Consider the following 67,255-nt stretch of genomic DNA (forward strand, 5'->3'; position numbering starts at 1 on the left):
ACTCATTTCCTTTTCTTGGGCTTTTCTGCCTCTGTTGTTTTTTACTTCCTTTTTTATGCTTTTCTTTTCTTTCCCCAAGAGTCCTGGCTCCCAAGAAAATGTACCATTAGATTTGTTCAGTTTCTACCATTTGGTCAGAATAGACCCCCTGCTCTAACAAAAGCTCCCAAACTGAAAGTCTGAGCAAAATATTTTACTCTCTCTTGCACAATATAAAATGTTCCTTCTTTATCAGGCAACTCTCCTGGGTGGCTTTTCCCCCGGATATTGATTCAGGGATACTGGCTTCTTCCATCTTAAGATCAAGCCATCTTCAACCATCTTGCTGCTCAAAGAGCAGGTACTAATAAAGAGAAAGACAATACTGCACGTAGCCTGCAGGGGGCGCACATCACTCCCATTCTCACTCCACCATCTGGGACTGGCCCTTCTAAATGTTGGGAACATGTTGGGGGTTTTGACCAATAGAATGCAAGAGGCGCTGATGTGCGGTGAGTGTTTGGGAACAGAGTGTCTGTTTTGGGCAGCTGTTTGTAGCAACAAGTGTGTGCTACAGAAAGGGAGCGCCAATCAGTAGTAGTCTGCCAGGCATCTCTGCCACATATGTGTTAAATAGCTTTACCATTCTCATCATTCTACTGATTATAGGCCTCTAGGGTGGCTCTTAAAGATGGAAAGAAACTTTTTTTTTTTTTTAAACAACAGCAATCTTGTACATCTTCTGAGCACCGGAGCATTTAAATAGAGCCTCTAGTAAGGGACTGAGATGTCTTCTAAGAAACAGCCTGTAAGCCACTGCCCTATACCTGTCTGCAGAATTGCTAGGGCATGGTGGGCTCACTTTTATTCAGACAGCTTTCTGGGGTAAAATACTAATGCTCAGAATCAAGATTTGGAACATCTGCGTTGCACAGACTAAGTGTGGCTTGTGCCATAGGTGAGTGTCTATGCTTGATGAGCTATTTCATGCCGTACCATTTAAAATCACTGAGAACAATCGAATTTTCTGAAAGATGGATTCTTCATGGGGTGGCATAAAGTTGTTAGAAGGCACCGTTTTGCAGGGTGAAATGCAAAGGGAACTGAAGACTAGCCCTAAGTGTTCTTCACTCTGTTATCCTGGGGAGAACAACATGACCTGATTGCTTCTTGAAAAGAAAAGGCATAAATTATGGCCGATCAAATTCAAAGAGCCCAAACGTGAGCATATCACTTGACAGCTTGCTAACCACACAAGTAGTCTTAAGTTTCAAGCTGTCCATCAGGAAGAAAGATTTTTGGTCATAGACAAGATTTTCTTGGCCTAGAATGACGTATGACTTGTTTCTGTTCTGCTTTAAATCTGTGGTGATTTCATTGCTTTTTAAAGCAATGTGCACGTTTTTGTCTTTTTACTCACCTCTGACCCTTTAATTTGCCTTTTCTGATCAGTTTTTAAGAGTTCCAGGGCTGTGCATGGTGGCTCATGCCTGTAATTCCATTGTTTTGGGACACCGAGGCTGGAGGATCACTTGAGGCCAGGAGGTTGAGGCTGCAGTGAGCTGTGATCACACCCCTGCACTCCAGCCTGGGTGACAGAGCAAGACCCTGTCTCAAAATTGGGATAAAAAGAGCTATAGATTAGAAAATAATACATCAACACCAAACAGTCATTCATATCAACACATTACATTCTTAGTATTTGGGGAAATTCCTCTTGGTAATCAAAGCCAAGGCTGTATTTGCTGTTATAAAATTTCAAGTTGGGAGGGCAGATGAGCTAATAATATATATACGTTTTTTGAGACGGTCTCATTCTGTCCCCCAGGCTGGAGTGCAGTAACCTTGGCTCACTGTAACCTCTGCTCCTGGGTTCAAGTGATCCTCCTGCCTCAGCCTTCCGAGTAGGTGGGATTACAGGCGCCTGCCACCATGCCAGCTAATTTTTGTATTTTTAGTAGAAATGGAGCTTCACCATGTTGACCAGGCTGATCTCAAACTCCTGACTGCAGGTGATCCACCCACCTTGGCCTCCCTAAGTGCTGAGATTACAGGCATGAGCCACCACTCCCAGCCGAGTTAATAATATTGAGAGTATGATAAAAGTGTCTGACAGTGTGTGCATTTAAACAAAAGTTACGTCAGATTTATTAAAATGTGGTTTAACAGTCATTCCATACTTCAAAGAGTACGTGAAAAATAATTACACTCTAAGAGTTTGAAAGCATAGTCTCTCTTAAATTATTTGAATTCGTATATTGTTTGTTTCAACTATGAACATGTATGACTTTTTAAAAAAATCTAATTCCCTCGGTTTAAAGATAAAAAGTGGGATTATGACTTGTTCAAAGTCAGGCAATCTGTTAGTGGGAAGTTAATAAAGACTGTATTTTTCCGTGCGTGTGTGTGTGTGTGTGTGTGTGTGTGTGTTTGCTGTGGTTGTTAACGTTAAAAGATAACTAGCATAATCCTAATATGAATTCTTTAGTTAATACTTGGTAAGAGTTCCTTACTATCATTTTTATGATGCTGAAGATTGGAATTGTGTATTATTTTATTGTAAGTACTTGTCAGTGGAAACAAAACTGAATTTTCTCTCAGAGAAAAATGGAAATGCTGGCTTGCTAGTTAGACAGCAGTGTTGATTATGCATTCATATCAGAAGGCTTCCTTATACTTCCTCAAATAACTAGCTATTTGAACAAAGCCTTTCTGGGAAGACCATGGCAATAAAAATAATCAAACTTATTTAAAGTCATTGAGAAAGAATTGGAATTATTTTCGATTTTAGAAGTGGCACAGAGAAAGCAAATCTGTTGCTGTTTTCAACATCTTCAAATATAACAGGCAGTGTTAAAGGTATAGTTTATTTGCTATTTGTGGTAGCCAGAGCTGCAAGGTGACTGTCATCCAAAAGGCCATCAGGATGACTACATTAGTGGAAAGGAGGGCTTTATTGGCAATATCATTTTGCAAGCTGGGAAGAGAGTCTCCAGCATGGACCATATGTGCTGTCTCTTCAAAGAGAGGAAGAGAAGGTTGGGTTATATGCCTCACAGGGTCTCTGTTACATGGTAAAGTCAAACATATTCAGCTGTTTCGGGGAAAAGTTATGCATATTTATAAGGGGGAGTCAAGTGCATGTGCTATGTATGTAACATACATCCCATATTCACTTTGGGGTGGGTTGTAGCATTTAAATGAGGTGGAATTTGGCTCTTTATGTCAAAAGGTGAACTGTAGGACACAAACACAATTTTTGCACAGCCTCTGGAAGCTGCTGAAACTGGCTTAAGGTCGGCTGCAGCTGCTTGTCAGAAAACAATAAGGCTGTCCTCTGTCCAATCAGAGTTGAGGTTATCTGGGTTATAAATCAGCCTGATAAATTGCCTGGTAGCTCCTGTTGTTAGGGAGTTTAGAGAGTGTGGTTTTTCTTGCAGCCGTGGGAATTTATGGAGTTGCCATGCTAGAATCCCTGAACCCTCAACCTGTAGGTAACTATTTTTTCCCTAACCTTATGGTTCTTAATTCATAAAAGAACATCTATTTTGGTCTCTCAGATCGAAGCTTCAAAGATCCTCTCTTCCTGGTATTTGCACACTTCTATAGTCCCTGCCAGCCTAAAGAGGGCTGCCCCGTGTAACCAATAGAATATTGCAGAAATAATGTGTGACTTTCAAGCAAGGTCATAAGAGACTTTGTGATGTTCTCTGCAATAATGAATGTTTATGGTTACTTTAAGCCACTAAATTTTGGAGTGATTTGTTACATAGTCATGGGTAACTAACTCATTACTCTGTTCATAATCCTCTACATTATTATATTCTTGTCATAATGGCGATAATTATTACTAACACAATTATCAATCGTGATACTCACAACTACCATTTTTGTGGGCCAACTCTCTGCCAGGTAATTTAAATGTATGTATAGCTCTTGCAATATTTCTTCAGAGTAGATTTTACTATTTTAATTCTACAAGTGAGACAGATGAGCTCTGAGGATGGCTTGCAGAACGTCAGACAGTTACAAATGGCAGATCTGAGATTTGGATAAAAGTCTTACTATTCTCTTTTCACTACTCCAAGGCATCACTCTTAATGACAGCAAAATTGTAAGTCAGAAATTTAAAAAGATAAAAGCATTGGATTTTGATTTTAAAATGTGAAGCTATTCAAAAGTGATCCAGCTCCAAAATTGTAACACACGTTCCTCACTTTACTTATTTTACGTAAGTGTCCATAATATAAATGTACTTAGATAGCATTGTCTTATGTAGCAGTACCCTACTTGCAGCTGGGTTATCCGTATGGTTTTTCTTGGTAAGATCTTGGCTGATGGCTAATTACTGTCATTGTTCAAAATTGGTGTCTGAAAACTTTGGACATTTTTAAGTTGTAGTCATATATTAAATGTTAATTTCAGAAACACAAAACAACCACCATGTGCCTCATATCATGGCAAGTACAGAAAGAGTTATTTTCAACTTGGAGAGTGCATTAGACTTACTGGGGAGCTTTTCTAAAGTATACATGGTTGAGAATGGATTTAAAACTCTTGAATGTAAGGAGCATGACAATAAGTGTATTATTTCTATTTCTTAGCTGTCCACAGTATATTAGGAGAGCCATATATTTAAACAAATATTTATCCTACAGTGGCTTTCCCTTCTCATTCTTTTATATATATGGAGTCTCACTCTGTCACCCAGACTGGAGTGCAATGGCATGATCTCAGCTCACTGCAACCTCTGTCTCCTGGGTTCAAGCGATTCTCCTGTCACAGCCTCTCAAGTAACCTGGACTACAGGCATGCGCCATCACTCCCAGCTAATTTTTTGTATTTTTAGTAGAGAAGGGGCTTCACCATATTGTCCAGGTTGGTCTCGAACTCCTGATCTCAGGTAATCCTCCCGCCTTGGCCGTCCAAGGTGCTGGGATTACAGGCATGAGACACTGCTCCCAGCCCCTTCTTTCTTCACTGCAGATTCCTTCTCACGTCTCCTCACTTTTGACACTGGATGCTCCAGAATTCAGTCCTCGGGCCTCATTTCTCTTCATCCTCATCGCTCAAGGACCCCACTGAGTCTCATGGTTTTAAATACCATACTGACAATTCCCAAATTTCTATCTTCCCACCTGAACCTCTTCGCAGGTTTGTATGTATCTCTGCCCAAATCAAAGCTTTCCCGGAATGTCTATAAGGGATCTCAGAGCTAGCCTATCTCACATTGATCTCCTGGACTTCCCTCTAAACTTTGTACGTTAGCACTCTTCCCTGTATCAGTTAATGACACGTCTATCCTGCTAGTTGCTTGGACCTGAAACTTTGGAGTTATCCTTGATTCCTGTCTTTTTAGCCATACCACATCCAATCTATTACCAAATCTTATTGGCAACCTTCAAATCAAATCCAGAAGCTGCTGATTTCTTCCTAACCCCACCACTCCCACTTTGGTTTAAGTCACCTTTATTCCTCTGCTGGATTATGGCAAACATCTCTTCATTTTCTCCCAACTTCCTTCTCTTGCTCTCTTAAGGACTATTTTCAACAAAGTAGACAGATGGATCGTATTTATGTAAGTAGATAGATAACTTCTCTGCTCCAAAGTCTTTCAGTTTCACTCAAAATAAAAGATAAAGTTCTTCTAGTGACCTACAAGATCCTTACAAATGCTTCTCAAATATATATGTAAATTTTTGCCATTAACAATACAAAGGAAGTAGTCTCGAAGAAAGTTATACTGTGCTATAGAAATGACAAGAGATGATAAAGTAATAATGATAAGGTATAGTTGGGGTTGTAACATTAATAGGTATAATATCTATAATAATATCATAATAAAGGAGAAAAGGAAACAGAGCTATATAGGAATAGTGTTTCTATGTATCCCTGCAATTAAACTTGTATAAATTTGAAGCTGGTTCTGATAAGTTAAGATGTGCATGGTAGACCTTAGAGCAACCATACTGAAAATAGCTAAAATTATTAAAGATGTAAGATGCTACATTAGAAAATATTTACCTAAGTCAAAACAAAGCTATAAAAGAGTACTAGAGAAATGAAAAAAAAACATGAAACATACAGCAAACAAAAAGTAAAATAGCAAACATAAATCTATATAAATAACCAATTAAATTTGAATGGATTAAATCACCCAACTGAAAGTCAGAGATTGTAACACTGAATTAAAAACAAGATCCATTTCTATACTGTCTATAGAAGACACACTTTAGACTCAAAGATATGACAGATTTAAAGTAAAAGGGTGGAAAAAAGATACATTGTGCAAATAGCAACCACAAGAAAGCTGGAGTGGCTCTACTGATGTTAGACAAAGTAGACTTTTAAAACAAAAAAGTTAAGAGATAAAGATTTTATAGTGATAAAGGTCATCCATTAGCAATGTATAATAATTATAAACGTGTATGCACCTAGTAACAGAGCACCAAAATACATGAAGCAAAAAAAGAGTGAAACAAGTCAACAATAATAGTTCAAAACTTCAGTATCCACTTTTAGTAGTGGATAGTACAATGAGAGAAGATTAACATGGAAATAGAAGACCTGAAGAACACTATAAATCAACCAGACATACAACACTCCATGTAACCACAGACTATGATGATCTAAATGCACACAAATCATTCTCCAGCATATACCATGTGTTAGATGATTTTTTTAAATGCAGTAAATTTAAAAGAATAGAAATAATGCCAAGTATAATATCTGATCACAATGAAGTGATATTTGAAGTCAGTAGCAGAAAAACAATTTGGAAAACTCAGAAATGGCTGTGAATTAAACAGCACATTTCTAAATGTCCAGTGCATTCAAGATGAATCAAAAGTAGAATCAGAAAATACTTTTAAGATGAATGAAAATGAAGACATGGCATACCAAAACTTATAGGATGCAGGGAGTAATAGATAAAGGATACAGGATTTTTTTATGAGGTGCTTAAAATGTTGTAAAATTGACTGCAGTGATGTTTGAACATGTCTGTGAATATAACAACAACCACTTAACAGTATGCGTATGCTTGGTGAATTGTATGGCATACAAATTATATCTCAATCAAGCTACTAAAAACTTTAATATGTCTACATATCACCTGTGGGATTTTGTTTCAATATAGATTCTAATTTTGTGGGTCAATAATGGGGCCTGAAATACTCCATTCTTTTTTTTTTAATTTATAAAGAAAATGAATTTTTAAAAAAATTTTTTTGAGACAGAGTCTTGCTCTGTCACTCAGTCTGGAGTTCAGTGGTGCAATCTTGGCTCACCGCAACCTCTGCTTCCTGAGTTCAAGCGATTCTCCTGCCTCATCCTTCTCAGTAGCTGGGATTACAGGGGCCTGCCACCACACCCAGCTAATTTTTGTTTTTTCAGTAGAGACGGGGTTTCAACATGTTACCCAGGCTGGTCTGGAACTCCTGATCTCAAGTGATCTGCCTGTCTTGGCCTCCCAAAGTGCTGGGATTACAGGCATGAGCCACTGTGCCTGGCCAAGAAAAGGAATTTCTTTCTTAAGCTATGGAGGCTAAGAAGTCCAAGGCTGAGGGGCTGCTGAGGGTCTTCTTGTTGGTGGGGACTCTGTGTAGAGTCCCTATCTTATGTGATACCAATACCTCTGGTCTCAGGTTCACACTTTAAATAGCAAGGCCAAGAGCATCCGACTTCTTATTACCTTTCTGATCTCATCTCCTGCCACCTTCATGACTGGATTCATGAGTGACTGAGAGGTGGATTACAGCCACCCAGATCATTTTGTGTCCGTCAAACACACCATGCCTCCCTCTACCTCCAGCCTTTGCAGTTGTTACTCACTTTGCCCAGAATGCTCTCCCCACACTTGCACCCCCTTGTATTTGCACAGCTTACTTAATTACATTTTTCAAGTATGTACTCAATTATCACCTCTCAGGGCTTCCTTGGCCACCCTACAAAACTGCAACCCTATTCCTCATACTTTCTTTCCCTGTTGTCCTGCTTTACTCTATTTTTTTTTTTTTTTTTTGTATTACTTAGTACATTGAAGTACCTAGCACTTTAACATGCTATTAATGTATGTATTATTTGGGTTTGCTGTCAACACTTACTACAATGTAAACTTCATGAGAACATAGATTTTTGTGTTCTGTTGCTTATTACTGATGCACAGAACAGTGTCTCATGCATAGCAAATGCCCAGTAAATATTTTTTCAATAAATATGTGAAAATAAAAGGATAAGTGCTATAGGGATATGTAATAGATATGGGGTGGTGCAAAGGATTGTCAGGAGGGAGGGAAGAATCCACTTTGCTTATGTGAGTTGGGACAACTGAAGATGCAAAAGGTTAATAGCCACTCAATATGGCTTAAAAATCTGAGCAGGTGTTCTGTGCGTGTTTGTTCCTTTGCTGTTGTAACTTCAAGAAATGGTGAAATCGCAAATTTATTGGTTCTCTCAGACTCTGCAATGTATAGGACTTATTTGTAAAAACTGATGGTATAAAATCACTAAATTGTCACTTTTATCTCTGGATATCCTCTTATAGGTCTGGAGATTTCTTTCTATAAACTTGAAAAGCAGGTCATCATTTTTTTCATCTTTAGAAATCTTATAGTGATTGTGTGACAGGAGGAAATATGAAAATCTTAAACATCAGACTCATTATTTGTTTATTCATTCTCTTTATCCTGGTGACGTATTTGCAGTTTGCAGATATTTGTGAAGAAGAAGTGATGTGGTTTGGCTGTGTCCCCACCCAAGTCTCATCTTGAATGATAGCTCCTATAACCCCCATTTGTCATGGGAGGGACCTGGTGGGAGGTAATTCAATCATGAAGTCGGGTTTTCCCACACTTCTCATGATAAATAGGTCTCAAGAGATCTGATTGTTTTATAAAGGGCAGTTCCCCTGCACACAATCTCTTGCCTGCCACCATGTAAGACATGTCTTTGCTCCTCCTTTACCTTCTTCCATGTTTGTGAGGTCTCCCCAGCCATGGGGAACTGTGGGTTCATTCAATCTCTTTTTCTTTAGGAATTACCCAGTCTCGGGTATTTCTTCACAGCAGTATGAAAATGGACTAATACAAGAGACTTCAAGATACTGAAAATTCTGTTTTGTGTTTTGCTGTGAGCCACTGCTTGATTTTGGCATTGTATCAAATTTTCCATGGAGGTACAATTCAATTACCCCAAAATAATGCTGAGAAACAGCATCATGAATAGATTGCCATTTGTGTTATAAATTATTGGCTGATCATCCAGATCTATTGTTCGTGCTTTTTCTTCTTGCTGCAGGTACTTGAGGCTGACTTCCTTGGACTACGTTAATAAATGTACTCTCTTTCTCTTACCCTTTGGCGTCTGGTTAGGTTCAGCCTATGGGAGTCATTGGCAGGAGAGTGGAAGGTGGAAGGAGAGAGAGAGATTGGGGGATTTACTCCTCTGGATCCCTCTCTGTGGGCTGGGATTAGGGATGACTACATCTTCTACCAAAGGCTATCACCCTTGTCTTCACCTACAGTCACAGCTCTCAATCGGTCACCTGTAGATTTGGGGGTGGTAACAGCTCTTTTACTGTACTCTGCTGATGGCCCTAGTGTGCTCTGCCAATCCGTGTAGCTTCTTCTCCATCACATCCCACCCCTTTGTAAATAGATACACCATTCCCTCTTGGTTGGCTAAGGTTAGTCACTGCTCACAGCATTTCCTAGCACATCTTAAGTATATGCTTAATACCAGTACCCGTTCTAGAACAAAGGAAGCATCCCTTAAAAAAAAAAAAAGTCTGGCTTTTTCAAATAATACAGTATAGCACTTTAGAGATTTCACTGGGGCTGTGAAGATGCACTGGCATCTTGAGGAGTTAATCTCTGAAGCTGCTTTCTAATATTTATTTAACTTGTCTGAGGGACATTAAAAGATACGGAGAAAATAAAAGTTTCAGACCCCCTCTCCCCATGCCAGTTAATGATACCCATGACACTCTAATTAGAAGTTACCATCGTGCCTGGTTGAAAACAATGTAAATTGAAGTCTTATACCTTTAGTGGATAAAATGTCAGAGCCACTGCATAGCTCAACTCAGTCTACCTGCCATACACTTCTCCTAGTTTAGCTTTCCTACACTCATTAGCTATTCCTTGAAAGAATATTACCCAGTGGAAATGATTGACTGTATTGACTGAAAGTCTTGTAGCACTGCATTCGTTTGCAGAATCTATTTTCAAGTAGAGCTGAGCTCTTCAGGGGCTTGGTGAAAATGCTGCAAAAGACTTTTTGATCTACACAGAACACCACTGAGAAAACTACTGACAATATTACTGTGTTATCCCCACGTGTTTCAGTGGGTGAAAAATGGTTGGCTTTCACCATGAAGAGATGTCATAGGAAACCAAATCAGTATCTCGGCTGCTTAAATAAGACTAATAAATGAATATCTCCAAGATAACTTCTAGGCACTTAGTAGGTGTCCAATACAGTAGTCCCCCTTGTCTGCATGGGATATGTTTCAAGACCCCCTGTGATGCCTGAAACCATAGACAGTGCAGAACCCTATATATATATACTATGTTCTTTAAGTCTGATAACTGAGTGGCTTCGAAGTAACTAAGTCAGCAAGCAGGTAGCATAGACAGGGTGTGTCTGCTGAACAGAAGGATGATTTACATCCCAGGCTGGATGGAGCAGGATGATGTGAGATTTCATAGGCCACTCAGAGCAGTCCACGATTTTGAACTTATGAATTGTTTCTGGAATGTTCCATTTAATGTTTGTGAACTGTGGTTCACCATGGGTAACTGGAACTGAAGAAAACGAAACCATACATAAGGGGAAACTAATGTAAATTTTTAATCATTTAATTAATTAACCATAAATTACAGTGTTTGAAAAGCCCTCTTTATATCTTAATTGAGATCAAACTAGTCACAGCATGTGGGTCTTCATCTTCAAAGAGACATTTCTAGAAAAATGTTTAAAATTTTAATATGACATTTATTATCATTTAGTAGGTTATTTATAATTTGTGGCTTATTTTGAATATTACTAATAATGATTTAAATAGGCATTATTTATTCCTTTGAACATAACTTGCTGCATTATTTAGTGTGATTTATTGTATGTCTTGGGACAGAAAACGTTTCTGTTGGGATTAATTTTCAGTTTCATTATGAAAATAGATGAGCTACAACATGATATATTGGAAAGAGCCAGAATGTGAATCAAAAGTCATGAGTTTAATTCTTAGCTCATCTACATCCAATGCAATATTGAGCAAGCTGTTTATCTTCTCAGAAGTTTTAGTTTTGTCATCCAGAAAAGTAGATACGATATCTGAAGCAGAGCGACCTCCCAAGATTTTAGGGTGATATGTAAGTGTGCAGAAAGTATGATGCGATTTAGAACATTTTACTTAACAGGAAGCTTTTGCAGAGATGCACCTATCACCAAATTGGCCCACAGCTGTAGCACGCATGTGGTTTTAACTCTTCAAATGATTTTTGGTTGCAACCATGCTTCCGTTTTATAATTGCGATGATCCTATGGCAATCTTAATTTTCTAAAAAAAACTCTTGGTGATTTAACTTTCACTAAAAAAGGGCAAGAACCTAGAAAAAAATTTGCTTTGATGTCCTTTATTCTTTTGTCTTCCCCTCTATACTATCAGAGGATAAAACTTCATTTCTAGATGGGATGTAAAAATGACTTTTGAACACATAGTCTCAGGGAGTAAGTAGCCTCAGTAGTCTTCCAATTGTAAAATGTCCAGAAGTGTATCTAACAATAGATGGATCTGCTATAAGGTATTCACTTGGTTTTACATATCAGTGACCATAAAGTCAAAAGCCATTTTATTCGGCTAACTTACCAGTAAACTTAGATACATTATGATTGACGTCTTTCAATATTAGGTTAAATTGGAACCAGCTACAATATATGGGGAGCTGTTTAAAACAAAATATTTTAGACTATCCACATTCTACAATGCTCATTTTTTCCCAATTGTCCATAGATGGTAATTTTAATGTTCTTTACTAAGCTCAATATACAGGCAAGAATGATTGCAAGAAAATCTCTGCTTTTCAAGTAAGCTAAAGTAGAAGTATAATATACTCAGGAGCATTTGCACACAATTTTGGTGGTAATAAAGTCACCTTTAATTTTGCAATGTAGTAGTTGCTGTTTGGATGTTATATGCTCATTTTGTATAACCCAGAGCCACTCTGGATCTGTCTTATTTGATGAGCTAGGTGTGGTGGCAAAGTCTCACCTGGCCTTTTCAGCAAGCTTCAGTGAAGCTCAAACTATGGGGATAATGAATGGGTACGAGCCAGGCCAACAGGCTCCTAGCTGGGATGAGAAGTGTAGGAGCTATCGTTAGCTCATTCACGTTTTACTATTAGCTTGGGTGGAGGGGGGAAGCAGAGAAACCTGATTTGTCAAATTTGCTAATTCCTGTGATGTAAATGCTCCCACTGCAGCTGATTTCAGGCTACTAATGGTTTAATAACCTGTTCACAACATTCCTGGAAACTTAACGGTCAGCTCCCACAAGCTTGTGTGAGGCAACTCCAGAATATTAATAAGATAAAATATGGAGGAAGGGACAAGAGGATCCCCACACCCATGCCATGTCAACAGAAAGGACTGAGAAAGATTACCCTCAAGTCCAAGAGTCAGCCAAAAAGAGATAGGGATTTACTGTATTCTTTGTTTTTAAGTTGCAGAGGTTAGATCACTACTACCTAGCAATATAACCCCCTTTCTCCATTTCCTATGTGAACTCATCGGCAAGTTCTACATTTGTCACTATTGAGAGAGCTCAAAAAGGAAGATGTGTACAGTCAATGTATGGGTTATTCACAGAAAAAGGGGGTAGTAGTTTAACAGGACACATACACACATATATGCATGCCTTCTTTAACGCTAAGAAACTGGGAAATTAAGAAGGGTGAATTGGATTAGTGGACTGAGAAAACTGACTAATGACCTATTAAGCTCTAATGTGAGAACTCTCAAGCAATACACTGAAGGAGGGCTGGGCTTTAAATGGGAGATGTGTAAATAGGAAAAGTCAGTGGAAGTCAGTGCTGAGCGAAGTTTTAAGTGGAAGCCATAATACAAGCTTGGAGCTTATTCAGAATAGTTTATGACCTCATTGCATGTTATATTTATATTTAAACATGCATTTCCTAGGTTAACAAAAACAAATCAGCGTGTTGTAGGGATTGTGCTGGGCCAGGAATGGTCAGACCTCAAAGTCCTGAGGGGAAGGGAGACACTGAGAAACCAACATGTAGACTCATAATTAAATTCAGTGTGAGAGAGGATATTATAGAAATGTTGGTCAAAGCAGTCTGAGAGCTCATAGGAAGTAGTAACTTATTAACTATCCAGGAAACTCTTTAAAAAAGCATATCAATTTAAATATACTCTAGGTTCATAATAAATCAAATTTCAAATTTTAGATATTTGATCCTTAAAAACGGCTGATATATAGTGCTTATTATCTTAGTTATAGCATCATGGAAAATGCAATTTTTAGTTTAGTAATAAACATTTAAAAATGTTTTGAGGATAAATAATGTTCAATGAACTTCCACTTAAGTGTATAATTTGTCAAGTGCTGGCATATGTATACAGCATTTCTATAATCATTAGATGATGATGTCATCTCTGAATAAAGACAGTTTTACTATTTCCTTTTTAATCTGGATGGCTTTATTTCCTTTTCTTCTTTATTGCATTCGTTGGACCTCTAATACAATGTGGAATAGACATGGTGAAAGTGGACATTTTTGCTTTGTTCCTGATCTTAGGGGGAAAGCATTCATCATTCAGTCTTTCACCATTAAGTGTGATCCTAGCCATAGGTGTTTTTGTAAATGCTCTTTATCAAAATGTGGAAATTCCCTTTTATACTAAATTTTCTGAGAGATTTTGTCATTGTTAAATGTTGGATCAGGTCAAATCCTTTTGTGTACTGAGATCATTATTTGTGTTTTCTTTTTGAATCTGGTAATATGGTAAGCTGCTTTGATTGATTTTAAAATAAACCAAATTCCTGATATACACCTCAGTTGGTCACAGGGCTTTATCCTTTCTACATGTTGTTGGGTTCAATTCAATAATATTTAGTTGAAGATTTTTTGCATCTATCTTTATGTGAAATGTTGTTCTGCCTGTTTTTTTTTTTTTTTTTTTTTTTAATGTCTTTTCATTATTTTTGTATCTGGGTAACCCTGTTCTCATACAGTGAGTTGGGAGGTGTCTTACCCCCTTCAATTTTCTAGAAGAGTTTGTATAGAATTGGTGTTAATATTCCTTAAATGTTTGATAAAATTCTCCAGTGAAGCCATTTGACCCTAGTGTGTTTTGCTTTGTTTTGTTTTGTTTTTTTGTAGGAAGAATTTTGATTACAAAATCAATTTTATTGGCTATAAGCTTTTAACAGCTATAGGACTATTTTTGTTATCAATTTCTTCTTGTGTGGGCTTTGGTACTTTGTGTCTTTCAACACATATATCCATTCCATCTAAGGCACAAAATATTTTGGCAGAAAGTTATTATGTTTTAATGTTTTTAAGATTCTTAGCACTCCGTCCTCTCTCATTTCTGGTACTGGTCATTTGTATCTTTTCTCACTTTTTCTAATCAGTGTGACAACAGTTTTATCAATTTTATTGATGTTTTCAGTGAACCAGCTTTTGATCTCATTAAATTTTAAAAATTTTATTAATTTCTACTCTAATCTCATTTTTTTCATTAATATTCTTTGCTTGGGAATATTATTTCCTTGCTCAAAAATATACTATCGATAAAGCCCTTCTAACTTCGTTTTAATGATTCTTTTTTTTACTTTTATTTGCTTATTTATATAAAATATGCTTCATGTAGACAACATATGAATTGGTTGTTTCTTCCTCCTCCTCCTCTTCTTCTTCATTTTCATCTTAGCCTTCATCTTCATCTTCTTTTTCATCTTCTTTCATCTCCCAGTTTGACATTTTTTGCCTTTTAATTGGTATGTCTAGATCATTTATATTTGTTGAGATTAGTCAGACAGTTGGGCCTAAGTCTGCCATCTTACTGTTTGTTCTCTATTTATCTGTTCTTTGTTCCCTTCCCTCTTCTTCTGCCTTCCTTTGGAGTGAGTATTTCTATGATAACATTTTCATAATTTTGTTTGATTTTGCTGGTTTAGATCAGAAGAATGCATCTTTTTCTTATTGCTGTCTGTTGTCAAATGATTTATATCACTTCTATTTCTACTTCCTGTCCCCCACCTCTTTCTGGCCTTTGTTCTATAGCTGTCATGCATTTGTGTCTACATATATAACCACCCCCTCAAATATTATTATAGTCACTTTAAACAATTATCTTTCAAGAAGACTTAGAAAAATAAGAAAAAGTCTTTCATATATATTTACATGTTTTCCATTCCCAATAGTCTTCATCATGTTCTGTTAATCCAGCTATCAGTCTGGTTTCATTTTTCTTCTCCATTATGTCTTCAACATATATTCTATCTCATCATTGTAGAGCCTTTGATCACTAATAGCTGGCAACTAATGAATAAGTTACTAATTGAAATAAGATTTAAGAGTTCTCACTCAAAGGGATATTTGCATTTCAAATGAGAACACAAAGACTAAAGGATATTCTGTGCTTCAGGAATTAATACTTAGTGGTGGAATTTCAGATAGGGAGAGATCTGCTGGGGACTGGGATCCTGCTCCGTGCTTCTCAAACTGTACCACAGTACCTACAGATTATTATGTCAGTAAACATCTCTCTCAACTGTCCAGTCTCGGTGTTGAATGTACAGTTCAAAATTAAAACTTAAGATAATTATTTGGAAGAAATTTTTGTCTATACATTCCAAGGTAAATGTATGAACTTGAGAGTCTGAAAAAATCTATTGACTACATATTTATGGCAAACATCTGTAAATATATATTTATTTGTCAATTATTTCAAGGCAGGGTGAAATGTCCACAGGATATATATGTGAGTTGGTGTGCTATCATGGTTTTTAATACTATATTTCGCTTATGATATGTGCAAACTACAGATCCCTAAACCAACATAATAATCATTTACAAATTGTACTTTCTTGGTGTTTTGAGGATGATTTTAATTATGCCTGCCTCACCTTATATCAAAAAATATTTATAGACTAAAATGAGATTATAAAAGTATCTTCTAAGAAGATGTACATATGAAATCATTATTTTCTAATTATATTGACATTTACTTTTTAGGTATTCAGAGAACGACTACCTTCAGATTATCACAGATATACAGAGTTGTCCATGGAAAAGGCAAGCAGAAGAATGTGCAAATTTCAGGTAAATTTTATTTTCATTAAGAATATGAGATGTTTAAACTGTCTTGTTCATTTGCTTTGTAGAAAAATCAGCAATATGTTATTAAAAAAAGTTTTTAACCCCAGCTGGCAATGATGCCTGTGGAATCCTAAGACCCTCTCATGAGGCACATGGCGTTCCATTCCCATCTCTTGTGTAGAAATTGGCATTATGTTACTGTTTTCATTACAAAAAAATCCCAAATTCAAAAGAAAGATTTTATTATGTCTTTAAGTTATATTTTAGAAGATGTTGTGTTTTTTTGGTACCATTTACATTTGTTATTTATTTATTTATTTAGTAAATAAAATGTGATAGCATTAAAGAACGTTTGGAAAACATAATCCATAATTCCATCACTTTAGAACAACTTTTGTTTTCTGCATACACTCTTCCAGTTTTTCCTCATTCACTTTTTAACACAAGTGACATTCAGGGGTGTGAGCTGCTCTAAGTAGTAACTCAGAGAGGAGGTGTCAACTCGCAAAACCAGGTTATCACTTGACCATTGTAGGGCTGTGGTTGGAAAACTTGTAGCCCATCCAGACAAAAATAAGCTTTGTTAAAGCAATATGCAGTGAGGGAGAGTCAATACTTATCTGGTAGTTCTTGTCCCCCATACCTCCACATGTCATAGATCAAGATCAGCCGTCTCTGTGCTTGCTTTGTCTAGATTGCTCTGGTTTGGTTTGTGAAGGGGGCTTCTTTTCTTTTCCCTCCTCCTTCCTCTTTGTCTTCTTTTTCTTCTTCTTTCTCTCCTTTCCTTCTCCTCCTCCTTCTTCTTTTTCCTCTTCCTCTTTTCTCCTCCTTTTCTCTTCTTCCCCTTCCTTCCTTCCCTCCTCTTCTTCCCTCCTGTTCCCTCCTCCTCCTCTCCCTTCTTCTTCTTGTTCTTCTCTTCCTCCTTCTCCTCCTCCTTCTCCTCCTCTTCCTCCACCTCTTCTCCTTCTCCTTCTCCTTCTCTTCTCCTTCTCCCTCTCCCTCCTCTTCTCCTTCTCCCTCTCCCTCCTCTTCTCCCTCCTCCTCTTCCTCCTCCTCCTCCCTCCTCCTCTTCTTCATCTTTCTTCTTTCTTCTTCTATCTCCTTCTTTCTCTTTCTCCTTCTCCTTCTTCTCTTTCTTCTTCTTCTTCCTCCCCTCCTCCATCTGCTTCTTTTCTGCATTCTGATTCTTTCCTGTACATTCCATTCCAATTTCATCCTATGCCACATTATTTTATTCTATTATGATCCAGAGACAGGTCTTTATCTTTACTCATTATTTTCAAAGTTTACTTGAAGCATTAAACTTATAAAAATATTACTAAAGAGTTTGCTTTCCCCTAAAATACTCTAAGAAATATCTGCTGTTTGGTTCTCTTTTGCATGTGGGAAGGCAGTTCTTGTTTGCCTTGTGCAGTGGCTCTGCTGTTCCTTCTTTAGTCAGAATATGCTGGTATAATTGGACCAATGCCTTTGATTCTGCTGCCAACCTGAGGGGGTTCTGCTCCACCCCTACTGAATGAAAGAGTACCTTCCTGGTTGTGTCAAAGCCAAAAGTGGGTATCTTCCCTCCACTGGGTAGACACATGGATGCCATGACTTCCTGCACGATACCATTTAGCATCTTTCCTACCTGATATTTTAGGAAGAGAGGCTGGAAAGGGGATTCCTGTTTAACTATTTTATTTCCAAGATGTTTTATGCTATACAATTCTATTTAAGACTGGATTTGAGAGGTCCTGGTGGCAGGAAGATTAGATTGAAAATTGCACAATCATAACCTGAATGATCACAGGGTCAACAAGTGATAGCAGAGTCTGATTTTGAGAGACCTTTCTGCATATGAAAAATAGACAAAAAAAGTCGAGGGAGAGGGAGAGATTCAGGTAGTGAACTATTGAGGGTGAATCTAAGATAATTAGCTGAAAGATAGATTAGTAATGACTCTAATGATCAGAGGATCAATCTAAGATAATTAGCTGGAAAGATTAGTAGTGACTGTAATGATAAAAGTAGGGAGTATAGGAGCTTTTACTTCTGCTGTTGAGTTCAGACCAAGCCTCTTGATAGTAATGCAAATAAGACAAAGTGTACCAAACACCTATGTGAGGGCACTGGCATGCCACCAAGTCAGGGCGAATTTAAAGGACTAAAGCCCAGGAGGTGAGGGGAGCCCAATAATAGGGGCTATTTTTCTCACAAGGAACTTGCCAAATATAAAGGCAAAATTTGGCTAAGAGGCAGAGAGGCTGAGCAGAGCTTCCAGCAATCCCTGGAAAAACCAATTTTAAAAAAAACTGAAAGCCAATTTTGAATCATTTCCATCCTGAGTTGGATTTAGATCTGCCCTTAGCTTAGATGCCTGATAGGAGCAAAAGGAAATTCCCTTTGGAGGAAGGTAACCTTATTCAGAGCCTTAAATCATTTCTGTACGTATTCACTCACAGTGTCTGACTCAATTTCAAAACGATATTATCTGTAAATCTTTTTTCTTTCTTTCCTTTCTTTTTTTTTGGACAAAAATCAGTCTCTTCAAATCCAGAGCTATATGAGAGTCACTGCTGCAGATTATGATGTATGGAATCTGCATAGATGGCTGCTCCATGGAGGGTACAGCCATTCTAACCTTAGTACCATTTTGATGTTAAAAAAAAAAAATCATCAGTAACCATGACGATTACTCCCAATGGCCTCTCCATCCCTTCAGGGCCAATTTAGGTAAACATCTTAGGCCAGGCACAGTGGCTCACACCTGTAATCCCAGCACTTTAGGAGGCTGAGGCGGGTGGATCACTTGAGATCAAGAGTTTGAGACTGGCCTGGCAAAAATGGTGAAACCCTATCTCTTCTAAAAATACAAAAATTAGTTGGGCGTCTTGGTGCATGCCTGTAATCCTAGCTGCTTGGAAGGATGAGATGGGAGAATCACTTGAATCTGGGAGACGGAGGTTGCAGTGAGCTAGATTGCACCACTGCATTGCAGCCTGGGTGACAGAATGACTCTGTCTTGAAAAAAAAAAAGTAAACATCTGGGGCTATAATGCACTTTGTTGTCATAGAAGAGAACAGGCACAGAGACATTTATTTGTTGACTTGAATATTTATTGTAATGTTCTTTTTATGGGCATATTTCTAAACTAAGTTATAGCAGCCCTCAACATAAATTTATGCAATTAAATCATAATAAACCACCTACTTTCCTAAATTTTTACTGATATAGGTAGCCAAATCTGGGGAGTCTCTGGCTTGTTGAAAAAGCTGATATTATGGATATGTCCCCTATAATTATAAATGTCAGGTAGCTAAATCATTTTTAATTTTATTGTATTTACTTAGAGAATTTTATACCAAATTGAAGAAAAGTAAAATGCGAGTTTTAAAAATGTCGTAATTTTTAAGCAGCAGTTACAAAAGTTACATTAAATTTAGAAGAATACAAACAAGTGAATGTATTTTAAACCCATCTCTAACTTGATTGTTGGAACTTCCAAGAGTTGATGCCTGGGGATTATTTGAAAGTTATAGGACTCCTGTGGTCAAATGATCTAACAATAAGAGAGCTTAAAAGTTATTTTTCTTAAATAAATAGGTCACTTGGTATCAAAAAAGGTAAAGTTTATTTAACCACAAATATTTAGGATTTACTGAGTCAGAGCACTATAGCCTTTTTTCATGCCTGGTAGAGTGCTGGGCACAAAATAGGGTCTTAATAAAAATATTAAATAAATGGATGTATGAAAGTAAACAAAAAAGTATAATGTTTTCTTACTGAACTCAAAGGATTTATAGTCACTTTAGAAAGATAAGAAATATAAATATGAATATTTATGATTGAATATCAGAGTAAGTGATTTAGAAATACTGTGCTATGTTAATGCAAGATCACTGTGGGATATAGTTTTTTGAAATTTTGTGAGAAGAGGCAGAACTTGAGCTGTAGCTCTAAATTTAAAGATGGCTGGAAAGGGAGAGTGAGACCAGTTTGGCAGTGATGAGGCTAGGAATAAAGACTAGTAAGTTTCAAGGCCAGTTGGGCTGGAGCAATGTACTTGTACTATTAGGTATGCAGGATAAAGGGGATCATTTCAGGTAGACAAGGAAGGATCTGATGCACAGAGATCTGGTTATCAGAGTAAAGTCCACAGACATTCTGTAGATACCAGGAGCCCAAGAGTGTTATATGTAAATTTTGGGGGCCACAAAAGAAGTAGCATTCAAATATAAATTTCCTCAGCAAGGCAATTTACTTCTATAGAAGGGTGCATCTCACAGATGGAGCAATGGCGAGTGCACACCTGGACAAGAGAAGGGAAGGGGTTCTTATTCCTGATGCAGATAGCCCCTACTGCTGTGTCATTCCCCTGTTGGTTAGGGTTAGACCACACAGTCTAAGCTAATTCCAAATGGCTATTTTAAAGCAGGGGTATGAGCTGGAGTGGCAGGGTGGGTAGTTTGGCAGGAAGGATAGTTACAGGACAGGTCAGAATAGGTGACCAGGGGTGACTCAGGTCAAAGCAGGTGACCAGGGCAGGTGACAAGAGCAGGTGACTGGGATGAGTCAGGACGGAGCAGGGAACTGGGAGAACAGATGTGAATTACTGATTAGAACTGGTGGAAAAGGTTGTTTACTGAAACCATAAGAAAGTTAAACTTTAAAATGGAGAATTAAAGAATAAGAGAGCTGAATATACACTGATTCTTTGAAGAGAAACTTGGAGTTCACTATATCTAACAAGAGAAATATTGCTAGCAAAGGAATTACAAGATGAATTCATTGTTTTAGGGAAAGTATTCGGACAGCAAATGAATGAAAGCAAGTTGGAGTATTAGGAGGGAGGGAGTAGTGTAGAAAATCAGAGCAGGTATGGGCTAGTTGTAGACAAGTGACTATAGAATGGTGACCACCTACAACATCAATGGTAGCTATGAAAATATCAAGAGAGAGAGATGTTTGACTATGAGCCCTTTGGGACATGGTATTATCTTTGTATCTCCAGTGCCTATCACATAGATGGTACCTAATAAATTGCTCCATAACTGAAGACTTGATAGGACTTGGTTTCTTATTGACTTCCAGTTCTCTCATTGAAGGAGAAGAAAAATAAAATCAAATGAGAAATCTCTCATCTGCAGTACTCATGCTGCTACTGACTGTAGGGAGCCAGCCCCACATCACCCATGGGTACCCTGAGTTTGGTGGTGACAGAGGAATGAGAAAAAGACAGATTAAGAGAAATAGTGTGACCAGGGGACCATCACTTTATTACTCTGGAGGAAACAGTGAAGGCCCTGACCTCTGAGCATCCACTCTATTTATTGGTTACAATCACTTTGATCTACAGGGTAGGGGTAGAGTAATGGTGGGGAGAGGGTGATGGTGGAGTGAATCAGTGAACCGGAACTGATGTGTCATTCTAAGGATTGATAACAGTGGTGGTTTGGGAGTTTCACAAAACAAGAACATGTGGTTATCTTTAGCTTATTATCTGTGTATTGCTGATGGAACACGGGCCTTACAAGGAGCCTACAAGTCTGGCTGTGACATAGTGCTGTGAAGGGGTTTTACGTCCTTGAGCACAATGTGTATGGTAACAGAGCCAAGGTCACCCTGCACCGGAATACGAGGCTTGAAGAGGCCTTCCTCCTCAGAGGCCTCCTGCGGCCTTCCACAGTTTGTTGTTCCTTGTTTATGTGTTACTCATGACCAATTTATGTAGGCACTCTGTAAGTCCTTTCTCCTTTGTTGCTTTTCCCGACACTGACAGATACAAAGATTTCAAAGAGAAATTGGATTGAAAAGGTAAAACCATCTTGGACAGGATATGTTTCAGCTGACTTGGGGACAACTGGATACAAAAGACCTTTTCCTTGGTCTAGGAAAAATATAAATGCTAAGAGAAAATGAATTCTCTCAAAAAAGAAAAGCAACTACGGTTTAAACCTGGCTTTGTAAGAAATAGAGCTTCTCCAAGTCTATCTTCTCAGCAATTTTATTTTAACTTTCTTTTTGTGCTATGAGGGGGTTTGTCCTCTTTTTTTACAGATTCCTAAGCTTTTACTCATTCAGCACTTATCTATGGGTCTGAGAACTTGGTAGCTGGAGGTTGAGCCTCAGATTTCCTTCAGCTTTTACCTGGAAACATGAGAGGCTTAACTAGGAAGATTCTTAATCTGAAGTCCATAAAAGTGGTTTCCTAAAACTCTTAAAATTGTTTGTTAGATTTTACATGTGTTTCTGGGAAAAGAATCTGTGATTTTCATCAGATTCTCAGGGAGTCTAGGACCTTCCACATGGAGTAATGTATTTCTGAGGATCTTTCTGGCCCGGAGACTCTGTTTGGGATTCAGTTGCCTCTTTCACCTTCCATGATGCGTGGTTATCCCAGGCGTAGGTGTGATTCTGGCTCAGATTTACCTCTACCTCTACTCCACAGATTGTAAGTTTCTGCTATGAATTTGCATTTTGTGAGATACTAGTTGAACTCAGTTAAAGAGAGATTTAAGTCAGAGTTGAAGATGCCCTGCCTTGAATCTTTGAAGAATCTTGAATCTTTGAAGAAGGACGTTCTTTCTTGCTATGTAATTTATTTTGCATGTAGCTGTACAGAGTCAACAATGTTGAGGTGTCTGCCGTTTCTGCTTTTAAAAGCTTGATTGATTCTCCTATAAGAGGTCCCCACCCCTTTCCCTCTAAGAACAAGCTAATGCACAGAATAATTTGTGATAAATCTACCTGGATTTCAGTCTAAGAAATTACTACTCTTCACAGTCTCTCCCTCCGATTTTTAGAAACTGATGGATAATCATTTGCTTGAGCGTGACACTCAGCTATTTGAGAGTAACATTGAGATGCTTAAATTTAAATTAAACATAATATGAGATGCCCTCTACTCCTCCTTCCCTACTTCTTCTACTTCGCCCTTGAAGGCTCCTTTGTGAAACTCTGGAAACTTCTGGTAAGCAGGTTTTATCCCAGCGGAAGATCTTTGAGCTTCAGTAATTAGTCTCAGATTCCCTAGGTAACTTGCATGGTAATTACTGCATTAGCTTTCTTGAATCGTTTTCTAACTTAAAAGAACCGTATTCATTTGTATAACCAATTACGGAAAACTAATAGGTACACAGTAACAGTGCTTAATTTTTATTTTACTTTCACTTCCCCCCACCCCCACAGAAATACATACACTATGATTTTGGTTTTTAGTTTGTTTTGGAGCCACTAATACCATTTGATTTTTTTGGATATCCTCATATTTCAAAGAGATGAGCTGGAATCCGAGATGACTGAATATTATCAATCATGTGTTTACTGAAAACATAGTGGCAGCAAACAGTGGTATTATGTAAACCCACACATTTATGACTCATGGAAATGAGATACTTTTCAAATGACTCGTAAAACAGGTATTTAGTGCCTTATTGCTTTGTTACAGATAACTATTACATGGTGGCAATTTTATTAAAATTATCCCCTCAGGTTTGGTTAAATTAAAATTTACTGAAAGTTGTTCCTTTGTCTTTCTTGTGTTAGATATGTGAGAAAAGGTTCCAGTGCTGTATTTGTAGATTCATTGATATTGAAAAAATAACAGTCACTATGTTACTTTCATTTTTATTTGCACTCTTTGAAGAAAGTAGTGTTAAAATAAACTTGTATATCTACCACATATGTTAATTTTTTAACTATATGACATTTACATGATTTGAACCATGCCATTTAATGATTTAACTTTGTGAAAGAATATAAATTATGAAAATAAAGAGATGAGTTAATATTTTGCAATAAATCACAGAACTGGAAAACCACACTTGGTTTTACCACAGAGTTTTCAGTTATTTTCTGAACTGTTTCTCCAAAAGCAATTGTATCGTTTGATTTGCGTTAGCATTTTGTGAGCTTGCACTTTTTCATTCAGTCAACATTTAATGAACCTTATTATGTTCCAGGCATTTTTTTCTATAGGACAAATTTCTTGGAGAAAATCAAAAATTATCTCTGCTAGGGGCTTCTTTTGATAATACAAGACCAAGTTCATTTTTCTGAGCCACCATTCTCCCACTGTAAATGTTTGCTATTTACAATTCATACGGGGTGACTACATTGACAGCTGAAAGCAATACATATTTTATTTTATTTTTAATTTAAGAAGATGTGTGTACTTTATGATAGGTGTTTTGGGTCAGTTGTCAGATTGAAAAAGCTTTTTTCTTTGTTTCCTCTGTGTTGAGACCATTTTGTATCATTAATATACTGTCATATCATCTTCTATTTGTCATGCTATACAGCATGCCTGTGCATTTAGAAAAAGCAACAAAAACCACACCATGTCATTACTTCTGCCATATTTAATAAAAGAAGCTAGCTCTTGTGCATTTAGGGACTAGCTCCTCTCCTTGGTCTTCAGAATAGGAACTCTGCCATCAAAGCATGTGGCACTCACACAGGGTTCACTGGTCTTCTAAATTCTATTTTAAAATTTATCTCCCAAGTTGTACTCAATATTTCATGTTCACATGTCAAATAAGCTCCACTTAGGCTGCCTTGTGTTTCAAATTCTCTTTTCCTTATAGCATTGCTTGTGATGTCTTCATTGGTATGTTACATTGTTTGCACGGGCACGAGATCCTAGTAGATAGATCTTTCTCCAGTGTTTCAGCATGGACCCTTCACTTACGAGTTTACATTTCAGTTGACTTCCTGTCCTTTGCTTTAATAATCATATTCTTTTATATTTCATTTTACCTTGCATTAGTTTGGACATTCTCCTCAAAGATGTGAGCTGATCTTTTATAAACTTAATATCAGTGTACATATTAGCCGTTAAGGGAAAAACTAGACATCTGAGTTGCTGATTGAATTTGGTCTTTTTGAAGAGTTTTACTTATTCTTTTAAATTTAAATGCTTATTTTTAATTGACAAATATTGTATATATTTATGGAATAAAACATGGTGTCTAGATATATGCATACATTGTGGAATAAATATATCAAGCTAATTAACATATCTATCAGCTCATCTGCTTAGCATTTGTTTTTTGTAGTGAGAACACTTAAAATCTACTCTTTTAGCAATGTTGAAATATGCAATACCTTATTAGGAACTATGGTCACCATGCTGTGCAATAGATCTTGAAAGATGTATTATTTCTGCCCAACTGGAACTTTGTACCCTTTGACCACCATCTCCCCATTTCCACCACCTCCCAGCTCCTTGTAACCACCATTCTCCTCTGTACTTCTATAAGTTCAGCTTTCTTAGATTCCACATATAAGTGAGATCATGCAATATTTCTCTTTCTGCATGGACAGTTTAGTTCACTTAGCATAGCTTAGTTCACTTAGCATAATGTCCTTCAGGTTTTTTTCTTGCTGTCTACAAGTGACAGAATTTCCTCATTTTTTACAGATGTACACTATTCCATTGTGTATATATACCACATTTTCTTTATGCATTCAACCATTGATGGACACTTAGGCTAATTCTACATCTTGGCTATTGTGAATCAAGCTGCAATAAACATGGGAGTGTATTCTGGAAGGAGTTGTCTATACTCACTCTCTCATAGTACCTTCTACTTATTCCGTGACGTTCAAACTGGTCACCACGAACCATGGTAAATCCTTCTCAACTACTTCTTGCGCAATAACTGGAAGGAATATGGACTTTGGCCACATCGCTCCAACCACTTCCGCCCCTGCTGCAACCAGTTTAAAACCAGTTATCCCTTCCTCAGGGCAGCCTTCCCTGGACAACCTGATTAAGTTGTGGTTGCCGTACTATCTTGAAATTCACTTTCATTACACTAACCACAGGTATAAATTTTCATTTGAGTGTGTATGTGTGTGTGTGTTTATTTAATTTACATTCCTGGTTAATTTGAGCCATGTGATTTATGGAGTGCATCAAGAGGAATAAAGAATCTTTCTACTTGGTTCAGAAAATAGATCAAGGCTCACCATAGGAACTAGTAGTTGGGGAGGGTTGGAGAGTACAGTCTGATTTCTAGGCTCAGCTTTAAGTTGACTCCATGTGTCTTGTTTGTTTCACATATTTTATTATTGACGTTTTTTGTTTGTTATCCCTAGTCTTTCATTTTCTTTTAAATTTGGTCTTTCCTGTAAGTGGGTGAGTTCCTACTAGAACATCTTAAAGGCACCATTTTACCTTTGCCACTGGTTATTGATGGCAACATCTTTATTCTTATTAAGCTGAGCCACTTTTCCCAGCCAGTGTCTTCATTAGTAAAATGGAGACAATACTTACCTCTGTGAGTTTTTATGAATATTCAATTTGTAAAATGCTCAGTAGAGTCTGTTATATGTTAGAATCTCGGCATGTCATAGCTATTATGATTATTTCCAGTTTAATATCATTTTTCTGGCTTACAATTAATATTTTACTAATTAGTTAAACTCTTTGTATCTGCAGTAAGTACAGCAAGTCTATGATGCAGCAATAATGCTATAATAGTTTCAGCTCCAGTCCTCTGCCTAGGGGGATGTGTAAACATTTATAAACCCCAGTTTTGCTTTTGTGATCATTTCATATGGATTGTATCATGCACTTGGTAAGGACCAACCCTTCCTGTTCAGTTCATTCTATTTGAACTTTCTTTGATCTTTTCATGTGGAAAGTAGGTCACACAGAGCAGAAAGTATTAAACTTCAGCTTTCTAAGTTATGATCTTTTTGTGCATTATTTTCCATGGAAAAGGATTTACCTTTATATGAACTGTCTGCTTGTCCCTCCGTTTCAAGATGGCCGGTTAAACCACGTGCTCTCAGGTCTAATCAGGAATCGCTCTGAATTCCCTGAAAATTAATCAGCTCTACTATAGGCAGAGCCAAGATTTACGCTTCCCGTCCCATCCCCAGTCCCCAGATTACTTAGCCCTTGACTAGGGCTAAATAAGGGCTGAGGAACCCAGGATAGTAATGGATCGTTCTTATTTGAGATTTTGCTGGGTGAAGCCTAAGGGCATAGATGAAAAGTTAGGTTTTGGAAGGGAGCCAGAAGCCAAAAGCAGTTCCCAGAGACCAAGCAAAAACAGAAGCTGAGTGTAGAGCTGAAGCCAAAAAGCAGAAAATGATGAATTCCATAGTGGGAGCTATGTTGGAAGAATGCCTGAGATGTGTGCTTGCTTTCTGGGGGCATTTAGGGCCTCTTTGGGTATGTGAACCCAGCTCATTAAATGGCCATGAGCAAAACTGACCTGCCTACCTTTTTCTCCCTGTGCAAGACAGTTTCCCAGTCAGGGCACAGACCAAGCTCCTTGAAATAGACGTGCATTGCTGGCCCTCACTGAAGCCTACCATTATGACTTGATCTGGTAAATTGAAATTCATGAAATAATGAGACCTTTAATAAAAGAAAGTATTGTAAATACAAAATATACTGGGAACATTTCCCTTAAGAAATATTTCTCAGAGTAGCATGTTGGTATAATTACACATAAGACTAATTCAGCATTATCATTACAAAACTCTGGTTTCATAGGATGCAGTGGTAATTCAGCCTCTCAGTATCTTGCCAGACAATGACTGCAAAAAAAAAAGAAAAAAAAGAAAGTTTCCTATTCTTCCTTTTTCCTCCCCTAAACATATCTAACTAAATAAAAGTTTATAAGCCATCAACAAAAGTTTGGTTTCATGGTCTTCTTCACACATTGAACAATAAATAATGGCAGTGACCTAGATTTTTTTTTGTCTGCAAACTAAAATATATTCTGAAATCATGTTGATTTTGTATTTTTAGAACTTGTGTTTCCATACTTAGGCAATTCATAATTGGCTTTAAATTAATTGTTAAAAGGCAAGGGACACTCATGCGGTTAGAGCAGTGGGGGAATCTTGCAAGTCACTTCAGTCACAGGTTTACGCTCATTGCAAATGGCACCTGAAGCAAGCCAGATGGGTGCACCCCTCACTTTTCCAAAGCCTTCAGTCCTGCTTTTTCACAATCTCACTTCCAGTTCTACAACGTGATCCCATTTTTTTTCTTTATGAGTCTTAGCATGAATTAAAACCACAGCAGGGGCCAGGCACGGTGGCTCATGCCTGTAATCCCAGCACTTTGGGAGGCCGAGATGGGTAGATCACAAGGTCAAGAGATCGAGACCAGCCTGACCAACATGGTGAAACCCCATCTCTACTAAAAATATAAAAATTAGCTGGATGTGGTGGGGTGCACCTATAGTCCCAGCTACTCGGGAGGCTGAGGCAGGAGAATCACTTGAACCCGAGAGGTGGAGGTTGCAGTGAGCTGAGGTTGCGCCTCTGCACTCTAGCCTGGGTGACAGAGTGAGACTCCACCTAAAGAAAAACACACACATGCACAACTGGTCACCACCTTCATTATGAACATATCATAGCCCTCTCCCCTCTCGTTTAGGCTACTCTGTATGTCAGAGAAGGCACCGTCTTCCCAGTGGCCGGAATCAGAAACCCCTGCACAATCCTCACCATCTTTTTCTCCTTCAGTGCCCATTTCTAGTCCATTGCCAAACTTTTGCTAAAGTCTCAGGCCCTAAATATGTGTTAAATCTATCTTCTTTTTGCAATCTCATCACCCATCTCTGGTCTGGGTTACTAGAATTAATTGTATGTGTCTATTTGGCTAGGCTATAGTACCCAGTTATTTAATCAAATGCGAATCTAAGTGTTGCTGTGAAGTGTTTTGTAGATGTGGTTAACATCTACAATTGATTGACATTAAGTAAAGGCGCTTGCCGTTGATATTGTGGGTAAGTCTCATCCCAATCAGTTAAAGGCCTTAAGAGCAAAAACTGAGGTGTCCCAGAGAATAAGTAGTTCTGTTTCAAGACTGCAGAATCAGCTCCTGCCTGGATGTCCAACCTGCAAGCTTACCCTACAGATTTTAGATGTGCTAGCCCCTGCAATTGTGTGGACTAATTCTTTAAAATAAGACTCTTTAGATAGATAGATAGATACATACATACATACATACATGGAAGATAGATACATGGTTAAAAGATATATAGATAGCTAGATACATAGATACACAGATACATAGGTAGAAACATAGGAGACGATGGATACATAGATCATAGATACATAGATACATGATAAATACATAGATAGATACATAGATTGTAGATACATCGATAAAAGATATATAGATAGCTGGATACATAGATACCTAGGTAGATACATAGAAGATAGATAGATAGATAGATAGATAGATAGATAGATAGATACAGATAGATACATAGATAGAAGACAGATACATAGATAAAAAATATATAGATAGCTAGATACATAGATATATAGGTAGATACATAGATAGAAGATGGAGACATAGATAGAAGGTAGATACATACACACATAGATTCATAGATGGATAAATACATAGATACATACATACATAGTCTATTGATTCTGTTTTTCTGGAGAGCTCAGATATATATGACTACTGTTCTCTCTTAACTGGTATCTTGGTTATCTGTTGCTGCATAATAAACTGCCCCCAAACTGATGGCTGACAACAATAATTTCATATTCTCTATTAGTTCCTTGGGCTACCTGGGCTCAGCTGGGGAATGCTTTGGTTGTTGTTACTGTTTTTTAGACAGGATCTCACTCTGTCACCCATACTGGAGTGCAGTGGCACCATCACAGTTCACTGCAACCTTGACCTCCTATGATCAAGCGATCCTCCTGCCTTAGCCTCTTGAGTAGCTGGGACTATAGAAGCATGCCACCAAGCCCAAGTAATTTTTTGAGTTTTTGTAGAGATGGGTGTTGCCCTCCCTATGTTGCCCAGGCTACTCCTGGGCTCAAGTGATCCTGCCACATCAGCAAAATGTTGGAATTACAGATGTGAGCCACCACACACTGCCCAGGGAATGCTTAATAGAGGACTTTCATAGGGTTGCAGTCCACTGGAGTCATCTGAGAACGTGCCTGAGCTGGATGTCCGAGATGACACACTTATACATCAGCCTTGTGTGTAAGCACACATTGACTGCTTACTAGGAATTCAGCTAGGGCTGCCATCTAAGGATCTTGAAAGGAGTCTCCATATGTGACTTGAGCTTTTTGCAGCATGGAGGCTGGATTCCTTGGGGAATTGTCCAGAGAATGAACATTCCAAGAGATCCAGGCAGAAGCCACAACACTTCTTATGACACAGCATTGGAAATCCCAGAATGTCACTTCTTCTGCAGCATTCTACTGGTTCAAGTACTTACTAAGTCCAGCCCAGATTCGAGGGAAGGAATTTTAGGTTTCATTTCTTGACATGTGCATGTAGGGAGAGAAAGAGTTGATGGTGGCCATCTTTGGAGGCTATTTGCAACACTGGGTCATTGCCTATCCTCCTAACTGATTAGTGGGATCTTTCTGCAGCTCTACTAATCTGTCCTCACTGAAGCCAGGGTGCACATCCTAAAATGCATATACCATGTGTCACGTCCATAACTAAGACCCTTCAATGCTTTGCTTTTTCCCATAGAAGGAAGCCATATTGTTGACTTTGTGATGCCTATGAGACTCTTGATATAGTTCTGCAGCATTCTCCACCTAGTACTCCATCTCTCAAGCCACACAGGATTTCTTTCAGACTTATGGGCTTTCTGTCTGTCTGTCTGTCTGTCTGTATCTCTCTCTCTCCCTCCCTCCCCTCCAGGCTTTCACATTCCCTTTCCTGCTTCTCAAACAGTCTTTACCTCTCCATTTCCTTCTCCTGCCTTACCTGGCCACTTTTTTGTATCTTTAAGTTTTCAGCTTAAGCTTTGCATCTTCTGGGGAGCTGAGTTCCCAAACTTTGGGTGACTTAGGTACCTTCCAACATGCTCTTGACCCCACAACTGGCCCAGCTCCTTGGGCTTGCATGATTGTGGAATTGTACTCAACCAAGCTTGTTTGTATTGCAACCAGCAAAATACAAACACAAGATTAAGGATTCAAGAGAGTGGACTATCCCACTCAGAGCAGCACCTGAAGTGCTCCAGGAACCGTGGGCTCCCCAGTTTACACTGGCAGGCATCTCAGTCTCAAAGATCCACTCTTGTCACAAAAGGAAGTGGGCTTTTATGCTGCAGTCTCATCCCTGCCAGCTCTTTCTCTTAAGCCTCAGAGGTATACAGTAGGCCTGGCCTGGCCCACCTCTTCCCTCCTCCTCCCCCTGTTGCAGTGTAGACTGATGGCACCATGTTCTGATTGTTGGCTGTTTTCTCTCTCTCACCAGCTAAAAGTTCTCCATGAGAAGCTCTCTGTCTTTCTTTTCTGTTACATTCCCAGTAGTGAGAACGGTAGTGAGTGCTTCATTTCTTTATCCATTCACATCTATATGAATTACATTTGTTCTTCCGAGTATTTCCATCCTATCTTTTCTGCAGGAGGTTCTACCCAGCCTCAAGCAATCTGTTGCCTGGGCAGGGATTTTCAGCCTTAGCCTTGACTCCGTGCACTCCAGTTTCCAACCTGCAGTCCCTTAACCTGTATCTGGCTGGGTCTTCCCTGGCCCTTGAGAGGGAGGGATTTGGACCCTGTTTCCCTCTTTTATTATGTATATAGCTGTGAACATTCAGCATAGCTTAAGAATATTTAATCACAATTTCCAAAATTTCCTAAGATACAGATATTTTCCCATGAAGGACAGATGATATGGTTTTGTAACCGGGTCATGTTGCAGGGGCTCAGCTCCCTCTCCGTGCTCACCAAAGATGTAACCGGGTGTCCCAGGTTCTTAGGCCTACCTTGCCCCAGGAATGGGGAAAGGGCCCTGGCGGCCGGTAAGCTTACTGTTCAAATATATATTGTACCCAAAGAGTTTAGCAAAGAGCAATTTATTAGGCAGAGAGAGAAAGAGAGAGAATGCGAGAGCTCCCACGCTGCTGTGGGAGGGGAGTCCAAAGGGGATATCCGCATAGGTAAGGAGCAGTGGAGTTTTAACCCTGAAGTTATTCCCGCCTCATTCCTGTTCCTGTCCCATGAGGGGAGGTCTCTCAGACTTCCTCTGGTGTTATTGATTTTTAATTCTGATCCTGGATTGGTTGCTTGGGCCCACAACAGAGCCCCTCCTCCCAGGGCTTTTGGCGGGCTTTCTGAACAAAAGCAGCTCACCTGGAATTTCTACCTAGCCCCTGTACAGGAAAGTTAGATAAAGAACTTTACATTCCCGGATGGGGGTGTGAATGGAGGTATGGCAAGGGGAAATTCCTGCCTTTGAAACACAGGCAATTTTCCTTAACACCGTCCTTCAGTTTGGCTGTGTCTTCACCCAAATCTCACCTTGAATTGTAGCTCCCATAATGCCCACGTTTTGTGGGAGGGACTCAGTGGGAGATAATTAAATCATTGAAGTGCTACTGTGAATCCATTAAACCTCCCCGTCTCGGGTATGTCTTTATGAGCAGCGTGAAAATTTACTAATACAACAGAGTCTATTCATGTCTTGTGACAGTGACTATGTGGGCTTTCTTGATTTTCCCCACTCTGTGCCTCTTTGCCATGGTTTATTTGTGCATACATTAGACAACAATTAGAGGACTATAGGGAAGGATTCAGAGCATACAGCTATTAAGACTAGACTGCCTGTGTTCAAGTCTCAGTCATGTCATTAGCTAGCTGTGCGACCTCAGGCAAGTAACTTCACCTCTGTGACCCAGCTTCTACATCTGAAAAATGGGGACAACAGTGTTGATAATAGTGCTTCTCTCATAAGAGTCTTATAAGGATTAAATAATATATAATAAGTGTTTGGAAGAGTGCTTCAGACAGTAAAAGCCATGCATGCCTTTATTATTATTGTTTATGCATCTATAAACATAAGCCTCAAACACATGTTTCCCTTTTTATGCTCCTATCCAAGTCTCTATCTTGTGTCTCTCTTTCTGGCCCCTTTCTGTTGAATATTCTGTCTGGGTAAACCTGCTCCTCTGTGACCATGTGTTTGCATTTCTATCTGTCTATTTCATGTCTATTTCATCTCTATGTCATTGGTTTTCTGTGGGTGACTGTCTTTTGCCTTCTGTCTTCACCTCTTCTGTTTTTCTCAGGGCTTTCTTTCTGTATTTTATTTCATGTGTCCACCACTTTTCTTTCCTCCTCTGTTTCATGCAATGTTCATCTGTTTCTTCTTCTTTTTTTTCCCTTGGTTTCTGCACAGTCTTAGTTTACTCTTTCTGTTTAACCTCTCCACCTCTCTTCAGCAGGTACCAATAGCAATTTAGAAACTATTTTCTGAGCTCATTAAATAGTTTTCGATTCCCTTTTCAAACATTTATGAGCTTATGAATACAATATTTTCTATGGCTCTCTAGGGGGGAATCAAATTGTTCTTTGCTTGCACAACCATCTATTGATTTTCCTTCTGAGGTTCCTGACCCTTTGTGGAGAAAAGATTCCCTCTATCTTGCTGACCTTTCTTTCTGAACCATAGTTAACAACCATTGTTCACCTTTGTTACCTTGTTCAGTGGCTTCTTCCATCTTCTGCTTCTCATCTACATTGTGGTGTCCCAGGAGCAAGATGAGGACAGGCTGGGGGTCTGGGTCATTCCTTGGCATATCCCCAGAGCCTAGCACAGTGTAAGATGCTGGGATGCCATCGATGAATATTTGTGAAATGAATGAATTACCTTGGGAGTGCTGAGGTTTAGGGGAAGGCCAAGAAGAACATCTCATATCAAACCATTGTAGTAATGCCCTGCTGCCTTTATCATTTTCATCTTTTTTTTTTTTTTTTTTTTTTTTTGGAGAGTGAGTCTCTGTTGCCCAGGCTGGAGTGCGGCGGCACGATTTCAGCTCACTGCAGCCTCTGTCTCCTGGGTTCAAGCGATCCTCCCACCTCAGCCTCCTGAGTAGCTAGGACTACAGGCACCTGCTACCATGCCTGGCTAATTTTCGTATTTTTAGTAGAGATGGGGTTTTGTCGTGTTGGCCAGGCTGGTCTTGAACTTCTGACCTCAAGTGATTTTACCACCTTGGCCTCCCAAAGTGCTGGGATTATAGGCATGAGCCGCTGTGCCCGGGCTGTTCTTTCCACCTACTATCTCAAGTCTCCTTCCTCCTCTTTTCAATTCTAAAATTGTTCCATGTAGGTTCTTTTAATCTTTAATTAGTTGACTCTAGCAAAAGCCTTGCAGTCATGTCTCAGGTGGCTTTCCTCCCTCTGATTTCCTTCCACTGCCATCCATCCTATATGACCCAAAGAATTATCCTCAAACACAGGTTTATTCATTCAGTGAGGAAATATATATCAAGTGCCTCCTGTGTGCTGGGTGCTGTGTTAACAGCTCCATCACAAAAACTCCCCTAACTCCCAGCTTGGCTAAGTGCCTTTCCTCTGTGCTGGTCTTATAGCTTCATATTATAGTGAAATGATACTGAAATACCAGTGATGCTTTGTGTCTGTCTCTCTTAATACACTTAAACTCCCAGAGGGTAAGACCCATCCATGTTTTATTCATATTTGTATTTAATACTTTGCAAACTGTAATAGCACAAGCTTGGGCCATGGACATTACTGCTGACTGCTCAGTGAATGTGTGCTGAATTGCTCTGTGTATCAGTCTTTGTCTCAGTCAGCTTGGGCTGCCATAACCAAATGCCATAGACTGGGTGGCTTTAACAACCAACATTTATTTCTGACAGTTCTGGAAGCTGTGAAGTAGAAGAGCAGGGTGCCAGCATGGTTCTGATAAGTTCTCGTGAGGGCCCTCTTGTGGGTTGCAGACAGCCAACTTTTTACTCTTACCTCACATTCATCAGCACTCCACCTTCATGACCCTCTCTAGCCCTAATCACCTCTCAAAGACCTCACCTCCTAATACCATCACACTGGGGCTTTGGGTTTCAACATGCTAATTTTGGGGAGACATAAGCATTCAGTCCGTATCAGTCCTAGTTTTTTATTTTGAAGCTACAGAAGTTAAATCTAATTATTCCTTCACCTTATAATCCTTAAAATATTCAAAGAGAGCTATTGAATGCTCTGAATCTGCTCTTCTCCAGCCAGGCTGTTATTAGTTTTTCAACTACCATGGACTTCAATCTGTTCCCTCCAGACTGGCCCTGGTTTGTCAAATGCCTTTAAAAGTCAAACTTCCACAACAGACCCAAGCATGCCAGGCATGGTTTTGAATATTATACAATAGTATGTATCTCTCTTCTCTTTGTAGCCACAATTCCTTTAAATATGCAGTTTCAGATCGCACTTGAGTTTTGGAAAGTGAGTGCGTACTCCTGGGTTCTAGCAGGTCAAGTGAAAGCCTGTAAATCTTCTCGCTTTCAGTGGCCTCTGACCAGAGATGACTTGTTCTCAACCTCCAATACCAAATGATTCTTTGTCTCTCACCTTCTCTGGGCCTTGCCTCCCATAGCTGCACAATACAAGCCAACAGGCAAACACATAGACTCCTGCAAAGTCCAGAGCAGTCCCTGGGACATGAAGATTGTGGAGGCTGGGCAGTTAAGGTGCAGGGGATGGGTCTTCTACACTATGTGACAGCGGTGGAAAGGCCCTTTTGTTTTGTATTGTTTTTTTGAGATGGAGTCCCATTCTGTCACTGAGGCTGGAGTCCAGTTGCACAATCTCTGTTTACTGCAACCTCCACCTCCCGGGTTCAAGCAATTCTCTGCCTCAGCCTCCCGAGTACCTGGAATTACAGGCACCCGCCACCATGCCTAGCTAACTTTTATATTTTTAGTAGAGACGGGATTTCATCATCTTGGCCAGGCTGGTCTTGAGCTGACCTCATGATCCACCCGCCTCAGCCTCCTAAAGTGCTGGGATTACAGACGTGAGCCACCGCACCCGGCTGGAAAGGCCCTTTGAGCCCAGAAAGCTTTTTTATTTTTTGTTAAAGAAGTTCTTTCATCAGTCCATGAATTACATGTCAAATGGGGCAAGAAGAGAGGCAAAAGAGAGGCATCAACAGGAGAGAGGCAAGTAGTGGGTTGTTGGCCTCCATGTGTTATGTTTTCGTGAAGAAAAAGAAATGTGGCCGTTTTAGAAATGGTTTGGATGGTTAATAAACCCTTTGACTTTCTGCTGGTGCTTACATTTTAAAACTCTTTTTCCTAGGACCTTCATTAGAATCATAGAGAATGAATTCTGGAAAGGTAGCGCTTTATCAATACCTGGAAAGGGCCTGCAGCCTCTACCTTGCATCTCTAACTTCCCCACGTCTCATTAGGGTGTCTCAGAGTGTAATAAGCAGAAGAGGTGCCTGGGGGCCATGGGCTTGGGTCTTTAGGTCATTAGTATTCCAGGTGCCCTAGCGCTCTGTGAACTGTGAGGCTTAAGTACTGGTTAACAGTTCATGGAAATCCAGGAAGCACTGCATTTAGAACTGAAGAATTTTGACCTGAGACTTGAAACAAAAACAAACAAACAACAAACAAAAGAAACAGAAAAAGAAAATAGCACCTACAGTGAAAAAACAAAAAGAAATTTTTACACTTTTAGTGAAGATCCCTTTCTCAAAAGGGATTTGTAATGCAAAGATGATTTGACCTGTGATGCAAAGATGATTTTGTATATCTTCAATTCCGTCTTTATAGATCCAGGTGAAAAGCGTTAAGTCAGATTCTCCCAGAACCAACCTACTCCTTGAAAGTTAAGCATTTTTCAAAATACATGAACTCTCCTGAACTCTAGAACTCAGTGCAGTACAGAAAGTCCCAATTCTTTCCTGGGGGTATGGAAGGCAGTGTATTCTCTTTTGAACCTGGGTTGCTTGCAGGAAATTGCTGAAGGTGGAATGCAGCAAGAGTTAGATTTTCATCAAGTCAGGGGCTTCTTTTCAGTTTATTTTAGGGCACATTATTTGGGTCACCTGATAATCCTAGTCCCATAGGGCAGCTTATGCATCTTCTATGTAAAAGGAGAGCCTCAAATGTCTCAGTTATATAGGCTTTGAAGCAGTTATATGTAAATTGTATGATAGCCTTTGAATGGACTCTAGGTAGGTTTTCAGCAAGATCTTACCAGCATTACTTTGGGAACAAGTATGTATGCTATGGTGGTACCATTGTGGAAAGCATCCCGGGGAAGAGGCTGAGATAATGGCATTTCCCCCAGTTAAAACATACTCTAGTGTAAAATGCAGAGAAGTGAATGTCAAAAGACAAAGTTTAAGTTGTTTACAACCTGCATGCTTTGGTCGTATAACTCACGCTCTTTCAACGCCAGAGAGAGAGCCTCTCTTTCTCATCTTGAAGCCTCCTTGCTTGCTGTGAAAATCGGGTGAGGGTAATGGCAGAAGTGTACAGTGTTTTGACATCTGTGATTGTTAAGGCTTGTGGCCTACTAATCTGGTGGGGATATTTACTGCTGTGGAAGGTGAAACCTTGCATTATAGACAACGGAGGTGTCATGGAAATGGCAGGATTTCTGATGAATACCCACAGTGTCTTCCATTTCTTAATGTATCCTCTTCTTTTTACCCAACAAGGGAGCAATGGTCATACCCATTACTGTGAACATGTCTAGTTGGCTTTAGAGTCACCCAAGATCAGAACTGACTCTGATTTCAGGGGTGATTGGAAATAGAGTAATAGAGATGAAAATTCCATTTTGTTTTATTTGTTGTAAGCAGCTCAGCTTTATACCAAATCTAGCTCTTACTGTCTGCCACATGGATGAGCTGGAGAGTGACAAAGAGCATAACATTTATCACTCCGCCACTGCACATAAAAGCTGAAAAAGTCCCCTTAGCCCACTAAAGGGAGGTTTCAGAAATGACATCTTAGATTATAATTCTGATATTTTTCCTGGGAGATTATAACGAGTGCTTTGGGAGTTGAATGTTGATTTTTGATAGTGAGATCTTCAAAAGTTGCAAGAGGGATGGCTAAACCAACTCTGGTACATATCTATACCATGGAATACTCCAGCAATTAAGAACAAACTGCTGCTAATCATGGCGGAAAGCAAAGAGGAAGCAAGCATATCTTACATGGCCAGAGCAGGAGGAAGAGAGAAGAGGGGGAGGCACTACACACCTTTAAACAACCAGATCTCGTGAGAACTCAATCACTATCATGAAAACAGCAAGGGGGAAATCCACCCCCGTGATCCAGTTACCTCTCACCAGACCCCTTCTCCAACACAGGATTACAATTCGACATGAGGTTTGGATTGGGACAGAGACCCAAACCATGTCACATGGCAACATATATGAATCTCAGAAAACATTTAGGCTGAGTCAAAAAAGTCTTACATAAAAGGATACATGTAGGCCAGGCATGACAGCTCACACCTGTAATCCCAGCACTTTGAGAGGCCAAGGCAGATGGATTACCTAAGGTCAGGAGTTCAAAACCAGCCTGGCCAACATGGTGAAACCCCATCTCTACTAAAAATACAAAAATTAGTGGAGTGTGTTGGCGGGTGGCTGTAATCTGAGCTATTCAGGAGTCTGAGACAGGAGAATCGCTTGAACCTGGGAGGTGGAGGTTGCAGTGAGCTGAGATCGCACCACTGCACTCCAGCCTAGGTGACAGAGTGAGACTCCATCTCAATAAAAAAAAAAGCATACATGTGATATAATTAATTATGTTAATATACTAGAACAGACAAAAGTAATCTGTGGTGAAAAATCATCACAAAAGTGTCCTCTGGGGCTTGGTGGAGAGTCTGGAGATAGGAAGTGTTTAGAGGTGACGTGTACTCAGATCTACAGTTTACTTTGAATTGCAACAACTATAACAATGAAATCAGATTAGTGGATAATACACAATAAGGCAAATACAGTGAAAAATTAATTGTGAAATCTAGCTACTGGTTATTCAAGTGCTTATTGTCCAGTTATTTTAACTTTCCTATAGGTTTGGAAATTTTATACAATATTTAAAATACATAATTTCAGAAAAAGGCCTAGTACAGTGATTCAGGCCTATAATCCCAGCACTTCTGGAGGCTAAAGTGGGCAAATCACTTGAGGTCAGGAGCTTGAGACGAGCCTGGCCAACATGCTGAAACCACATTTCTACTAAAATTACAAAGCATAAGCCAGGCATGGTGGTGCACGGCTGTAGTCCCAACTACTTGAGAGACTGAGGTAGGAGAATCGCTTGAACCACCACTGCACTCCAGCCTGGGCAACAGAGGGAGACTCTATCTCAAAAAAAAGAAGTCAGCAAAAACTCTTAATATTTTTAAAAAGTGTAAGGGGAGATCTGATTTAGTGTTTCTGCTGATGCAATATTCTTGTAGGCCCTGAATATCCTTAGAGAAATTACTTGCCAAAGGTAAATGAGAATTTATTGTGTTGTCTTTTCTCAAAATGCTAGATAAAAGAGCCATTAAAAATTATATGCACCTAAGAATTTCTGAATTTGCAATATGTCACTCAAGTTTTTATCAAATTAAATGTATAATTAGAAACTACTTAGTATCATGTTTTTGACTACATACCATTTCATTTTCATTTTCTTTCTTTTGTAAATCTCTGTGAACTATCTTTTCTAAATGGTAGGTTGTAAAATACAAAAAGAAATAATAAGTAGGTGACAGAATCCAATTAAGAAGGATATACTATTTTAATGAGTATTTTAACTTACTTGAGTTAACTGATAAGAAGTATTGTTGAAAACGTTAAGTTTGAGGTGCAAATATCACCTTTACTTTTCATGCCTTGAGAATTATTGGAATTCAGAAGAGTAAGTTTAAAATGACCTTTGACAAATTAGAGCATTGTATTTTTTCAAAAGGGCAAAATTCGTAAAAACATGTATGGAAGTTTACTTTTCAGGACCAAACCAATAACAGAAGTGTGGCCCAAAGAAAGACTATTTCTAAAGACTCACTATCATCTACATTTCTTGGTGAATATTCACTGTCTCTTGTCTTATGATTCGATCTGGCTTGGATACAGATTTTTAAGTAATATGGAGAAATAAGTAGAGATTTAAAGAGAAACAAGACGACTGAAATAATGAAAAACTGGTCCTATGAGGAAAACCTGAGAGAAGAGAAATTTCCATAAACCCTTCAAGATTGAAAAAGGCTAAAACTTTGCTTGATTTCCATTTTCAAATACATGAAGTATTTTTATAAGGAAAATCTATGAAAACCTAACAAGGAAAATAGATTTACATTAAGATGTAGTTGCATTGTGCAAATGCAGAAATCTCTTAAACTTTAAGTTTGATTAAACCCTGGAATAATTATCAAGAGACTTTAAGGAATCTACATCATTGGAGAATTAAAGACATGAAATATGAATTCTAAGGGATTCTACATCTACACCTGCCAGAGGTTGATCCTTGAAAGCACTTCCTAGGTCTGCATTCTAATAATAATGTTTCACTCCATGGTAATCATTTTGAAATATAGCTTGGTAATTATTTATGCTTCTCTGGGCTTTCTATATGGAATGGCAACTTTAAATTCACCTCACTTAAAAATTCATTGTATTAGATAATTCTTTTTTCCACTGGGGTTGTCTCATAATAAATGATTACATATTTTTTTAGTGACTGTCATACTCTTACTAACTTAGTTTCTATATTTTATAATTATTATAAAATCATTATAATGTATCCTCTCATTTTTTGTCTTTAGTATTATAACAATATCATCAGAAGAAAGTTTGTATTTTTAAAAATGTTATATTCATGAGCATTTTCCATTGGTGAGAAGGTCCTTATCTGAGTATGTTTAACTGCTTTGCCATTTATCTTGCCAAGTCACCAAGCTCCGATCCAGGGCCAGTTAGAAGTCTAATGAGATTTTTAAAAAACTATCAAGTGCAGTGGCTCACGCCTGTAATCTCAACACTTTGGGAGGCTGAGGGTGCAGAGCACATGAGGCCAGCAGTTCAAGACCAGCCTGGCCAACATGGTGGCATCCCTGTCTTTACCAAAAATACAAAAATTAGCCAGGCATGGTAACAGGTGCCTGTAGTCTTAGCTACTCAGGAGGCTGAGGCAGGAGAATTGCTTGAACCCAGGAAGCAGAGTTTGCAGTCAGCTGAGATTGTGACACTGCACTCTAGCCTTGGGGACAGAGTAAGATTCTGTCACAAAGAAAAAAAAAAAAAGACTTTTGTTGCAGTTGCTTTTAATGTTTTTGTCATGAAGTCTTTGCCCGTACTTATGTCCTGAATGCTATTGCCTAGATTTTCTTCTAGGGTTTTTATGGTTTTCATTTTACATTAAAGTCTTTAATCCACCTTGAGTTAATTTTTATATAAGGTATAAGGAAGGGGTTTAGTTTCAGTTTTCTGGATACGGCTAGCCAGTTTTCCCAGCACCATTTATTAAAAAGGCAATCCTTTCCCCATTGCTTGTTTTTGTCAGGTTTGTTGAAGATCAGATGGTTGTACATGTGTGGTGTTATTTCTGAGGTCTCTGTTGTGTTCCATTAATCTATATGTTTGTTTTGCTACCAGTACCATGCTGTTTTGATTACTGTAGTCTTGAAGTACAGTTTGAAGTCAGGCAGCATGATGCCTCCAGCTTTGTTCTTTTTGCTGAGGATTATCTTGGCTATATGGGCTGTTTTTTGGTTCCATTTCCATATGAAATTTAAAGTAGTTTTTTCTAATTCTGTGAAGAATGTCAATGGCAGTTTGATGGGAATAGCATTGAATCTATAAATTATTTTGGGCAGTATGGCCGTTTTTACAATATTGATTCTTTCCATGAGGATAGAATGTTTTTCTATTTGTTTGGGTCCCCTCTTATTTCCTCGAGCAGTGGTTTGTAGTTCTCTTTGAAGAAGTCCTACACATTCCTTGTAAGCTATATTTCTAGGTATTTTATTCCCTTTTTGGCAATTGTCAATGGGAGTTCATTCATTATTTGGCTCTCTGATTGTTTATTGTTGGTGTATAGAAATGCTTGTAATTTTTACCCACTGATTTTAAACTAGAGAGCTTCTGCATAGCAAAAGAAACTAGCACAGAGCAAACAGGCAACCTACAGAATGAGATTTTTGCAATCTACCCATCTGACAAAGGTTTGATATCCAGAATCTACAAGGAACTTAAACAAATTTACAAGAAAAAAAAAGAAACAACACCATCAAAAAGTGGACAAAGGATATGAACAGATACTTCTCAAAAGAAGACATTTATGCAGACAACAAACATAATTTAAAAGCTCATTATTACTGATTATTAGAGAAATGCAAATCAAAACCACAGTGAAATACAATCTCACACCAGTCAGAATGGTAATTGTTAAAATATCAAGAAATAGCACATTGGGAGGCCGAGGTGGGCGGATCACTTGAGGTCAGGAGTTCAAGACCAGCCTGGCCAACATGGTGAAACCCTGTCTCTACTAAAAAAATTAGTGGGGTGTGGGTGGTACACACTTATAATCCCAGCTACTGAGGAGGCTGAGGCGGCAGAATTCTCTGAACCCAGGAGGCAGAGGTTGCTGTGACCTGAGATCATGACACTGCACTCCAGCATGGGAGACAGAGGAGACTCTTTCCCAAAAAATTAAAAAAAAAAAAAAAAAAAAAAATCAAGAAACAGTTGCTGGTGAGGCTGTAAAGAAGTAGGAGTGCTTTTACACTATTGGTGGGAATGTAATTTAGTTCAACCATTGTGGAAGACAGTGTGGGTAATTCTTCAAGGATCTAGAACCAGAAATATCATTTGACCCAGCAATCCCATTACTGGGTATATTTACGCAAAGAAATATAAGTCATTCTGCTATAAAGACACATGTACACATATTTTTTTACCGCAGCACTATTTACAATATGAAAGACATAGAACCAGCCCAAATGCCCATCAATGATAGATTGGATAAAGAAAATGTGGTACATATACACCATGGAATACTACACAGCCATAAAAAGAATGAGATCATGTCCTTTGCAGGGACATGGATAAAGCTGGAAGCCATCATCCTCAGCAACTAACACAAAGACCAAACACCACATGTTCTCACTCATAAGTGGGAGTTGAACAATGAGAACACATGGACACAGGGAGGGGAACATTACACACTGGGGCCTGTTAGGGGGTGGAGGCAAGAGGAAGGAGAGCCTCCTAAGGCATGCAGGGCTTAAAACCTAGATGATGGATTAATAGGTGCAGCAAACGACCATGGCATATGTAAACCCATGTAACAAACCTGCATGATCTGCACATGTACCCTAGAACTTAAAGTAGAATAAGAAAAATTTTAAAAAGAAGTTAAAATAAGATTAAAGCAAAAGACAAAAAGAAAGAGAGTCAGTCTTAATCCTCAAGGGATATAGAGCCTGGAGGAAAAAAAAGAGTCATCTTTGTGAATAACTATCTTCTTTTTGAAAGTCAGTGTGGCAAAATCCTCCTTTGCATCCTCCATTGTGGTCTCTATTTTTGGTTTCTTAATCTTATGCCGTTGCTTCCTTTTTATTCTTATCCTTTGCAGAGCAAAACTTGCTTCTTGCTGTGATGCTGTTCAAAACTTTGTTGTTTCTCAGAATAACACTCCAGTTGGGACTAACATGAGTTACGAGGTGGAAAGCAAAAAAGAAATCCCAATTAAAGAGAACATTTTTCATATGTTTCCAGTGGTGAGTAAAGATTTGTGGTGGGTTGTGTTACCATTCCAGGTGAATTTTCCCTTACTTTAAGCTATAACTTAAAATTATGATGGAGTTAATTAAAATACCACACTGTTATGTCGTATAAAATTTGGATAGTGGGCCATTTTTTAAACAGGCCCTTTTGAATGCAGTGTGGCTCTGCAGGGAAGGAATATTTATATCTTAAATGATAAGCTCTTCTAGTTCTGATTCTTCCAGACTCTTCTTCAAATGAGATGAGACACTTGGGCTTTCTGCTGAGTAGTTACTGAGGCTTGTGAAGATGGCCATTTTTCACCTCAAATAAGATTCTTCCAATTGTCAGTTATGGTGACTAAATCAATTCCTTCACAAGGAACAGTGCGTTTATGTGGCTCATCTTTGGGAAGTAAACACGTAAGAATTTATAGTCAATAAACATGCCCACCATAAGATAGAGATTTTTTTCTGCTGTGTCTAGTGATGTATCCCAAACCCCTAGGACGTTTCCCAGTACATGTATGCACTCACTACCTATTTGTAAAATTAGAAAAATGAGTAATGATATGATCTAAAACTGCTTGACACAGTAAGGAGACTTGACTTGGGGAAATTTTGGCTCTGAAGAACATAAACATCTCATTGCTTATAAACATACATTCTCCAGCATCTTTCTATGATTTGATTAAAAAGCAATTAGGCCACGTCAAGATGGTCAAAATGGGATCACTCTCTATATGCAGTGTACCAGCTGTGGGATACAAGACTCTTACAGTTTTCTTTTGTTGGAGCCTTGACGTCTTTCAGCTAATTTTTTGTTGCTTATGTAAGTTGTTCCAGTTTTTTTTATATATTAGGATTCAGAGGAAGAATAACTTGCTGAGCATGAGGGAGAAATAAATAGAAAATGATAGAGGAAAAAAACTAAATTTTCTGGAAGGAAAGGGGGACAAAAATTATAACACAGCATTCTCATGATGCACTGAAATGAGCAGTGATTGAAAAGATGATAATGCAAGAGTATTTATTGTTGGGGTCATCACCTGCGGGGGTCTGTCCTGCAGACCCTGACTCAACGACGGATGAATAAAGTACACTCACACACAGATATTATGCTTTGACAGTTTGACTGAGTGTGTACCGGTGGCTTACAGGCACCCTGGAGAGCGCTGTAAACAGTTGTGACCACTGGCCCCCTCCAGCCAGTGAGATTTGCATTTATTCAGTTAAGTTTAATTGACAAAGGCTTGAGTCAACACCACTAGAGTGAAAAGATGAAAAAAAAAGAGTCCATGCCCAAAGCAAACACCATTAGTGGGTAATATCCCTGGTAAACCTCCCCCTCAACCTCCCCAGAGGATTATCTGGCTCAAAGTCTAATGTTAGGACCACATGAGTAAACAAGTTAGTTAGATAAACTACTCACATTCCTTTGTATTTGCGCCCTCATCTCTCTGGCTCCTGCAAAGTGACTCTGTCTGCCTTCAGCCAAGAGCTGTAGAAAAGACCCTTAGGCCTTCCAAAAGGGTTTGAGACTATATTCTATAACTTTCTCTAATATTTTTCCCTTCATATTTTTGCCACCACCCTGAGTGAATCCCCACAATTTATCTTTCCTATCAGGGAAAGCCTTGGAAAGTTTGACAGTGAGCAACTCTTTTACTCATTCATCCATGCAGGTTTTGCCAGTGTTTGCCTTGTTTTTGACTGACCAGAACAAAGGAACAGCAACCACTTTGCCTCTCATTTGGTGCTTTGAAAGGATTAACTTAATAAAGACTTGATAAATATGTGTGCAACTGGTAATTGCATCTGCTTTCCAAATGTACACTGATTTTTTTTTTTTTTTTTAACTGGGGATAGGAAATTTTGCAGTCAGCACGGCACCAGTTGCAGAGCCAGGTCCCTTTTTTGTGTGTCCCTTCTCCTTTCATGGACAGGGCTCATGGTGGGGAGGTCCTCTTTCCCACCTTGCTTTACTCTGCCTTTCTGCATGGAACTCTCCGGGATGAACTGCTGAGCACACGGGAAGACTGCATTAAATGTTTTCAGGAAATGATGTGGAGCCACTTCTTCCACAAACTTTGCTAAGTTACTTGCAGAGAAAAAAAAGAAAAGTCGATTTTCAGCCCGAGTGAGCAATGAGCAGGCAGTGGAGCATGCAAATTTGCATTTTCTTAGGAGGTTTATTTAAGGAAACGTTGAGGTTTGTAATTTATTTAAATTCTTACTGAACATGAGATACTAAAGCATATAGATGTTCTCCTCTCAGTTGACCAAGAAACCAGAGAAAAACATTCATTATTGTGAGTGCATCATGTGAGATATGTTTCCTTCAGTAATCGTTTCTATTTTATACCATAAAGAGCCTATTTGCATTTTTGCATCCTACCCTATCTATAAAATTCAGAATTTATGGTGGCACCATTTAGTAGATACTGGCTGAAGACACCTTGACCTAGAAGTTGAGTGACATGAAATAGCCTGAGGTATCTGAGAACTGTTCTTTTTAGAGCCAGTCACTCTGCTAGGCATTGCAGATATAACAAGAAATAGGACATGTTATTCAGTTATTTTAATCCACAGAATTGTGAGAAACTATAATGTGTAGTGGTTTAAAGCATGTACTCTGGAGCAAACTGGGTTCCTATTCCAGTCCTGCCACTCTCTAGCTGTTACTTGGACTCATGCCTGCCTTTTCCCATCTGTAAAATACTCGAAAGGTTGCTGTGTAGGTTAAATGTGCTAATAAAGTACATACTTGAAATAGTGCCTCTTGCATAAAAAGTGCAATAGGACTTTTACATTTCAAAGACAAAACTACAAAGAGAGATGTACTGAAACCGAGTTTCTATGCTAGTTGGGCAGCTCCCAGAGCCAGCATCAGGGCAGACAGGAGCCTCGGTGGTTCTGGGGCATCTTCTGTCACTCTGGGCTGCTCAGAACCATATCAGAACTGGGCTATTGCCAGTGGGGCTGGTAAATTGCCTTTGGCAAGGGTGATATGCCTTGCTTTTGTAAACTTCGGCAACTTCAGTGGCGTCAATATCCCTATCCTGGAAAATTTTTAGTTACCAATGGTTAAATACCAGCTCATAAAATTCCTGAATATTTACTAGTGGCCCCTTCAGTGGCTACAGGCCAGGGCCAGGTTCATTCTGCACACGTGCAGTAAATTAATGACCATGATACCGGTTTTGCAAAAGAAATAAGATTTATCCTCAAAGCCACCTAGTGAAAAGGTGGGAGAGCTTGTTGAAAGCTCATGAGATGAGTATTGAGAGCTGTATACATTGCACTGTGCAAGATCAGGAGGGGAAAATGAGGGGAAATTAAAACTAATAAACAGCCTCTCTGCTCTTGAGGACTTACACCTTAATCCTAGAGACAAAATCAGTGGATCAGGACCTCATCACAGAGAAGCATGAGCTGGGACCCTGGCTGTGGGCCCAAGGTCACATTATTACTTCACGGAAAGTGAACAGGAAAGTGAAAGTGCACCACTGAATTGAAAAGTTAGATTTCAGGCCGTGGAGAACTTGGGGAAAATAGGAAACCTCCTGGGGTAAGCAGGTCGGGTCCTAAAAGGAATAAAAAAGATTGAGGTCTTGGAAATTAATTTGAAATATGTCAGTACAGTTGGTAGGCCTCCCTGAAGCATGCTGGCTGGTCATTTGCAGAGACAGCAGACATAAATCTAATGCCATTACTGAGCCTGAAGGTCTAACTATTTAAGAAGCACAGGAAATTTTTGCTAAATCACCTATTAATTTTATGACTTAGAATAGATTTAATGCTGCTTCCTAATTTCTTTATTTTCTCTTTCTTGCTGAAAATGTCCTTGTTTATCAGGAAGGTGGAATATGGGATTTTCCCATTCTAATTTTTGCCTTAATTCTGCCATGTAAAATACATGATACTGCATTTTGTATTATTACATTATGTTGTATATGATGTCTGTTTCTCTCAAGAGAAATGAAACTTAGGTTCATATAATGATTTATTTTATTTTACATATATATACACACACTACACAAACACACATTTTTTTTTTAAATGGAGTCTCCCTCTGTCACTCAGGCTGTAGTGCAGTGGTGCGATCTTGGCTCACTGCAATCTCTGCCTCCCAGGTTCAAGTGATTCTCCTGCCTTAGCCTCCCCAGCAGCTGGAAATACAGGCACCTGCTACCAGGCCTAGCTAATTTTTGTATTTTTTTTTTTTTTGAGACGGAGTTTCGCTCTTGTTACCGAGGATGGAGTGCAATGGCGCGATCTCGGCTCACCGCAACCTGCGCCTCCTGGGTTCAGGCAATTCTCCTGCCTCAGGCTCCTGAGTAGCTGGTATTACAGGCACACACCACGATGCCGAGCTAATTTTTTGGTATTTTTAGTGGAGAAGGGGTTTTGCCATATTGGCCAGGCTGGTCTTTAACTCCTGAACTTGTGATCCGCCCACTTTGGCTCCCAAAGTGCTGGGATTACAGATGTGAGCCACTGTACTGGGCTGGTGTTTTATATTAAGTCATAATAAGTTGATTAGCAAACTGTGCTGCTGCTTTTCCTTGTTTTTTTATTTTTATTTTTTTTTGACGGAGTCTCCCACTCTCACCGAGGCTGGAGCGCAATGGCGTGATCTCGGCTCACTGCAACCTCTGCCTCTTGGGTTCAAGCGATTCTCCTGCCTCAGCCTCCCAAGTGGCTGGGATTACAGGTGCCTACCACCATGCCTGGCTAACTTTTCTATTTTTAGTAGAGACAGGGTTTCACTGTGTTGGCCAGGCTGGTCTCAAACTCCTGACCTCAGGTGATGCACTATTCTCTGCCTTCCAATGTGCTGAGATTATAGGCGTGAGCCACCACGCCTGGTCTGTTCTTCTTCTTCTCCTTAGCATGTATAAAAAGTTAAGTTACTAGAATTAAGCTGATGTCTATGATTCTAAAATTAATGGTATTTCATGGTAGTTTTCTACTTTCTCCTACCAGTCCCAGCCTTTTGTGGACTACCCTTATAATCAGTGTGCAGTGGTCGGAAATGGGGGAATTCTGAATAAGTCTCTCTGTGGAGCTGAAATAGATAAATCCGACTTCGTTTTTAGGTAAGACCTGTCAAATTGGTTTCTTTGAAACAAAAGGTCAGCTGGGTATTTCAGACTGGGCTGTTGCTATTAATGAGAGCATCGTTCACAATGCTTTAATCTGATAGCGCTGCCTAGTTGTGTTCTATGTAATAATGCGTGGGCTTGAGGAGGAGGCAGGGTTTGGGGAGAAGGAGGGAGAATGCACGTGTGAATTAGGGAAAGGTCTCTCTTGCTTGGGAGTATGGATGTGTTCAGTGGCCTCCTCATACTACTATGTATTTGGTTGGACACTACCACTTGCGTGTCTAGAGTGTGTGTGTGTGTGTGTGTGTGTGTCTGTCTGTCTGTGTGTCTGTCTCTAGGGCTGAGCAGCACGTCCTCCTTCCTGTGGTAGCATGTTACTCAGAACCTTGGATAAACCCCAGCCCTCCTAAAAACACAATACATGTATGTTCTAAGAAATTTTTCTTAATGATTGGTGACAGAGCGGTGATTTAAAAGAGCTCATTTTCCATTTACCACTAAGGGCAGCTGACGTTTGCTGAAGAGGGTCCTTGACTCTTACTTTGTAGCAGGAACTCCTAAGTTAATCAACCCTTTTCAAAACTTACAGGCTGAAAGTCAAGATCTCTCAGGTTAAACCCAATGTTACAATTGTAACTGGGCAAATTCTCATTAGAGACAAGGGGCCAATGACTGTGCCGATGGCATCTAATGACTTTTGATGTTGGCTTCAATCCAGTAAAGCCCTTGTTAAGCCATTTAACTCTAAAATTGGGCATTGGGGAGGCACTGCACCCTCTGAAATTAGAGGTCAGGAGATTTGGATTTGATTTCCAACCATCCGCCAGCCATTCAGCCACTCACTTTCAAGTGACAAGCCTTAGGCCAGTCACTTTCTGTATCTGTTTCTCGATTTTTGCACAGCGGTTTATGTGGGACTTAAGGCCCACTGGGAAATGATCCCTTTTTCAGCTCAGTGCCTGGTTTTTTGAATATACTTGTCAATCTGGACTTTAATACACCTATGATTTTGGATTAACTCTATTACCTCTGCTAGAAATTAACACAGAAAATTCACAGTTGATTGACAAGAATGACAGTCAGTTCTAAAGAGTTAAAATATAACCAAATCTTTTCTCACTGAAAGAATGCTCAGCTCAAGTGGACACAGATCCCTCATTCTAACTTCATCATCTATGCACTTAGAGGCAAGTTTTTCAAATTACACAGCTAAAACTGTCCCTGCTTTAAGTGCTGTAGCACTTAAATTTTTCTTTAAAAATTTACACAGAAATTCACACAGAAAATTCACAGTTGATTGACAAGAATGAGAATCAGTTCTAAAGAGTTAAAATATAACCAAATCCTTTTTTCCTGAAAGAATGCTCAACTCAAGTGGACACAGATCCCTCATTCTAACTTCATCATCGATGCACTGAGAGGGAAGTTTTTCAAATTACACAGATAAAACTGTCCCTGCTTTAAGTGCTCTTGCAGTGCTATAACACTTAAAGCAGAGACAGTTTTAGCTGTGGGTTTTGAAAACCTTGTGTGCTCCAAAAATGAAAAGCTACTTTTGTTACTTTTGGCCCCCAGGTGAAATGGGAGTCCTTTTCAGAGCATGGGTGACACATGAGTCCATTACAGTATTCTTCTCTACTACTGAGGGTGAAATTAGAGTGTGAAGCACTTTGGGAGGTGGCCAGGCACACAGCTAGGCTTGTTGCAGAGCAGAGCTGCTGTCCACGCATTGTGGCTCCAGTCATCATGAGCCATGTCTGAAAGAATTAATCACATTTCATAAGCAAGCGTGCTCTCTGTTTTACTGTGCTGTTGTCTTGAATGAGAGCTTCATTAACAATGCTTGAACCTGATGGCCCTGTCTCAATGTGTTCTATGTAATAATGCGTGGGCTTGGGAAGGAGGCAGGGATGGGGGAGAAGGAGGGGAATGGACGTGTCTATTGGGGAAATGTGTCTCTTCATTTGGAGCATCGATGGGTTCAAAGCCCTCCTCATACTACTAAGTATTTAGCTGGACACTACCAGTTGTGTGTCTAGACTTTGTGTGTGTGTGTGTGTGGGTCTGTGTTTGTGGGTCTGTGTGTCTGTCTCCGGGTCTGAGCAGCACCTCCTACGTCCAGTGTTCACATGTTACTCAGAACCTTGGATAGACCCCAGCCCACCTAAAAACACAATACATGTATGTTCTAAGAAATTTCTCTTGATGATTTGTGAGAGGATGTTGATTGAAACCAGCTCATTTCCTATTTAAAACTGAGGCCAGCTCACATTTGCTGAAGAGGGTTCTTGGCTCTTACTTTGTAGCAGGAACTCCTAAGTCAATCAATCCGAATCAAGAGTTTCTGGCTGAAAGTCAAGATCTCGCAGGTTAGACCCAATGTTACAATCGTAACTGGGCAAATTCCCATTAGAGACAAGGGGCCAAATACTGTGCCGATGGAATCTAATGTCTTTTAATGTTGACTTCAATCCAGTAAAGCCCTTCTTAAGCCATTTAACTGTAAAATTGGGCCTTCGGTAGGCAGTACACCCTCTGAAATTAGAGGACAGGAGATTTGGATTTGATAACCAGCCTTCTGCCAGTCAGTCAGCCACTCACTTTCAAGTGAAAAGCCTTAGGCGAGTCACTTTCTGTCTGTGTTTTTCGATTTTTCTACAGTGATTTATGTGGGCGTTAAGGCCCACTGGGAAACGATCCCTTTTTCAGCTAAGTGCCTGATTTGTTGAGTATACTTGTCCATCTGGACTTTAATACACCTATGATTTGGATTAATTCTATTACCTCTGCTAGAAATTAACACATAAAATTCACAGTTGATGGACAAGAATGAGAATCAGTGCCAAAGCATGAAAATATAACCGAATCCTTTATTACCAAACAAATGCTCAGTTCAAGTAGACACAGATCACTCATTCTGACTTCATCAGCTATGGCACTTAGAGACAACTTTTTGAAAACACACAGCTAAAACTGTCCCTCCACCTAACTGTCCCTGCACTTAAACCAGGGACAGTTTTAGCTGTGGGTTTTGAAAAACTTTTGTGCTCTACAAATGAAAAGCTACTTTTGTTGTTACTTTTGGCCCTCAGGAGAAGTGAGAGCTGACTTCATCAGCTATGGCATTTAGAGATAACTTTTTCAAAATCCACAGCTAAAAGTGTCCCTGCTTTAAGTGCTATATATATAATTATATATGTATATATTATTATATACAATTATCTGTTATAAATATATATAAATATATGATATATAGTATATATCATATACTATATAATGATATATAATTATATATCATATAAATTATATATAAATATATATAATTATATATGCATAATTATATATATTTATAATTATGTACTATATATATTATATAGTATATTATATAGTATATATTACATATTATATAATACAGTATTATATGTAATTATATATGTATAATATGTATGCATATTATATATTGCATAATATGTATAGTATATATACACTTGTTATGTATACATAATATACATAATGTCTATAATATGTTTATATATGTATGTATATATTATATGCATGTAATATATGTATACATATTACACATATATAATTACATATGTACATGTACTATTATATATTGTATTATTGCATATATACTATATAATACAATATATAATAGTATACATATGTATGTATACTATATGTGCTATAATATATAGCATATATACGTATACTTGTATATATACTATATAATATAGTATTATATGTTATAGTATTATAGGTAAATAATAGTATTTACATATAATACATGTATTTAAATATAAACTAATGCAGTATTATATGTAAATAATAGTGTATGTATATATCCTGTATAATACAGTGTTATATGTTATTGTATATGTATATGTATGTATAGTATATGTTTCCTAATATGTATACATAATATATAGTTTGCATATTGTGTATGACATATGTATATATAATATGCATACATATTATATGTATATAATTACATATATACATATATAATTATATATCAGTGTTATATGTTATTTACATTTAATATGTATACATATATTACATATTATATATAATAAAATTATATAACAGTATATTTGTGTAATATATATACATAATATATATTATACATATAAAACAACATATACTGTTATATAATTTAAATTTAATATGTATGTATGTATAATACATACCATGACCTATACTACTCTTTGTGTGTGTCTGTGTGTTTGTGTGTGTTTGTGTGTGTGTGTACTCTATATTCAGGGAAATACCTGCCATCAGCAAAAATAGAATCTAGAAACACAGGCATTTATTTTAGACTCATAAATTAACTATCTACTATGTTTTTTTAAGTTTTAAGCCAAAACTTATTGTATTTCGTGTATAAAATACCCTTCCCTATGGAGTCTCCTGTAATATTTTACTAGAAATCATGTTTGATTCTTCAAAAGAATATGAGACTGTTCTAGAAAGGGCATTTTTTTTATAGGAGGCCCACTAGCGAGGTCACTTTTGTGGCCTAGTACCTATGATTAATCTTTATCATTTAATATTTATTATTAATATTTGATTAATATTTATTTTGCCAAGGTACCATATTTATTTCATTTTGTGACATAGCTTTTATATCAATGAGGGAAGAAGTTCATGTTTAATTAATTCATTCTTCTTTTTTGAGAGGGAGTCTTCTCTGTCTTTCAGGCTGGAGTGCAATGGTGTGATCTCGGCTCACTGCAACCTCTGCCTCCCAGGTTCAAGTGATTCTCTTGTTTCAGCCTCCCAAGTAGCTGGGACTACAGACATGAGCCACCACACCCGGCTAATTTTTTGTGTTTTTAGTATAGACGGTTTTTCACTGTGTTAGCCAGGATGGTCTTGACCTCCTGACCTGGTGATCCACCCACCTCGGCCTCCCAAAGTGCTGGGATTACAGGCATGAGCCACCATGCCTGGCCTCATGTGTTTTATAGGACATGTAATGGCGTATTTCATCCTCAGTCGTGTTACAGATCACATCAGCTTTGAATAGCCTTTTTCAGGAAGCACTCCAGGATGCTCCCTTCTTATGTTTTTAGCCTTATTACTTGAACTTCAGTAAAGGAGATTTAGAAAGTCATAACCAATTTTTCCTTTTTTGTGACGAGAATATAATTACTCAAAATTAGAATTCTTATTTTGCTTTCAAATTTAAAAGCAAATTAATACTCAAAGGAAGATGAGAACATCAGTATGAAAAAACATCACTATAAGAACATTAGGATTTTATTTATTAACACCATAATTTGGTGGCAAAACTATCCACCTGGGAATCTGGAAGTTTTGATTTTTTTAATGTAGTCTTTGCTTCTGGCAGACTGTATAACTTTAGTAACAGGCATCAGTTTTTTAAGAACATGCAAATGGGTGATCATACCACTATGGGAACATAATTAATATAAATAATATAAATAACAATTTTAATAAAAGGATTGAGAACTCTTCTAAACTTAGACAAGGTGTAATTGTCATTTCTGGTTTTGATACTTATAAAAGTTATTTCCATATTGAAAGCATTTATCAAATTTTTATAGTTTAGCCAGGCATGGTGGCTCATGCCTGTAATCCCAGCACTTTGGGAGGCTGAAGCAGGCAGATCACTTGAGGTCAGGAGATTGAGACAAGCCTCGCCAACATGGTGATACCGTATCACTACTTAAAAATACAGAAATCAGCTGGGTGCATGCCTGTAGTCTCAGCTATTCAGGGGACTGAGGCAGGAGAATCACTTGAACCTGGGAGGTGGAGGTTGCAGTGAGCTGAGATAGTGCCACTGCACTCCAGCCTGGGCAACAGAGGAAGACTCCATCTCAAAAAAAAGTAAGTGTATATTTTATACAACATTGAAATGTCAACTAAGAGCCAAATAATTACTACATTAAATCATTTTGAATAGAAGCCAAATGGATTCTGAGGCTCTCTTAATAGCAATGATTTATCCAATATAAGGACAATTATTATATATACATGTATGTGTGTGTATGTGTGTATACAATCTTTTTTTAACAAGTTCTATTTTGAAAATAATTTTCTTTTAAAATTTCAGGTGTAACCTCCCCCCAACCACAGGAGATGTTAGTAAAGATGTTGGCAGTAAAACAAATCTTGTGACTATAAATCCCAGTATCATCTCTCTGAAGTAAGTACCAGCAAGTTACATAACTGGTCAAGAACATTTTTTCATTGTTCAACATGTTTCTCAGCTTAAGCACTAATCTCGTTGCTGAGGCTGACTTGCAATACACGTGGAATGACTTTTTGGAAAAATATATAAGAATTTATTTGCAAATGTTGCATTCTGTCAAGGTTGTTGTTCATAAGAGTTATGACTCAGTTGTATTTCCAATGTCATAAGCTAATCAAATGAGAACATATTTATTTCATCTCTTTTAACAATAATGAAGCCACTTTTTTTCCTTTTTTTGTGGGGAGGGGGGGCAGTTTTGCTCTTGTTGCCCAGGCTGGAGCGCAACAAGATTTTTAGTAGAGATGGTTTTTCACTGTGTTAGCCAGGATCTCGGCTCACCGCAACCTTTTCCTCCTGGGTTCAAGCAATTGTCCTGCCTCAGCCTCCCAAGTAGCTGGGATTACAGGCATGAGCCACCCTGCCCAGCTAATTTTGTATTTTTAGTAGAGACGGGGTTTCACCATGTTGGCCAGGCTGGTCTTGAACTTCTGATCTTAGATGATCTGCCCGCCTCTGCCTCCCAAAATGCTGGGATTACAGGCGTGAGCCACCACACCTGGCCTTTTTCATTTTCTTTTAGAGTGTTAGCATTACTTTCTATCTTGGTAGCACTTTCTTGATAAAACTTACTCTAATTAGAAACTTCAGAGAGTAAGCTCTAAGACAACCTGGCAGAATACAGTTATCATGTTGTAGAGTTTATTACCAAAAAATAATTACCATCTTTGATTTCTGCAACATAACTACCATAAAAGTGTTGGCTAATGAAAACTCTTATACATAGTTTTTACTCCACTGTTTCATCAAAAGTGACTGATAAACATCAGTAATAGAATATGTTCCTACTAATAGCATCTCTTGAAAGAAAATAAAATATCGAACCTGCCTTTCATAGCATATTTTCTAAACACTCACAATTAGGCTTACTAGGATACCAAGTTATTTAAATCATACATATAGATACTACAGTGCATGGAGAAAAATTTTTTAAATAATATATATATCTATATTTGCATTTAGATATTGTAAGTTTTCCCTCCCTCCTTCCCTCCCTCCCTTCCTTCAGTCCTTTCTCTTTCTTTGTTTCTCTCTCTTTCTTTCTTCTTTCTTTCTTTCTGTTTCTCTCTTTCTTTGTCTTACTTTGTCACTGAGTTTAGAGTGCAGCAGTGCAATCACAGGCCACTGTAGCCTCAAACTCCTGGGCTCACTCACGGTTTCCTCTCACCTCAGACTCCCAAGTAGCTGGGACTACAGGCATGCACCACTGTGCCCAGCTAATTCTTTTCATTTTTAATAGAGATGGGGGAGCAGGGTCTTGCTGTGTTACCCAGACTGGTCTTGAACTCCTGGCCTCAAGTGATCTTCCTGCCTTAGCCTCCCAAAGTGCTGACAGGCATGAGCCTTTGTGCCTGGCCTATTTTAAGTTTTCTAAAGGAAACATATAATGAAATATGTGCAGAAACTGGACCCTTTCCTGACACTTTATACTAAAATTAACTCCAGATGGATTAAAGACTTAAACATAAGAGCTAATACCATAAAAACCCTAGAAGAAAACCTAGGCAGTACCATTCAGGACATAGGCATCAGCAAGGACTTCATGAGTAAAACACCAAATGCACTGGCAACAAAAGCCAAAATAGACAAATGGGACCTAATTAAACTCCAGTGCTTCTGTACAGCAAAAGAAACAATCATTAGAGTGAACTGGCAACCAACAGAATGGGAAAAAATCTTTGCAATCTACCCAATGGACAAAGGGCTAATATCCAGAATCTACAAAGAACTAAAACAGATTTACAAGAAACAAATAAACAAACCCATTCAAAAGTGGGTGAAGGATATGAACAGACACTTGTCAACAGAAGACATATATGAGGCCAACAAACATATGAAAAAATGCTACTCATCACTGGTCATTAGAGAAATGCAAATCAAAACCACATTGAGATACCATCTCATGCCAGTTAGAATGGCGATCATTAAAAAATCTGGAGACAGCAGCTGCTGGAGAGGATGTGGAGAAATAGGAACACTTTTACACTGTTGGTGGGAGTGTAGATTAGTTCACCCATTGTGGAAGATAGTGTGGTGATTCTTCAAGAATCTAGAAATAGAAATTCCATTTGACCCCACAATCCCATTACTGTATATGTACCCAAAGGATTATAAATCATTCTGTTATAAAAACACATGCACACATATGTTCATTGCAGCACTGTTTACAATAGCAAAGACCTGGAACCAACCCAAAAGCCCATCGATGATAGACTGGACAAGGAAAATGTGGAATATATACACCATGGAATACTATGCAGCCATAAAAAACTTTGAGTTTATGTCCTTTGTAGGGACATGGATGAACCTGGAAACCATCATTCTCAGCAAACTGACACAAGAACAGAAAATCAAACACTGCATGTTCTCACTCATAGGCGGGTGTCGAACAATGAGAACACATGGGCACAGGGAGGGGGACATCACACACTGGGGCCTATTGGGGGGGTTAGGGGAGGGACAGCGGAGGGTGGGGGAGATAACATGGGGAGACATACCAGATATAGGTGACGGAGGGATGGAGGCAGCAAACCGCCTTGCCAAGTATGTCCCTATGCAACAATCCTGCATGATCTGCACATTTCCCAGAACCTAAAGTACAATTAAAAAGTGCACAAATCATAAGTGTGCAGCTAAATGAATTTTAAAAATGTATTGATATGCATGCTATGCTTGAAAAAATATTTTTTATTTTTATTTTTTTAAGATGGAGTCTCACTCTATCACCCTGGCTGGAGTGCAGTGGCACAATCTTAGCTCACTGCAACCTCCACCTCCTGGATTCAAGCAATTCTCATACCTTAGCCTCTGGAGTAGCTGGGATTACAGGCATATGCCACAACACCCAGCTGATTTTTGTATTTTTAGTAGAGACAGGATTTCACCATGTTGGCCAAGCTGGTCTTAATCTCCTGACCTTGTGATCCACCCACCTCGATTTCCCAAAGTGCTAGGATTACAGGCATGAGCCACTGTACCTGGCCTGAAGAAATATTTTATTGTTATACATTTGGAAGGTGTTTCAATAACAAAAAACAACTTTAGGACAAATTACTGAAAGAAACAGAAAATAATACAAGAAATGTCTGTTCAGCGTGAGTGCAGCCCAGTAAGAAAGCAGAAATTGAAAGGATTCCAAGAAAGATAGTAGAAGATACACCATTGATACTGACATAATGCTTACTTGAATGAATTTTATCTGAGTCCACACTCTGTTTTATATACAGTATATAAATGGTTCAGTTTTTTGACCAATGGTAAATTCAGCTTCATGTTATCAAAACTGCTACTTTGATTATTATTCTTGGGAATACTATAATTTGTTTTTAATTTGACAGATATGGGAACTTAAAGGAAAAGAAAGCCTTATTTCTGGAGGACATCGCAACCTATGGAGATGCATTTCTTCTTCTGCCAGCGTTTTCCTTCAGGGCCAACACGGGTACCTCTTTTAAAGTGTACTACACACTCGAAGAGTCTAAAGCAAGACAAAAGGTTCTTTTTTTCCATCCCAAGTACCTGAAACATCTGGCCCTTTTCTGGAGAACTAAAGGTGTGACCGCGTACCGCCTGTCCACCGGCTTGATGATCACAAGTGTTGCAGTGGAACTGTGTGAAAACGTGAAGCTGTATGGATTCTGGCCCTTCTCTAAAACTGTAGAAGACACACCTGTCAGCCATCACTATTATGACAACATGCTACCTAAACGTGGTTTCCATCAGATGCCCAAAGAGTACAGCCAGATCCTCCAACTTCATGTGAAAGGAATCCTCAAGCTGCAATTTAGCAAATGTGAAGTTGCCTAAACAAAGTATCTTAAAATGGGAATAATTTTAATATAATGCAGTAGGTGAGTAACAATGTCTCCAAGCACCAAAGGAGGTGGCTAATTCTAAGATGAGACCCAAAATTTGGTTTGACCAAAGCTGCCCCACTCATTTTGCTACCATGTCAAGTCATTCAATCCTTCTAATCTTCATTTTTTCTCTTTGTAAAATGGTCACCATGATACCTGACTCATACAAATAAAATGTGATAGTTTATGAAAATTGTTGGCGTGGCCTTTCGTGTTAGGTAGGGACTCAAAGAATATTTCTTTGTTACTATTTATACCAGCCACCTCCACCTTCACGAGGCTGATAGTAAAAGCATGCTGTCTTGGAGATCTTTTCTAAAGAGAGTAGTTGCATTACCAGTATCCATTGGGTTTCTTCCTGTGGCAGGTCTCTATCAATAATATCTTTCCCATTGTTTTGTCTTAAAGAGTGCATACAAGAAAATTATGTACTTAAGAAATTCTTGATCATTCAGGAATGAAATTCTTGAGTATGGCAGTAGTCCTGCTTCTGATTAAATTCACTTTTAATAGTAGCTGTGAAGATACGTTGGTTGTATTTAAGCCATTTATTTTCCACCTATATCTACATCTTTTCATCACTTCATGATTTTATTCTAACTTCCTGCCTCATTCTTAGACCTTTTTCTCTCTCACTTACAGGATGTACTTTAAGGACATGAACAGTTACAATACCCAGTCTTTCTTACCTGTTGTCTTGTCTGTGGGGTCACCCATTCAATTTTGTTTTAAAATTATTGAATAGCTGCTTCATACCAGGCCCTGCACCAGGCTCTGTGAGAGAGCAAGAAGGATTATTGCCTCTTGTAGGAGAAAATAGATGTGCATATCATTAATTATGATAGGGTATGGTAAGTATTATAATGACAAAAGCTATGAATAAAGTGCTACAAGGAACAGAAGCAGGGATAATTAAATCTATTTCAGTGGAATCTATTTCAGTGTTCAGTAGTCTCCCCTGATCTGCAGATATGGGAAGACCCCCCTGTGGATGTCTCAAACCATTGATGAAATATATAGTTGATGAGTAAAAGTAACAAAATGCACTGAAATAATTAAATATACAATGTGGAGACTTTATATGTTATTTTAATAAAAATTATAGTTAGGATATCTAGAGCTTAAGATTTTTTTTTCCCATGTAATATCCTATCTTAACTTAAAAATTTTTCTGTAGAATATCAAAACAGATTCTCTAGTATCACTTATATGGATTTCAGAAACATTCCAGATGGTGTGAGACCAAAGAGCATAATGATACCCATGTTTCACTAACACTTTAGGAGAAAAAAAATGTTGTGGGTTTTTTTTGTGTGTAGAGTAAATTGTAGACCTTTCCACATGAACACATCAGAAGTTTCTGGTTCAACATCTGTGAAAAACTTACAGTAATTCACCATTGCAAAGCGACAAGAACTGTGACTCATGTTTTATAATTTACATAGCTGACATGGTGTATTGTCTATATCCAAATTCTATCATATGTAGATATATGTGACACATAAAACATGTGCATTCATAGTCATTGTGACAAGTAACATGCACATTCTTTATATCTTTTTCTCAAGTAGATGTATTGAGATTTCACAACACATTGGGTTTGTTGGCCATTATTTGAAGTGCTCCTACACTCTCTAGAATAGTCACTGTGTTGCAGAGAACTAAAGGGAGGGAGACACAGTGCCTCATTCAATCCTAACATTTTCTTCCTGGTACAGCATAACCTTCCGTATATCCTGCTGTGAGGTGGCAATAATGTTCTTTTGTTCCAAAACAGAACATTACTTAGAACTTTCTAAAATACTATAGAACATGAATGTTGACAATACAGCATAGCAGCTATGTAAACTAAAACATAAGTCACAGTTGTTTTTGTCCTGTAATGGTGAATTATTGCAAAAGCAAAACAAAAACTATAAACTCCATCTTGTAGATTTGTAGATTCACCACAACCAGTTCTGACTGTGACACTCCCAAGAAATCTGTGTGTAATCAACATTGCTTAAATGTTGTTAGATAGATCTAGATGTGGTCTTCTGCTCGTAAAGCACAAGTACATCCAAGGGCATTGAGAATGGAAAGTCTGAGTTCTGGTACTAGACAAGAGTAGCACTTTAGGCCAGACGCAGTGGTTCACACCTGTAATTCCAGCACTTTGGAAGGTCAAGGTGGGTCACATCAGGCTAGTAGTTTGAGACCAGCCTGTGCAACATAGTGAGAAACCCTCTCTACAAAAAAAAAAAAAAAAAAAAAATTAGCTGAGCACAGTGGCATGCACCTGTGGTCCCAGCTACTCGGGACACTATGGAGGGAGGATCACTGGAGCCCAGGAGGTAGAGGCTGCAGTGAGCTGTGATCGTACCACTGCATTCCAGCCTGTGTGACAGAGTGAGACCATGTCTGAGAAAAAAAAAAAAAAAGAATACCCCTTTAGTTAGGATTCTAGCTCATAATGCTATATACTACCAGTTTCTAAGAAAAATACTAGCTTGCTTGATTCTATTTTCCACTTGTTCAGCCTCATTGGGCAATGAAACAGTAACAAGATTCCAATATAATTTTCAGTCAAATCCAAAAGCAAGGCAGAAATATTCATTTAAGTGTATAGTCCATAGTGCTCTGTAACCCCTGCAAAGGGATCCATGTTCAATTGCATAGTGTTCATTTTTGCACAGTGTAATAGTTCTTGAAGTCTCTGGTGCTTTTTCCTTTGAACAAAAGGCGATGACAAATAGATCATGACTTTCACTAAAGGAGATTTCCCTCTTCATGTAAATCCTAACCCAGTAACTGTGTGGGATCTCAGCCAGGTAATCAGTCAAAAACTCTCTTTTGAGGACTCTGTAGAATACAGAATCAAGCAGCAAATCAGACCTGTTTTTGCCTAGATTTTTCCTTGCTTACAAAAAATTTACCAGTTAAATATTATGTAATTTCAAGAACCCTAAATCAATTCATGAATTAAGAAGCTTTGGGAAAATTGGAAAATTTTGTGGAAAACAGGTTGACTAACATCCTAAATAGTTACTGCAGAAGTATAGTTATGATGTGATATATAATACATTGTGAACTTTAAAACATTGATATAATGACATAGAAACACGTTATTACGGCATTAAAAATTGAAGGCATTGTAGGAATTCGTCTGATATATCTGATGCACTTGATCTAATAAGACTGTTTCTTTCTTTATACTTGATCAAAAAAATTCATTTGAGGCTGCTAGGAGTGTTTAAAGTTTCCTGTTTACATGTGGCTTCAGAAGTGAGCAGTGTCACCAGCAACCCTCTTGAGAGTGGAAAGGCAGGGGTATTTCTCATGCTCTTTTTTATTTTGGGTCATCACTCTTCCAGAAGCAGTCTTCTTTTTATTAAAAAAAAAAAAATGTAGGCGATAAATGATACAGATGAACCACGTATGTAATGGAGACAGGGCAAAGTCTTTATCAGATAGTATTGAAACATTGGCTCATTGAGTTGAGAAAAATAAATACCTGCATTGCATATAAAAAGTTGGACTCCAGAGGGATTAAAAAGATGGTTTAAAAAGTAAAATTTTAAAGCTGATAGAAGGAAATATAGGAGAATTATGTTTGAGATATAGGTGAGGAACTGTACTTCTTCTGAATGCCCAATAATAATTTTTTAAAGAATTGAGCTAAGAAAGCATGGCTAGGACTATATTAAAATGAAAGATTTCTAGTCAGTGAATGACACTTTAAAGTTAATAGGCTAGGGAAAGACTGAAATAGCTGTTAGCAATGCATAAAATTAATGACATTAATAGAGAGACATTCCAAGGAATTATAAATCAACAAGTAAAAGACAGGAAACTCGATATAAAAATGAACAAAAGATAAGAATGTGATTTACAAAGGGGAAAGCTGAGTAGCTAATAAGAATAGAAAGTGATGCTCAAATTTCCCAGTAATCTGAGAAATGCAAATGAAAGTGAGATACTAGATCCATTGCATTGGTAAAAATTAGTAAGGTCATTAACTTCAGGTGCTCGTGGAAGTATAAGCTGCTTGAGCCATTTTAGAAAGCAACCTAGGAGTACTGAGTTAGTAAAATTCATCATATGTTGTCCTATAGTCCAGTAATTGCACTTTTGGATATATAGCCAAGAGAACGTGTTCCGATCCACACACAAAAAAACAAGTCCTAAGATATTTATTCCATTATTGTTTGCAGTAGTAGACAATTGGCACACAGATGTCTGTCTCTTAGGAAGTCAGTGAACTAACTTTGCTAGATACTTAATGTGGAATACGATACAGCAGTTAGAAGCAAAGTACTGGACATTTATACAGAAATAAGGGTAGATCCTTAAAATTTATCATGATGGGCAAACAAAAGAGTTTTAGCACAATGCCATTTAATTACTTAAAAGCATATGCACGCATACATAACAAACATATTCAAGGCCACGTGTCAAATACAAAAAGGGTACCCATTAAGGAGAGGGTAATGGGAGTGGGTTTAGGGATAAAGAAGAAAAATATACATGTTATCATATTTAATACAGCAAGCCTTTGACATATACTTAACCTCACATGATATTCTTACTGCTACATAAATACATATAGAAGCTGAGACTCAAAATGGTAAGTAACTTATATAAGGTTGCATTATATATAAGAGCAGAGCTAGTATTCAACTCATATGTCTGACTCTAAAGCCAATATTATTTCCATTATGCAATTACAAAATGAAAAGAAAAATCAATGTTATCCCATGTCATTGACATGTAATAAACGGCACATATTTATGTACATGCATACACCCATGAAACCATCTCCCCAGTTAAGACAATGTATATATTCATTACCCCAAAATGTTTTCTTGTGCTGCTTTGTAATCCCCGCTCTTCCTTCTCCCTGTCCATCTCACCCTGGTCCCCTGGAAATTCCTAATCTGTTTTTCTATAGACTAATTTACATTTTTACACTATAGACTGTTTACAATTTTTAGAATTTTATAAAAAATGGAATCATACTGTCTGTATTCATTTCTTGTTTTGCACTTCTGCTCAACATACTAATAATAGAATTCATTCATGTTGATCGTGTATCAGTAGTTTATTCCTTTACTGTGTAGAATTATGTTATATCGATGCACCACAATTGGCTTATCTGCTCACTTGTTGAGCATTTTAATATCTCCTGGTTTTGGCTGATACAAATAAAACTATCATGAACATTTATGTGCAAGTCTTCTTGTGAACATATATTTTTATTTCCTTGGAACAAATATCTAGGATTGGAATGACTAGGTCACATGGTCCATGTATGTCTAACACTTTTAGAAAACTACCATGCTGTTTTACAAAGTGGTTGTAATATTTCATGTTTCTATCAGTAACTTATGCCAGTGGCTGTTGCCTGACATCTCTGACAGAATTTGGTTTGGCAGTCTTTAATTTTAGACAGTCTATTGGGTACACAGTTGTATCTCTGTATCTCATTGTGATTTTGACTTTCATTTCCCTTATGATTTTTTTAATGTGTTTATTTGACTTCCATATATCTTCTTTTTTTTTTTTTTTTTTGAGACAGAATTCCACTCTGTTGCCAGGCTGGAGTGTGTTGGTACAATCTCAGCTCACTGCAACCTCTGCCTCCCAAGTTCGAACGATTTTCCTGACTCCTGAGTAGCTAGGACTACAGGTATGCACTACCACACCAGGCTAATTTTTGTTTTTTTAGTAGAGATGGGGTTTCGCCATATTGGCCAGGATGGTCTCGAGCTCTTCACCTCATGACCAACCTGCCTTGGCCTCCCAAAGTGCTGGGATTACAGGCATGAGCCACCGCACCCAACCCATGTATCTTCTTCGATGAAGTGTCTGCTCAAATATTTTGGCCATTTTGAATTGAGTTCTCTTCTTATAAATGACTTCTAAAGGATCTTTATAGATTCCAGATACAAGTCTTTTACCAGATACGTATTTTGCAACTACTTTCTCAGCCTTTTCATTTTCTTAACAGTGTCTTTTGAGTAGCAGAAGTTTTTAATTTTAACTAAAATTTAGTTTATTAATTTAAAAATTTTATAGTTTGTGTTTTTAGTGTCAAGTTTAAGAAATCTTTGCCAAAGCCAAGGTCACAGATTTTCTCCTCTGTATTCTTTTAGAAGATTTATTGTTTGTCTGTTATATTCAAGTCTAACAACCATTTTGAGTTAATTATTTTCTGTATGTGTTTAGGGTGTAAGGTAAAGATTAAATCATATTTTTGCATGTATCTGATCAGTTTTTCCAGTAGAGTTTGTTGAAGAGATTTTTTTTGTTGTACTGCTTGGCACCTATGTTGAAAATCAGTTTATTTATATTTGGGTTTATTTGTAGACTCTATTCTGTTTCATTGATTTGTCTGTTTTTATGACAACATCATACCATTTTTATTACTGTAGTTTTATTAGTCTTGAGATAAAACACCAATCTCATCCTTTTTCAAAGCTGGTTTTCTTTTTGTTTATGCTTTGGTTTTTGCTGTTCTGGAAGAATTTGCATAAGTTCAGCATTTTCTTCTTTACGTTTGGTAAAATTCACCAGTGAAACCATCTGGCCTACAATTTTCCTTGAGAGAAGATTTTTAATATTGAACAATTTCTTTAATAGATGCCAGACCATTCAGATGGTCTATTTCTTCTTTGGTAGTTTGTGTTCTTCAGGAAATTTATCTTCTTCATCAGAGTTGTAGAATTTATCATAATAAAGTTGTTCATAAGATTCCCTTATCCTTTAATATTGCAGAGTCTACAGTTACCCCCTATCTACTTTCTCACATTGGTAATTTGTGTCTTCTCACTTTTTCCCCTGGTCTGTCCAGCTTGAGGTTTATCAATTTTAGTGACCGTCTCAACAACCTGCTGTTTGGTCTCTGATTTCTTCTCTGGTTCTTATTATTTCTCTTCTTTCAGTTGTATTTGCTTTTCCTTTTATACTTTCTTAATGTCATTGATTTGAATTACCTGTTTTTAAACATGGGAATTTAGTGCTATATTTTCCTCTAAAAACTGTTAGATCTTTCTCACAAATTTGTGTATTTCATGTTTTCATTTTCATTCCTTTCTAACTATGATCTAATTGCCTTTTGAAATCTTCTTTGGACCAAGGGTTATTTAGAAGTGTATTATTTAGTTTCCAAATATTTCTGATTTTTTTCACATGTGTTACTGCAGATCATTTTAAGTTAATTTCACTGTAGTCAGTGAATACACTTAGTATGATTTAAAACCATTTGAATGTATTGAGACTTTGTTACAGCCCAGAATATAGCCTTTCTTGGTAAATATCTTGTGTGGATTTCAAAAGAATGTGTCCACCTAACAGTTGTAGTTAGGTATAGTGTTCTACTAATGTCAATTAGATCAGATTGATTGATGCTCTTAGTCAAGTCTTTTATCTTTCCAAATTTTCTGTCTCAAAAATATTTTTTTGTTTTTTTTTTCTATTAAGTGCTAAGTATATATTTGGCACCTATATGAGAACTTGGCCTAGATTATCTTATCTTATTTAAACGTAAGTCCGGGTAGAGTTTTGCTATCTACATTTTATAAATCTGAAAATTGAGGTTAAGAAAGGCTAAGAAACTTTCCCCAGGTTATATAGTTAAAAACATTAGGGGCAAGTTTGAAATTCAGGTTTTATACCCAAAGCCCATGTGCTTAATCAATATTTTATCCTTTCTTTTAGTTTCATTGTTGTTGATGTTTGAAAAAAACAGCATCTAAAATTTAAAAATTTCAGAGTTGTATCATCATAATATTGGGTGGTTGTTTTTTCTAATTGTCTAATTCTTTGTGATAGATTCCAAATTTCAATCTTTCTCAGTTAAGGAATTATCACTCAAGCTTATACTATAAATGTTAATATATTCTACTGGATTTATTTTAAAGTTTAATTAATTTTGCAATTATCCAATGTGTTGTACTATGATAAATTAGTTTATTTTCTGGGCCTCTGACATCTAGTAAAATACCACTGTATTATTACTGCATTATTATTCTATTCTTTGTCTTTTGAGGATCTCAGAAAGATTGGAAACCCTTACCTCAGTGATTATGGTGTCTTCCCTGGATGCTAATACCACCAACTCATCTGATGTGAAAATACAAGCAATTAAAAATCCAGGCTGTTAAAAATTTGCTTAATTTTTCCCTGTGTTAGTAGCAGGTATTCAGTGTGTAGACAACAAACACCCC

At 38.1% G+C, this 67,255-nt stretch overlaps 1 protein-coding gene across 1 annotated transcript; it reads left to right on the forward strand.

Moving 5' to 3' along the window:
• The first annotated feature begins 16,252 nt into the window (after nucleotides 1-16,252).
• On the forward strand, nucleotides 16,253-59,684 carry ST8SIA6 (ST8 alpha-N-acetyl-neuraminide alpha-2,8-sialyltransferase 6). Its single transcript, XM_021670631.2, has 5 exons — nucleotides 16,253-16,331; nucleotides 43,674-43,818; nucleotides 48,793-48,905; nucleotides 54,994-55,086; nucleotides 58,530-59,684. Exons 2-5 carry the CDS (start codon nucleotides 43,750-43,752, stop codon nucleotides 58,996-58,998), a joined length of 744 nt encoding a protein of 247 aa, XP_021526306.1. The 5' UTR covers nucleotides 16,253-16,331; nucleotides 43,674-43,749; the 3' UTR covers nucleotides 58,999-59,684.
• The last annotated feature ends 7,571 nt before the right edge of the window (nucleotides 59,685-67,255 follow it).

The sequence above is a fragment of the Aotus nancymaae genome, unplaced genomic scaffold (assembly GCF_030222135.1).
Source record: "Aotus nancymaae isolate 86718 unplaced genomic scaffold, 86718_ANA_hifiasm-v0.15.2.pri h1tg000077l, whole genome shotgun sequence".
NCBI lineage: Eukaryota > Metazoa > Chordata > Mammalia > Primates > Aotidae > Aotus > Aotus nancymaae.

Bases quoted from the DNA above. Each gene is read 5' to 3' on its own strand.
- ST8SIA6 (XM_021670631.2), top strand. From the start codon at position 43,750: ATGAGTTACGAGGTGGAAAGCAAAAAAGAAATCCCAATTAAAGAGAAC. The intron at 43,819-48,792 runs GTGAGTAAAGAT...TTCTCCTACCAG, and splicing joins TTTTTCATATGTTTCCAGTG to TCCCAGCCTTTTGTGGACTA. The intron at 48,906-54,993 runs GTAAGACCTGTC...TTAAAATTTCAG, and splicing joins AAATCCGACTTCGTTTTTAG to GTGTAACCTCCCCCCAACCA.